The sequence below is a fragment of the Leucoraja erinacea genome, chromosome 33, assembly GCF_028641065.1.
Source record: "Leucoraja erinacea ecotype New England chromosome 33, Leri_hhj_1, whole genome shotgun sequence".
In the NCBI taxonomy this organism is placed as follows: domain Eukaryota; kingdom Metazoa; phylum Chordata; class Chondrichthyes; order Rajiformes; family Rajidae; genus Leucoraja; species Leucoraja erinaceus.
Window position 1 is genome coordinate 14,102,417 of NC_073409.1, and position 72,089 is coordinate 14,174,505.

Below are 72,089 nucleotides of genomic sequence, written 5' to 3' on the forward strand. Positions count from 1 at the left end.
ACAAATAATAGTTGATAATCTATTTTTGTGGTGATGACTGAAGGATTTTGTGAAGTGCTTTCCTGCTCCCCTTTGAAACTGTGGTGGGATTTTAAATTGAGAGGGTGGCTTGTTTTAACCACATTTGAAAAATGCCACCACCAACAATGCAACGCTCCCTCAGTATTGCAATAGATGCCTCACCCTGGACTTGCGTCACTGCGGTCACGGTGGCGCAGCGGTAGAGTTGCTGCCTTACAGAGAATGCAGCGCCAGAGACCTGGGTTCGATCCTGACTACGGGTGCTGTCTGTACCTTCTCCCCGTGAACTGCGTGGGTTTTCTCCGAGATCTTTGGTTTCTTCCCACACTCCAAAGTCACACAGGTTTGTAGGTTAATTGGCTTGGTAAATGTGTAAATTGCCCCTCGTGGGTGTAGGATTGTGTTAATGTGTGGGGATCGCTGGTCGGGGCGGTCCCGGTGGGGCGAAGAGCCTGTTCCCGCTCTGTATCTCTAAACTAAATGAAATGTCAACTCTAGCAGTAGGGATGAAACCCATAAATTTCTGACTCCAGAGGAAATTCATTCAACTGTACTAAATAAGGGTTTTGTGTCCTTCGACCACTAAAGTCCCGGTCTCTCGCATCAGTTATTTCAAGCGAAATCAATTGCAAATGAGCCTCATTTTTTCCTTTATCAATGAATGCCTCTGTGCTGAAGTGGACATACGCATCAATTCACACTTACCTTCTTACAGTCTAGAACATTTGTAACCAGCTTTGTAAACCCATAAAATCCAATCCACAAAGTTTGATGTTTGGCATAGTGGAGTGTGGAGTAGAATGTATCAGTGAATGTCTACTATGATAGCCACCGATATCGGTATTCCCTGTCAACTGGAAAAAACACTATTAATTCAGGAAATATAAAAATAGGCAATTCTAGCTGATAAAGTGCTGAGATATATTGGCTGAACAAACGATGTACTCAGTTCTTAAAACGATCCATTCTGTACAAGCAGCAATGTGGTAAAACAAGCACAAGGTATAGTGCAGGAATTGACAGCGGCATGGTTAAAGTGCCCAAAAATAGAAAAGTTAACTTGCCTTACTGGCAGCGAGTCAAAGCAAGAGGAAAATAAGCTTCTTTAACTCTGGCAGCTGACTGAAACCATTCATGAATCACTCCAATCCAGAGAACAGGAAGATAAGCAGAAATTCTTGCTTGCAACTACAGACTTCCATATGCAAGTGCGAAAAATATGGAAAAATACCTGCTGTCTTTTTGATCTTCAAAACAGATCATTCAATGCTGGGGGATACACAATAAGTTTTATATTAATAATATGAATCACCGACAGCAGTCATCACAATTCACTGCTGCAACCTGTTTGGGGGCCAGTCGAGTCTTTGTTCTGGGAAGATAAAACTTCACTCATAGAATCTGTCACTGACACAGCCAGCATTTGCTCCTCACATCTAATTGGCTTTGGGTAAAGGCGAGCTGCTGCTGAGAACCATGCAGTATGTCTGCACCATTGACACTGTGGTAAACTGATAGAACGCAAGCTCGAGTCAGATGAGTTAGAGTCCCACTCGAGTACAAAAGGTGCGCCTGTTGTAGCAGTAAGGGAATGCTGCTGCATTGGATGCAGTGCCTTTCAGCTGGGATGCTAAATAGAAGTTCATATTCTCAGGAGGATATCAATGGAGGGCCCAGGAAGGAACTGCAGATACTGGTTGTCACTGAAAATAGGTACAAAATGCTTGAGTAAACTCAGCGGGACAGGCAGCATCTCTGGATAGAAGGAATGGGTGACGCTTCGGGTAGAGGTCCTTCTTCAGACTGCTTAAATTTTTTTAAACGGGTCAGCAAGCAAAGCGTCAGTGGTCAGCTGGAGGTGGCGTCGGTGGCCCCGGCGAGGTGGTGAGGGTCAGTGGTAGCGGTCCCCGGGAGGCGGCTGTAGATTCGGTGGTCCAGGCCTGGGATCGGCGATGAGGGTCGGAGAAGCTGTGGACGTTTGTGCTAGTCTTCATGGCGATAATGGCCTCCGGGGTATCGGCCCCGTGGTGGTTGAGCAGGCGGCGTGGCCCAGCGGTGGAGTCATGGGCCTGTGGGCAGTCGAGTTGAGGAGTGTCGGTGGAAGGACCGGTCTGGAGGCAGGCAAGCTTGTGATCCTTAGTAGAGTCCAGGTAGGCGAGGAACTGTTTGTTGAAGACATAGAATGAAGTAAAGTTGGGGTCCATTGTAGGTCTTGGTGAGTGTGGCCCAGATCTGCGGTAGAGTCAAAGCGAGGGCCTGCTCGTGCCGGCTCATTGATATTTATCCCCCAATCACCAGAACAAATCAGCTGGTCATTACTTCTTTGCTGTTAACTTTGCTGTTAACTTTGGCTTTGCTTGCCAATCACAGATTATTTGTTGCACATTCCCAGTTTGAAGATTAAAGAATTTTGCTTTAGCTACATTTTGGCAAGCCAAGAAAGGTGCCACGGAAATACAAGTTCAGTAATGTTTCCTATATTATATTTGCAGGAATTACTTCAACAATTCCTTCCTTGGGTGTGGCAATGAATATAATCCCAGCCCCTCACCACAAGGAGCACAATACCACCGTAGACAAGTTGTTTTATTTCTGCTGATCAAGAAAGACGATTACAATATCAACTTCAAATCTCAGTCCAACAATTTGGGGCTGAAGAAAGACTGAGATCAGAGCTGGAGGTGCAATAAGTCTTTAACCAATCACAATACAAGCATCTACTCGGCACATCAGGTGGAAAAACCCCGCCCAAAATCAAAATATATTCCAACCTAATAAAAGTGTAAACTGCTGAAATACTCAATAGGATAACTGGCAGTGATATAACAATGGCCTCATTTGGTAAGGCCAAGTGCCGATGTAGCCTCCTATGGTTCAGTGTATGACATTTTCAGCCAGATGGCCCTTTGTATTGAGCTTCAATGGCTCCAGATACATAACCCAAACGTAAAGTGGCCCTAATGTCTAATCCAAGCACATCTTGTCTGTTTCCCAAGAATGGCTATTTTCAGCCATTTCCAAGTACATCTTACACTCATTTACAGACGAGTCATCCCATTAGTCAAGTCAGATTTATTCGTCACATACACAATGAAGCTCAGCGAAATTAACTTGCCAGCTGCGGTACGATAAAAATAATTAAAAAACACACACAATACACAATAATTATTTTTAACACAAAACATCCACCACCGCATTCATCACTGTGGTGGAAGGCACAAAGTTCAGTCAGTCCTCCTCCATTTTTCCCCGTGGTCGGGACCAAAAACCTCTGCAGTCGTCGCTGTGGGCGGCCAGGTGTACAGGCAAGGTAAGTCCCGAATCGGTGCTTCCCTACCAGAGACGTGATGACAAGAGTTCAGGGCTTGCCCTCTTCACTATGGCTTTGTGTATTGAGCCTGCTTCAAAGGTGCTGATCATTCATCACCCTGTTTTCTCTTGTCTTGGCCTGGACCATGCACATCTACACAGGCATCCCAGAACAGTTCCTATTGCATGTTTCCACTCGCTCACTGCAAACCTGTCTGCTTGTTCTTGATTCCCCTACCCTGGGTAAAAGACTCTGCATTTGTCCTATCTATTCTCTGCATGATCTCACCCACCTCCAAGGTCACCCTTCATCCTCATATACTCTATGGAATATAGTCCTCGTCTGTCCAACCTCTCCCTGTAGCTCAGGCCCTCAAGTCCTGGCAGCAACTTTGTAAATCTTCTCTCCATTCTTACCACCTTGACAACATCCTTCCTATAGCAGGGCGACCAAAACTAAACACAATACTCCAAATGTGGAGCACTCATCCACATATTGTACAACTAATGTAACATCCCAAATTCTTTACTCAATTTTACTCAAACTTTTTTCCATGAGTAGTAGCTCTACTCAATAACCAAAATCTGTAGCCTCCTTTTGCTCTGGTATTTTATTTAATTCACATGTTTAATCAATGTTTTATTATTAATGTTTAATGTATCATTCTTAACTGTCACTGTATGTAATGTTGTCACTTGTGGACAGAGCACCAAGGCAAATTCCTTACTTAGCCAATAAATGTATTAATTCATTCAATACCCTGACTGATGACCAGTGTTGAAACAATTCTTGATCATCCTATCTACCCATGGTATCATTTTCAAAGATCTATTTACCTGCAATCCTAGATCTCTGCTCTAGAACACTCCCTGGGAGCTCTGCCATTCACTGTGTAGTTCCTGCCGTCATTTGACTTCCCAAATTGCAAAACAGTGCACATATCTGTATTAAATCCTATCAATCATTCTTCAGCCCACTTGATCCTGCTGTAATGTTTGATATCAATTTTTGCTATCCATACCGCCTAATTTAGTGTCATCTGCAAACTTACTAATCAAGCCGTCTACTTTCTCATCCAAATCGTCGATATAAAGCATAAACAATGGATCCAGCAACAATTCTTCAGGCACTCTATTTATCACAGACGTCCAGTCTAGAAAAACAACCTTCCATCATCACCATCGGTTTCCTTCCATGACACCAATTATTTATCCCGTTGGCTATCACTCAAGACATTTGCATTAACTGTGCAAACTTCCCCAGTCCCCAGAGGAGAAATAGGATCTTGCCCATCTCCTGCAGCTCCAGCGATGACTGCCCAATTCTCTCTATTCCCTCTTCCCTTATTGTACATAAAATCTCATTGGATTTTCTTTAATATTATCTGCCAATGCTATCACCACTCCCTTTTCACCTTCCTGATTTCCTCAAGAATGTTCCTCAGTTCCTCAAACTAATAGTAGAATTAACCCCATTCTCCTGCCTTCTCCCTATAACCTCCGACACCTGTCCTCCAGGGATGCATTTGATCCAAGCTATCGATGCCTGCCTCATACCTCGTTTCCTGACCAGAGCCTCATTTTCTCTCTACAACCAAGCTTCCTTACTCTCAGCTGACTTGCCCTTCACTCTAACATGCATGGCCTGAACTCTTGTCATCACACTGTTAAAAGCATCCCACTTTCCAGAAATCCTTTGCCTCCAAACAACTTAGTCCAATTGACCGTAGCAAGTTACTGTCAAAGTTGGTCTTGCCCAAATTCAAAGTTTTAACTTCTGGGGCCGCCCTCATGACTAATTTTAAAGTTAATTGAAAGTAGTCGCTGGTCCCAAAACACTCGCCCATGGATACGTCAGTCACTTCCCGTCCCAATTTCCTAGCAGCAGATCAAACTTTAGGGCCCTCTACATATGCCTTATGGGGCTGTCCCACTGTACGAGCTAATTCAAGAGTTCTCCCAAGTTTCCATTGATTCGAAATCGGAGAATTACAGTAATAGCCGCTCATGGGTACTCGGGGCTCTCGTGGACATTTTTCAACATGTTGAAAAATCTTCACGATCTTACCGCGTTTCCCAAGTACCCGCCATTAGCGTTACGAGCCACTAAGAGACATCCTGAGCTCCGACGTACCCTCTACGTACTTACCACAAGTTTGATTTTTTTTTTAAACTCAGGAGAGCTCTTGAATTAGCTCGTAGTGGGACAGGCTCATAAGAAAACTTTCCCATACACATTTGACAAATTCCACCCTATCTACGCCCTTGACACTCCCAGTCTATATTGGGAAAGTTAAAATCCTCCATGACAATGTTATTATTCTTGAAGCTACCAGCAACCTCCTGGCATATTTGCTCTTCTAATTCCCATTGGCTGTTTGGGGGCCTGTAGTACACTCCCAACAAGGCGATCCCCTTTTTTAATCTCGGCTTTACCTGTATAGCCTGACTGGATCAACCATCAGTAATGTAATCTCCAACTACTGGTGACATTCTCAACCAACAAAGCAACATCCTCATCTCTTTTTCCGCTATCTCTATTACTCCTGTCAAACCTATACCCTGGAGCATCAGGTTGCCAGTCCTGCCCCTCTCCTAGCCATGTTTCCATAACTGCTACACTAACCTATCCACACCCATCATTCTTCTTACCCATGTTGCCTTGCATCAAAACAAATGCAATTCAATCCAACAGTCCTTCCTCACCCTCTGCTGTGCTCCTTCCTGCCTATTCTGTCCACAGAACATTCTTTCATCACCTTTCACACTGACCTCCAGACTCAGCCCTGCATTGAATCTTGAATCACAGAATACAAGTGTCCTGATCTCCCTCCCTCCAGGTTCTTCCCCACCCCTGCCATCTTCACCATCGCTTTTGACACTCAACAATCTGCCTTCAGCAGAGGCCTCAGACTTTTGTACACCTGCACCCACACCTTAGTGAGTTTTGGGCCAATCGTGATTGCAAGTTCTTCTTCCATACCAGTCACATTTTCTTTTCTTCAAAAGAAGTGCTTGATCCTCATCACATCACCCCCCCCCCCCGTCAAATCCCGTCAAAAAAAAAAATTCAAACACAAGTCTCCTGTCCAATTTGTTCAAAAATAATCAAAGACAAAACTGCATATGTTATGGCAGGAACAATTTTAATGAAAAATGAATTCACTATTTGTATTTGGGATGCTGGAAATCACTTACAAAAGTCACTCTTGTGATAAAAAAGATGTTATAACAAAATTCCATAGTTCAACTGTTTATAATGTACAGCAAATCCAAACAAAATTAAGTCTTATGAAAAAGTATATAGTACAAGAATACAGAGATGTTGCCGTGATGTGGACAAGCATTTATACACAAAGGGAATTGTTCTAAAGTGCATCATCTCAACTGAATAGCAGCAGCGCAGACTGAGATACCAGGATTTATCGAGGGATGGGCGATCAATGCAGAGTTTGCCTTGAACTTTATATAGCATGCATTATTCTATTTCTTTTAATAAAAAAGTAGGCCAGCAAAAGTATCACAATAGAATGATGCTGTTTAAAAGATGAAGTTCATAAAAAATGTAATTTTATAACGGCAGCCAATCTGGAAATGCAAGTTTTCATTGATACTGATCAATTGTTCAAAATATTTCAAAACAAAAGATCATGATTATTTTACATGGGAGAGGTATAAAACGGTATCCTCATGCAAGAGAAAAGACCCACGTAAAATAAAATGCATAATTTTAAAGATATAATGTAGGGACAACCAACTATCTAATATACATATCAGCAAGATTTACTATTGTTATAATTCAAAATGTTTTACAACAATGTTGGCATCATAAGCACCCAAATTTTGCATAGCCTCTACCCTGCAGTCTTCGGTTTCCAATATTGCTCGAGGTCACTCACAGAATGAAGTTTATACACAGCATTTACGGTTTTCTGCGCCTATATATATAAAAAAAGAAAACATTAAGATGCAGCTTGTTCAAGACATTACACAGTGAACACGGTTTCTGCGTGTGTGCGCGTGAGTGTATCCTACTATTATTTTGGGGAACTACAATTTTTTATCCAAGTCGTTCTGCCAATTCCACCTCGGATTGATAGTATGCGTCTTATTGCCTTTGCCGGCTTTGACCATTCCTTGCACAGAGGTGTGCAAGGTCCTCAGCTAAATACACAATGGTCATTCTGCAGACATCCAAAAGGACTACAACTAAACCCAATGTGATAGTTTATTGATCATTTCAAACCGGAGTTACATTTCAGAAGCCACTTAAACAATTTGGACTAGGTACAACTAAATATTTGATGCCAAGGCAACATTAATAAAATGGACTACATAAAAAGGTAAAGCTGAAAAGGAGACATACTTTGGTTGAGCATGATGCTGATATCCAGGTCCAAAGTTGCTGCCTGCCTTCATTTCCACAGCAACAGAACACTGAAAACAAAAATCACACCAGTTTATAGCAGTGTAAGTTTTCTTTTTCACAATAGCACTGCACAGAATCTGACCATGAAAAGAGCAATAGAAACATTTGAGAACATTTGCACTATTCCGTTTAATCGTGTGTTGATATTCAGCATTTACCCTTGTTTCTACATCTGTCCACTCAGATTCTGTGGTATCATCTCGAGGTTGAGCCGATGGAGAAGATCTACGTTTCCTGTTAAAGATAAAAACAGCGTCAAAACCAAAGACAAATAGGACATTTTCTGTTTTCACTGCATTTTTAACAAAGGGGCTTCAAATGTTTAAACTACCAGAAATTTGTTTTCTGAGATATGCAGTGGCAAGTACAATGGGCAATGCATGTATTTATAGTACTTTGTACTAAGTTACATATTTATGCACTGAAATTGCAACGGCATCATAAACTGCTCCCACGATTCATAAGTTTTGGACTGCTCTCATTTATTGCCCATTGCAGTGTTATTAAAATAAGAGTAATTTTGTATCCTCTTCTTCCCAGAGGCAATACGGACTGTAAACGCCTTTCTCACCAGGGACTAACTGTACAGAACGTTTTTCCTTCTATTATTTATTATGTAAAATAATATGTGTGTTATGATTGTGTTTATAATTTGTTTGGTTGTTTTGTTGTTCCGCGAGCATTGCCACTTTCATTTCACTGCACATCTCGTATGTGTATGTGACAAATAAACTTGACTTGACTTGACTTCACAACTAAATCTTACATGCAAGTTCATGTTGAAAGCTCAAAATTAAAACAAAACATTTTTGCAGCTTGATAATGTAATCTTCTCACAATACACACCTTGGACCAACAGGGGACTCTTGCTTTAGTTTCTCCACATCTGTGAACTGGACACATTGGCCACCACCCCTTGTCTTGTACACTTCTCCCTAGAAATGAAAACAAAAAAATTGAAAGACACCAAGACTAATTTCACTTATTACAAAAAAACTCTTAAAAGGCATGCTTTATAGTTTAAGAAAAATGAACCCAAAATAACTGATTATTAAGACTAGAACAAATATCACTTTCACTGTCAAATTTGTTTGAAGCATATACTATAAAGATTATGATACGTGGCTTGTCTAAGTACCAGGCTACATAATTATAAACGTTAACTTTTACTGGTTGGTTTCTCTCGATATAGGTCATTACCTTAATGAGCTTGGTTTGAATTTCCCCATCTGATGCAAGCTCCTGATGTGTCAAAATGTACTTGTCACATTTAGCCAGAGCTTTTTCATTTGGCACTGCCACTGTGATGGCATTGGGAATGTGTGGCTGGAGGACAGTGTCTATTTCGACGTTACCAACTGGCTTATGGTCTACCCATCGTTCCCCACCCGCTGAGCGCGACCTTCGGTGGCGTAGACGAACAGGTGGTGCATTCTAAGCAGATTGAAAAAGTAATCAACAGAAATTGTAATCAGAGATTCCCAATTAGAGGATCCCTTACAGAACAGAATTGATTGAGCAAAAATAATTCAAAAGGAAAAAATGTTTAATTAGCAAAAGTATTTTCTTCCCAATCACACTGGTCTTGATGGAATGAACAACATTCCACATTTTGATGTAAAACCACAGCTTTGCTAGAAAACAACTCTGCCATGTTCCAGTAATTTTTTAGATGCATGGCAACTGATTAAAATGTTTTAACCATTGTTTTCAATTTTTAATTGCAAATTACACAGTAAAATATCCACATAAAGTTAGCAAATTTAGAATGCCCCAAATCATTTAAAAAAAAAAAACGTAGGTTTTCAAGCTGATTATGTTAATACCACACTGCAGGTTAGCAAAGGACCCTTAACAGATATGAAAACCAAGCCACCAACCACCAAAAGCAGAGTAGGACTAAAGCAAAATCATGCAACCACATGAAAGAGTAGTTCTCGGGAGAGGAACAACATTAGAAGACCATAAGACATTTAGTACATACACACAGCATCTGTTACCCACTTTACTTTCCCAAATACACCTGGCCCCATATCAGTGCATTTTCTATAGAAAAATATGCACATCTTCAAATTGTTAGAGGAATAATGTTTAGTTAAAGAACAAATTTAAAGCAGATTGGGTTAGCAGTCATCATGCCAGGAATCATGCTCTTCACATTAAATTGCCAAATTCCCTTTCTGTTAAGTGCAAGTATTTGCTTTCAGACAAAAAGAAAAAAAATGGAAAAGGAGGAAAATAGATTTTTTCTCTCTTTCTGGCATTCACCGTAAACAAACATTAAGAGGATAACAAAGCCAATTCACACAAATTCAACAAGTGGTCCTTAAAAGTACAACTTCCATTTCCCAATGTTAATATATTTCTATTTAATTTTATTGTTCACACCACTGCACTAACTTGAAGCAATTATCTGTCAGCATTATTCAGAATATTAAATATTGTACACATATAAACACACACCCACCTCAGTATTTGATCAGTTTAGCCCACGTTAGATTTTATAACACATAATCAAAGTTACCAAATATGCACATGACTGAATTATTTTTGGACAGATATGCAAGTAACTCACTTATATCAGCAAAATTTAAATGCTTAAGCCTGTAAATACAAACTTATAGCCACACATCTTAAGCACCATACTGAGAATGATTTAGGATCATAGACTAAGGAGCATAGATTAAGTATCAAATTTGCCACCTTTTTCAATGCATAGTAGAGAAATGCATTTCACAATTACTAAATGAGAATAATTGAATGGGGGAAACCATCCTATTGTGTTGAACAGATTATATTCTTTTAAAATTAGGACACGTCATGGTTTCATTGAAAACAACATTGAGCAAAAACACATCCACCTGATAAAGCCTTTAACTTCCAATTGCAACTAAATACAGAACAGTATGCGATTAAAATAAATATCCATGACACAGCCAGGATATCAAACAGCACTATTTTTTTTATACCACTTCCACTGAAACTTCCTTATTTTGTCTAAAACAGCCATATTGCTCTTCCCCAAGGATGGAAGAATCTAACGCAACATTCCAACAATATCAATCATAACACCAGGCGTTTAAGATCATAAGAGGTATAGATGGGGAGAGGGGGGGGGGGGGGGGGGGGGGGGGGGGGGGGGGGGGGGGGTGGGGGGGGGAAGAAAGGATTTAATATATATTTTTTTAAACACAAAGGATGGGAGGAAAATGGAATGAGCTATCAAAGGTGGAAATTGAAGCAGGTACTATCATAGCGTTTAAGAGACATTTAAACATTTACATAGGATAGGTTTAATGGGATAGGAGCCAAATGCAGGTGCAACTCGTGTAGTTGGGACATGTTGGTCATCATGGACAAGTTAGACCGAAGGACCTAGTTCCACACTGTATGACTACAAAATTGTTCTTTACTGGCATTCACGCATGAAATATACACTACAGCATTACAATACACAAAATCAAACCATTTCTTAAGTATCTTAAAATGTGTGGTATACAAAAATTGCAAAGCAGCAAAACATTATCTACATTATGTGCAGAAGCTGGAATTGACTCAGAACGGATGTAGATTTGTCAGGGACAGATGCTGCAAATATCAGCTGAATGTAACTTTATTACACCAGGTATCTTTAATGCAATGGCTGAAAATAAAAGCAAAGCTAGTTTCAAGCACAACAAACAATGAGAGACTGTTGCGGCCTTGAATTTAGTGCACTTCGGAGCATTTGTTTGTTGTACAGGTGAATTACAACTGTGAATCTGATAATTATAGCAATTAAAGCTGCAACAAAATGCAAGAATGAAAAGAGCAGCAGCACATTGCTTGCAGTTTCACGAAAGATGCAGATATTCTCCGTGAAACTCTTGTGCTTTGCACATTAAACAGATTCTAAACTTACTAACTTACCATTCTTGGCTGTACACGCACTGATCTTATAAATTGTATGCATCCCGCATAAAGAGCTTGTTATCACAAGATCTTGCAGATACAACTGTAAGTTCACTTCTCCCTTAATTGATATACTAAAGTATATGCCTGCTTCAGGATGCTACACTGGTACCTATAATTACACAGTAAAGATCCATAAGGAAGCTTGCCTGAGCATAAGTGCAGGTCCCAGATGCAGACAAGTTATGGGAGAGAAGGAAGACAGGTAGCTTTTCTGTTTAATCATTTCATTTCTCAGGAGGTTGACATATTTCAACCCTCCAACTGGCCCTGAAGGTAATAACAAACTGCTACAGTCTATGTTTTAAGAAAATCCACAATGCTCTGTGTTTAGCCTCAACAACAAAGTAATAACAATCTATTTCTAGGTCAGGATAGCGTGTTACTTGGAGGAAATTTTTTAGTGGTGGTATTCTGGGAGGGAAAGTTTGGGGATTGAAGGCAATAACGATGCCAATCAAGTGGGTATTTTGTTTTGAAAATCATTGAGGTATGGGTGCTGTTCTCATCTAGCCAAATGAAAAGTTCCCCATCACACTTCCAATATATGCCATGTACAAGGCAGATAGAGGAAATCAGCTATTCACTTCAGCACAGGCATTCAATTCACAAATTGTCATCATCATGTGATTAACTCTTTAGGGTATTATCTTGTACTTACAAATCTACTTTTCACCATAACAAGTAGCATGCCACTCTTTACCCTTGCAGGGTTAACTGTACAGAAAACTCATACTACGTTTCGCCCAGCTTTTAAGTTGTGCAAGATTTAGCCAAATTAAATATTCTTCAGGAAGGCATCACTTTTGTAAATTGACGAATGTCTGTACATTAAGCTGCTACTTATGTAACTGATATGGATGAGATACCAGTAAATTGTGAGTCCCAGAATGTTCATGCTAGCTAGCTTGGTAGGTGAATCAGAGAATAGCAATGCTTTGGAATGTCAAGAGTTGGGGGGGGGGGGGGGGGGGGGTTGCAATTACATACTCTTTCTTTCTGAAGATGTTAATTTCATATTTAGCACGTGCCTGGTGCTGACCATTTATCAGTCCATGTTTAAATATAGTCTAGGTCAAGCTGCCTGCAGACATGGACTACTTTATTTTCATAGAGCTCCAAATGGAATCATTAACAAGCACCCTCACCTCCTTAAATGGTTTGATATAGAAGGGTTTGAGTGGCAGCTGACACTGTCTAGTATACAGCCCTGAGGAACTCCCGCAGATGTGATGATTGACAAAAAACAATGATCTTCCCATATACATGATATAATGGGAGCTTTCACGTCTTCTATAGGCCAACACAGTTATATTATGAATATTGGCTGATGAAATAGGAGTAACAGGATTACCATTTTTATCAGAAAAGAAAGTAGTGCACTGACATTTTCAAATGGAGTTTGAAATTGGACTTTTCCTGAAAATGGATTGATTACCCTTACAAAGGGATGGCCAGGCCCTATAGTTTTTAACATTCCATATATTTATGGTCAACTTGGATTACTTTACTGTATCCATTTAGAACCTGTAAAATGTTAAATTTATCAATGCATTCTATGTTCCCTATTATATAGAACACATTTAGTGTCCCAAATATAAATAAACTATTTTGAAAGGCAAGCACCAAGAAACAAGCCATTTGGCCAGAGTTCACACTGACCACCAAATGGCTATTTTATTCTCTGCACATTCCCAACCTTCCCAGATTCTACCACTCACCCACACACTGGAGGGCAATTTATGGTAACCAATTAACCTACAGATTTGAGACTAGAGGTGGGTCACACGGGGAGAACACAAAAACTCCACATAGACAGCACCAGGGGTCAGGATTGAATGCAACCCAACTGGATCTGCAAGGTAGTAATTCTATCAGCTGCACGACCCGAGTGGAACGAGACTTGACAAGTAAAAAAGTGTGCGCAAATGACAAGATATTTAGTCAGCATTAGCCAACTATGCAAACATGTGGGTTTGAAGACTATATGGAACTGCCGAGTGCATTTTTGACATGCGCCTTTGCTTCCAACACTTTCACCTGATCACCTGCTACTTAATGTTCCCAATAATACATTTTCAAGACCGAAACCCCTAGACCAACAAGTGCAAGCAAGCAAGCAAGCAGACAACTCTTTCTGGAAAGAAACCATACTGGCAGAGTGGCAAGATAAAAGAATAAATATACATTTGCAGAATGTATATTCATGTTAACAGGCTTACAACCATGAAAAACACTAGTCAATTATAAATAAGCATCAATGAATGTATATAGAAGTTGACTAAATACACTTTTTAAATACAGTAAAATCTTATCACATCATCTAATACTTTGCAGTGTTAAAATAACTGTGATAAGATTAGGAGTATTCTCAGTGGGAGATGGGAAATATGCAACAATTAAGGCAGGCACCAACTAAAACTTTTTTTTTTGAAAACTATCTCAATCTATAACACAACTTTAACCTCCCTTAATAATTTGCTTCACTAACCCTCGAACGTGCGTCTTGGCCTACTGCGATGGTTTTGCAGCCGCTCAACGTGTTCACTCCCTGCCATCTCCCTTGGAATTTGGAGTCCCTAACTTGCAGAGATTCCGGCAGTCTATGCTTATTCTTAGAAAGTGTGTCACCATCTGTTTTCCAGTCTGGAGTCTTCTGCTCCCAATCCGAGATGCAAGAGGCCACAGAGATGCTGCTGTGGGAATTAGAGCGCCTATGTAGCTGTGACCTAGATGCTGAATGGCACTGTGCAATGGATTGGGGAGGTGCAGCGCTACCAGAAAACTATGGAAATAGGATACAAATTAGAAAAAGCATGCAATGTTTAAAGGATTTAAAAAAATATATACTTAGCTTTGATCCTCTAATGCAAGCGAAGACAATAGTTATAATTATCTACTTTTCTTAAATCATCTTCTGCCCAAAACAAGTAACAAAACTAATCCTTTTTGGGGTTTCACTCAAGTATAATCAACCCCACGATGCCTCATCCAAATACTATTCCTCATATGAGACTCAAATACTGTCTCTTGTCAAGTCAGTTAACTGAGGGAGGTATCAATGCCAAACATTTAATGTAACCAGACACCAATCTGTGCACTTTCAGAAGCTCTGGAGCTCTTTGCAAAGCTTAGAAACCAGAAAAATGTTGTCACTATAGATTTTTCAGACAACGGCAGGTTAGAAATTCTACAGAAATAATCCTATTGTACGCCACACCTACAGGTATGGCACACAGCTTTCCTAAAATTACATAGTTTACATTACCAGTGCAGTTTCCTAGATTATAATGCAGTTTCTCTCGAATGTTATTTGAGTGAAAACCAGAATACAATCCTCCTAATGAAATCATTCATGCCCAGACATCTCAGGCAGTACATTTCCATAGCAAAGTACAAGGGCAGACATGCACAAATACACCTACCAGGATTGCTAACAAGGAGCTGTGGAGTAGATATATAGCTTGTAATTACTGCAATATTTAAGAAATGCGTCAAAACTTAAATTTAGATGCACTTAAGCGGAAAATTTGACTAATGTAAAATTATGCACGATAATTAAAAACTAATCAAAAATAAGCATTGCAGGGAACATCTTTAACATAGATTGGATGTTTGTAACCTAATATTGAATCCTTGGGGTAAATTAAGGATATTAAAGTGACATTTATTGAAGTAACCAATAGTCTATGACATTCAATAGTTTTAAACCAAGTTATAATGAGTAAGGGCATATTCTGATGTTGACAGGCCAAGCAACCTGAAGTAAAAAGGCTGCAGAATCACAGGCTAGGTCACAATAAAGGGCATTATCTAATCCACCATCACCCCATCTGTCCACTGAGCACCTATAGGAAACTTTCATATTTGATTACAATATCAAAATGTTCATATAGTTCATCTAACCCACGATAGTTCTAGACTATTCAAGCAATGCATTTATTTGGTTAGTTGTCTTTCTATCCTTCCACTACCAATTCATTTTGAATATTAATCTTTTGGGGAAATATGGCTTTAGAAAAGACTTCAATCTTGAAGAGGGCAAAGCCTCAACAAGGATCTTGAAGAGGGCAAAGAAAACACACCTTAAGGATAAAAATCAACTTGAAAGTCTCCTCAAAGGGCAGTGTTTTAACCAGGGAAATTTTTTAAATGATTTCTAGAAAAACAACATTTCAACATTAAAAAGTACAAATAATCCAGATTATGTACTCACAGGCCCAAAAAAGCAGATAATTGTAAATAACACTCACTGGTACAAAAACAGCAGGCATGACAATAAGCTTTTTGGTCCCTTGCCCGTTAGGTTTCTCGGGCCTTTCTGTCCTTGTCTCGGCAACAATCGCTTTCAGCTGTTTAAGCTTCTCGTCTTTTACCCAAAGCTTGTTTTGCATCTCAAGCTGCTTGGCTTGAACTCGACGTTCCTGTTGAATAATTTCCCCCAACATCCCACAGGGGAGAGGGAGAGGGAGAGGGAGAGGGAGAAATAAATAAAAGAGATTAGTCTACATATTGCAGGTAATATGAAAAACAACCTTTTTTTTTTTTTTTTTTTAAAGGTCCTTGAAAACGTTCACCGAAAGGTGACACGGAACCTAAAAAGTAAATCCCCATTCATATAGGGTATCCAGGAGGGTTAATAATTGACAATATGCTGCTGCCTGTATTTATAAAGTTCACAGTGTTCGTGAGTCTTGCGTGGGAAAAGCGTGCAAGCAGTAGATTGTCGCTCCCTTCAACCCCACCTTGCCATGTGTGTGACCCCTTCCCTCCCCTCTCCAGCTCCCCGTTCATTGCACCGGCGCGGGGGCTTTGCACTGTCTTCACGCCGGAGCCAGTGCCAGTCACTGGAGACGTCAGGACCAACGGGACACCGACCCCCATGCCCACTGCAAGCACGGAGATCCCAGAGACCCACAGCCAGCAGCAGCCCAGCCCCGTTCCAATTCCAGAGGAACACGCTCTCCGCTGTCCCCGTAGGGACAGAAGGTGATGGCTCGGGCTGTGACGTCTCCGGCCACCCCCCTGTACAGGAGCTGAGACTGGGAACTGTGGGGTTGTTTGCAGTTGCAGAGGGAGGGGGCAAGGGCGGTGCAGTTCCCAGTCTCAGCTCCATTCCAGGGGGATGACCGGAGACGTCAGGACCAACGGGACACCGACTGCAAGCACGGAGATCCCAGAGCCTCACAGCCAGCAGCAACTCTAGCCCAGCCCCGCTCCAACTCCAGAGGAACCCGGGTTGCGGATGAGGGGGCGCAGCTCGGGCTGTGGGCGAACTGCCACTTGTCGCCGTAGCGGCCCATCGGGCAGCGGATTCCTCTGGAGTTGGAGGGACAGGGAGACACAGCGGCTTTTGAGAATGGTGGGCAATCACTTCCAAAGTTCTGCCCACACAGTCAGTACACCTCTCTCTACACTTGTCTCCCCGCACTAAGATCATGTCGAGATAATTTCCCCCTAACCTCCCTACAGGAAAAAACTACATTGAAGGCGAGAGAACTGCCGGGAGAGGCGCAAGCGACCTTGCGGATACGAAGCACTCTAACTGATAAAAGAAATCTACGTCTACATTCTGATTGCAAAAGTGTCTGGTCCCAAGGCTTTCGATATTGTGCATACTTACAGAAATACTCCAGATTAACAACAAGCATCAGCTACATAACCTATCAAACCACAAAGCTTGATCATATTTGCATTTCACGCTGGATTATTCTGGAATCAGCTCCTTAATCTGACATTTATATTAAAAAAAATACAAATCAATAAAGAGCAATACTAACGACAAGACAATGGAAAATTAAGTCGCAACCATGTTCTTGGAACCCTCCACTCACACATTCTTTCTCCCATTTCATCTTTGTGTCAGTCACCACTCCTTGCATTCTCTGCTCCAAACGTCGTTTGTCCGACACCTCTCTGTGCAGCTTTTGGTCTCTCTCATCCAACTCGTGTTGTAAAGTCCGCTTGTCATCTTCATAGATATTTGCTGTTTTTTGCAATATTTCAATCTAGGAGCAAATTGTAAACATTTAATATCGTTTAAATTTGTATTTTCAATTAAAAAATTCAAGGCAGTATGTAATCATGTTTGAAGTACATCTATGCACATTGACATTCACAGAGAAAAGGGCACAAAAAGTGTTACTTTATATTCCAAAGTTCTGATTTTCTTCTCTAGCCGATCAGCTTCGGATTTCTGCCCATTTATAATCCGGTCTTTTTCAACCATTTTTTCCGTCTGATCTTGTATGTAGTTTTCCTTTACTGAGAAATTGTTGTCCCAGTCTTGAAGCATCCCTCTGAGAGCATTCACTGATCAATAATAGAACAAAAAGTCTGTTATGAAAAATTAAATGAAAGGCCACACTGAAGAGCAACTGAGCAGACAACCAGAGAAGCACCATCTGTTTATTCTTACTCATCTCAAATACCATTGCCCAAACTTTTTATGCTATCAAACTTAACCCCTCTGTTGTAGTCTTCCAACAAGTTTTCAACCTCAGCATTGCCTTTCAAGAACTATCTTAGTTGAAGACACAAGATGGGAACAAGAACCATTTTCCTATCAGGGCAAATCAAACACCGAGTTCACGGATCAAAAGGAAGTCAAGCTCGACAAATTTTATTTCAGTCCTTCTTGCAGATCAAAGAGAATCCTTCTCCAAACTTCAACAGTGAACTCTTGAACCACCTTTGCTCTTGTATTAACAATCTCTTATGCCCATTCATCTAATAGCTGGGTCTCTATTTGCATGGGTCCTTAACTGTCAAACTCAACCTCCCATCTATTCTAGCTCTTCGATCATGTTCAAAAGCAGAGGATCAGTATATTCAAGACAAACATTGGTATTTTTTGGGATTTTGAAAAAAGCGGAGGTGGGAGTTTAGTCACAATTAAATGATGGAGCAAGTGCAAGGGCCCTGCTCCTTTATTTCTTGTGTACTTTGTCCATTACATACCGCTTTTTTTCACCTCCTCAGTTGCCAGGTGACGGGCTCTTTGCCGTTGTTCCAAACACTCTATAAGTCGTGGCAATGTATGTTCATCACTAGCATCTGTTATCTCAACAGAAGGCAAAGGTGCAAAACTTTGCAGAAAAAGTTCTGTAAAGGTTGGATCTGTTGAAAAGCAAAAGTAACTTTCAGATGAATCTTTTGTTTGCAAAATCATTCACGTTTTTAAACTACAAATTAGTAACTTAAAAAGAACTCTTCCTTTTACACTAGCCTCATTTACAGAGGTGGATTTAAAAAACGGTCTTTAATGAGACAATTTATATATATATATATATATATAGGCTAGGCATGTCAGTGAATAACATTAGAAATAGAAAGCTTTGCAATGGATATTGCTGAGGAACAAAGACTGGGTAATGGTCATCTTAACTAAACAGTGAAGAGATTCATTGTAGACATTTACCAGATTAGGAGCAAAAAGATAAGAATAAAGACAAGTTTTCATTTGGACCAAATAGCAAATGGATGGGTAGAATTACTTGTCACAATCATACATAAATCACTCATAAGAGTCCATAGAAACTGTTCCCACAGGGCAGGAACTCAGGAATTCCAAGAGCTCCGCACATATATACAAAAATTGATACTACAGTTCACCCAAGGACTTATCCTTGACAGTCAACAGCATTAGTAGCGCCAAATACACCATCAATATTCCAGGGGCGACCATTGACCTGAAACTTAACCGAATAGGCCACAAATATGGCTACAAATGCAAATGAGAGGCCTGATATCCTATGGCGAGTGACACACCTCGCGCCATCCTTAGGAACTTCCACCAAGTCTGCAGTATGATGAAATACGTCCTTCTCCCTACATGAATGCAATGCCAATAATTCCTAAAATAAGCCAATTCAAATAATCTTGGACAAAAATCAGCCTGCTTGATTGGCACCCCACACATTAGCTTAAACATTGATGCCTGCCACCACAAGCACAGTGTGCACCATCTACAAAACACACTGCAGTATTTGCCCAGATCATCAATGGCATTTCCACACCTGCAACTTCTTTCTCTGGCATGGGGGAAGTCGTGAGGGGGAGAAGTAGGAACACAAGAATACCACCTTCCGAGGGTTTCCTGGCAGGTCTAACCTGGAAACAGTGTTACCCATTCTAACCTGGAAAATAGAATCACAGCTCCACGATCATTGGGGTCAAATCCTCAAACTCTGTACTCGGTAAAACTGTGGGAAACATTTTCAGCAGATGGACAGCAGTTCTTTGAGGATTGAAACCCAGTGATGGCAGAGCTGTGCTTGTATGTTCCAGTTGAGGATCACGCGAGTTGGCAGGAAACCTTCAGGTGTCAGCGTTCTTGTGCTCCTTCTCCCTATCCCAGAGATAAAAGTTGCAGGTCTGGAAATGCCATCAGTGGTTTGGGCATTGATGCACCATCCCACCTCAGTAGTACAATAATATTTATTGAGTGAAACACAGGAGAATGCTCCACAAAAGATGCAGCATCAAACTGATGTCAACTGTTGTCTGAAGCATGACATTTGCATGCATAACAAATTGTTTGGGATTGTTAAGATGGGATAGCAAACTTATTATAAGCAACAGTCTTTGAAGAGTTAACCTGAAATAGCAAATGCCACAAATAATCCATTTTCAATTTAGATATTACAGATAACTCATTTCAAAGAGGTGATACCCATTTTAAAAATAGGTTAGTAAGGGTCCCACTTTTTCAAATAAAGTGTGAAGATTGAGTATTTTGTTAAACAAAAATCCCACAATTTACAAAATACGTTATTCTGTTTGCAGCACAATACCTCCATCAATGGGGCCTCCTCGCAGTTCTAATTTTCTTGTCAATTCTTCTTTGAAAGCCTGATTTCTGTATCTGCGTCCGGGAGTGAAGCCACAGATGGGTCTATCTATAGGTCTGGCTACTTCCACTTCTTGAGTCATTTCAGCAAACCTCATGACCAGCTGCATGTGAAACAGTGGTGAATTAGAACAATGCAAATTTAAAATGTCACCAAGATTTTCATCTACCAGACATGGCAGAAAATACAATAACATTTCCAAGAAAGAGAACTAATGAATTTTCAAATGCTTCAGACACTGCAACCAGTTAAATAACAAACGAGCCAAGAAAGATTAAAGAAGTTTAATGGAGCAACAAGTGTCACATCCAACATTATAGAAACATAGAAAATAGGTGCAGGAGTTATCTCTTATAAGAGAACTCCCAACACTTATCTCTTATAAGTGTAAATCTATAAATGTTGCCCTCATTTAATAAAATATAGCACTCACCAGGGTTTCCTCATAATCATCTGCTTTAGGATTGACACACACAATCATCCGAACTTTACCCTCACCATCAAAATAGTTCTTGAACAGATGTGTGAGCTTTGAATCTCTGTATGGCACCATCTAAAGAAAAGCCAAACCAGATGTCAGAACAGGTTTAAAAACATATCTACAATTTTAAAACATCCTTTACATTCAATATGTGCAAAATTTTAAATATAAACCAACATTCCTTGAATCTCATCTCAAAACACCCTAAATATGCTAGAATGCTAATAAAGTAAAAACAGAAAATGCTGGAAATACTTAGGTCAGGATGCATCTGTGGGAAGAGAAGCAGAGATAATATTTGAGATTGGATATAGCCAGATTTATTTTGCTTTCCATGCTACTGTACTAAATGTTACCAATTTGGGCATGTTTGTTTGCTCACACAGAGTAAACAGTTACTTCGAAAAGGTTAACAGAAAAACATTACCTTATTTGTTCCATACATTTGGTTTTCTCTCAGTACTTCAATGCAAGTTCTAAGAGTCATCAGTGATTGATTAATATTACCTGCAAGGAGTTGGAAAATAGAAATGGAGCATATTTACCAACAACATCCCTGGGTTAGAAGGGAAACAGACCAGTGCCACAGCTGGACATTGACAAAGTAGTAACAAAACACTTAAACTCTCTTTAAAATGAAAGAATCCTCAAAAATAATCTTGCTCATGGTAAGATTCTACTTGAAGTTTATTTCCTCACATAAATCTACACACGGCTTGGGATTGTAGCAAAATGAAAAAAATGAACTGCACATATGTAATTCTGGCAAATTAGCGCAAATAATTATTACTGAAGAGATGGACCACTCTTGAAAAGGTACCAGTTTTATAGCTTGAAACATTTCAACAATCAAGTATTGTGGCCACTACCATCTTCCAAAATTTTCTAGCACTTTGCTGTACAAATACTTGTGGTTACACGGGGGCATTTGTATGTGATTTCCTCGTTTTAAAAAAGGTAGTTCAAAGAATTTAATTTGCAGCCACTTCCAGAAATGGCACTAAACTAACTTTAAATAAAGCAATAAAAAGAACAGATATACAAACACAATTAAAAAGTCTAAAAAATCCTCTCAGCAGACATTCTTGCTTTGTTGAAATCCTTACCTGCCTCTCGCAACCTGCTGCCTTCGGCTCTTGTCCTAGTAGTCCTCTCACTTCCTGCCAAGTCCACCAGGGACAGTTGGCTTACAGTTGTCTGATCTTTTGCCTGAGATAAAAAGAACATTCAAGCAACTGAATTAACTCAGACCGGAAGAAAATATAGATCTATCGAGTAAACTAGCTTACATAATTAGGTACCCAGGAATAGGAGAATATTTAGGCAATCTAGGCTGATCCACTATTCATTGGGATGATGGGCCATCTGCAGGCTGAGGCAATGCATAGAAGTGGCAAGAGGCTCTCTGAAATTTGAACCAAAATGCAAGCGGAGAGAAAAGTAAAAAAGGAAGAGTTCAAGTACAAAACCGCAAAGATGATTAACAGAAGACGGAAATAGAAAGAATAGGAAAGTTTGTGGACGACCAGCTGATCATTCTCTTAATGTATAAAGGGCTGAACAAAATATTTCAATGGTAATAATAATAAATTTTATTGTCATTGCACATAAGCACAACGAGATTTGGTATGCAGCTTCCAACCGATGTCATAACATAAATAACTAATAAAATTTGGATTGAGATATCCCGAGAACATGGATTGTAAAAAGAACAGTAAAACAGTCAAAACAGTTCAACAGACGTGTCTGTGCGACGTGACCATCCGAGGGAGACAGTCCAGGGGGGATGGGGGGCACTCAGCAGGGCCGGTTCAGAGCCGCTATAGCTCTGGGAATGAAGCGAAGTAACTTAAGTTAAGTAACTTGCAGTATCTTCAATAGCATTAAATGACTGGAAAAAAAGTGATCAAAACCATCAATGATGCAATATACCTGAAGAACGTTATCCCCATCAGCATCCAAGGGAGCCTGTGCTAACTTGATTATAAAAACACTATGCGAACGACTTGATTCTCGATTTAACGTTGTGTTAGCAATACGACGTTTCTTCTGGCCTGCAATGAAGAAATAATGATAGGTAGAGTAGCTCTGGTGTTACTTTCATTTCAATAAAGAATCCGCAGAACTCGATTCATTGACAAGTCATAGCAGGGAATGAAGGAGATCTCAATTTCTACGAAACCAGGACAACCAACTGTTGCCTACACATCTACAACAATAAACTTATATTCCTGTGAACTAAATATAGTGTCAAGGACCCGTGTGCCAATTGAAGATATTGTGCATTCAATGGGCAAAATCATTTAAGATCTGCAACTTAAATCTAGTTTCTAAAAAACATGCCCACACATTCAATTGCATTTACCTTTCCAAAAGACTTCAAAAGCTTCTTCTGTGGACTTCACTTCTACTTCAGTGCAACCAGATACATACATGTTATGGTTAGAATCTTCTCGAAGATTTTTAGACTGAGGAGCTCTGCAAATGAACATTGACTATTTAAGCTCAAAGTAGAAAATATTAAAATATTAAAACTTAACTCCAGAAGTATATTGACCAGAAATTAACAAAAAGATTCAAGTGTCTCATACATTAACCAGGATATTAATTAACCAACTTAAATTCCAACAGTCGTGTGTATATTTGGGCAGCAAAGCATCTACATTTTAAGGACAAGGGCCCAAAGCTTCAGAGCCATTCTAAAATTCTGTACTTTTCCCCAATCACAAAGAGGTAGATAGGTGCACACAGATATAAATAAATATAAATATCATTGGATAAGTATAATTTGGCAGAAAGAAAAATCATAAAATTTCCTTTAAATTGTTTTTGAATTTCTTCTATCCCCATCCCCACATCTAGAGATTTGAGTCAAACCAGAACTTCAATAAAATCCATTTTAATTTTACTGAATCACAGTACTGTCCGAATGACATTTTAATACTAAAAATTAAATTTTAGATTTTAATACTAAAAATTGCTGCTTTAAAGCAACTTGTTAGAAAGTCAGGATTTAGTGGTATCGCCATGTCAACATTAGAATTATTGCGAATGCATGAAGCAAATGGTATATGCAGATTTTAACATAACAGAATTTCAACATGTTAGATAGATCTGGATCACTTACCTAGATCAAGATCAGGAATTACCTTAAGCAGCAAAATGCAACAGGAAGAATTTGCAGATAATGTTTAACTTACTCAAGAGAATCATTGACCTGTACTCACACTATTTTCCAAGAAAATGCAGCCTTGCCCAACCAGTAAATAGGCTCACAAGCAGAGATTGTTTGTCAGCAGTTGGCATGCAAGGAGAACTGTAGTACCGCAGGGTTAGAATAATTTAAAAATGTGACTAAATAAAAAGCTGTCTAGGCAGACACCACTGCTTTTTACCCTAAGTATATTGAATATACACAATTGCTTCTGAAATGATTTAGATAAATTTGTGATTTTTAATTAAATAGTGAAAAATTCAAAAGATACAGCCCAGAATACAAGTTGTATGCTCGATCAAAACGTTTTTAACTGGTAGTGATAGGTCTGCCGTTTCATCGATGATATTGGCCTGGCGAGTCTCTTTTGGGCTGCCTCCAATGCTCATAAAGGTCCACCACCTATTTTCCGGCAACTAATGGACCTATTCCTTCTCCAATCCGGACATAAATTTCATAAACCCCCTCCCTCCCCAGAAATCCCCTCGAAAATGTGGGGCCTCGGCCGTGTGAGGCGACCAATCTCATTGGGACTTCCGCTGCCGGAATTCCAATCAACGGGTTGAACTTACGCCCTACGAATGGGGCTCTGCAACTCCGGCCCAGCCAGAGCCGCCGCAGCTGCTCCCACAGCCGACTTTGAAAGCCTCTTGGCCCCCAGCGGACCGCACGGTGACTCAGAGGCCGTGACTTTTGTTGTTGCGGCAAAACAGATAATCCGGCTAAACTCTGGAACCAAGGGTGGTTGTGGGGGGAAAAAAAAAAGTGGTGGACCAGTAGAACCTCTCTCAAAAGAGACTAAAGTAGTGTAAGATACTCAAGATGTGGACATTGACATCCTGTACGTGTAAAAGTTCTAAGATTCAAATCCCCATGCAATAAAAGGCCATAAATGTAATTTGCCTTGCAAACTACTTCACGTAATATATCTGCATGCTAACCCTTTGCAATTCATTCATAGTAACACATAGATCTCTCTGAATTTTATTCATTTGCTATGTCTCTGCATTTATATAATAGTCTGCTTTTTGATTCCCAAGTACATAACCTCAAGTTTTATCACATGAAACTCAATAAAGGCACAACACAAATCCAAGTTAACAGATGTCAAAGACGCCTTATAAATTCTGGATTACACCGAATGGTGGAGCAGTCCCAAGCGGCTGCATGTTTTACTTCTTAGCTTCTGATGCTGGTTCTCAACTGCCTGAATAGTAACTGCAACTGTTCACAGGAGTACCATCAATGTGTATATGGCAAAAAGAAAAGGACAGATACATCATTCTGAAGAACAATGACAGAAGCTAATGGATAACTACAAATAGTTCAATTTTTGTTACGTAGTATAAATAATGCATTTTAAGGACAAAGGACAATAATTAAATATTTGTTTAAACAAACAAGACAAAACAAATTGCTTACTAGTGAGGAATTAAAAACAGCAACGTAACAGCCATGTATCTGTGCGCTAGCATGATTTTCCATGCTACAGCCTAAGCACTAATGCAAGCAGTGAAAGCCTCTATTGCATGCTTGAGACTATTTACTGGGCACAATAACTAGACAGCTTTAGTTGGGCAGGTTGCCAGTATGGACTGTTAGCCAAAGGGACATCATTAACCAGCACAAAAAAAACAATCAGTTAATTGTACCCAATGACTATACTGATTACCCTGATTAACAGAGGTAGCTTGTATTTTATGGAGACATACATGAACTCAACGTCCCGCACAGGAGTGGCGTTACTGTTCCACCTTAAAAAGAAACATGGCAACAGTTATAAAGGTCCAATGCAAAACATATTTTAGGCAGTTGGTGTGTGGAAGAGGAAAGTGAACATGTATTGTATCAACTCATGTTGAATCCAATCAACTGTGCAGAAATCAGATAGTGTTTTGCCACTGAATTTTCACACAATGTATTCTTTTCTCTTATGATTTTCACAAAGCTATTTTGTTAGCCATAGAAGTGAAATATACACCTTTGGAAAACAAAGCTTTGAACTTCAGTTTTGGGAGATTACGGCCTACATTTGGAAAAGCAAAATAGTGCGCTGAAAGAAAGTAGTAGTATTCCAAAATAGTTATACAATATTTAATAAATCACAACTCTGAGGATATCTTAACACTCAAATACACCCTGTCCAACTCCAAGATAATTTAAAGTCATTTCCACTGGCCAATACATTATCTTGGCATGATACTCCATTTTGTAAGTAATGATACTCAGAATTGCATTAGTAATTAAAAGGTTCAATATAGAACCTTATGAACATAAGTTCATATTAACTAGTTATGATGTGTGAAAGGAAACCAAATAAAGAATCTTGATAGCCATCTTTCTCCACCATTATTGAAGCCAATAATGTACAATATATGAATCCAGTAATGTACATGTGTTCAGGAGCATCAAGAGATGCATTTTATCAATTACTTCCCCACCTTCATTGAGAACCATGGGGTGGAAAATAATCCACCTTCATAAGCCTTCTGGAAAAGCACATCATAAACTCACCTCAACAACTAGAGTGAAAGCAACAGTGTCATTAAATAAAATTTGTGAAAGGAATAGTTTATTGCTTCAAATCCTAAGCATAGCATTCCAAACAAATGTCACAAGGCTTAAGTTATCTTCTATATTACTAAAAGTCTGATCTTGACCGCTTTTGGCTCACTGTGCTGTGATTTCTGAGAGAACGCCACCTATGGCCGTCATTTTTGGTCACCTCACTCAGAGCCCCCCATTGCCTCCCTGGACCAGAGGATATTTTCCATCGATGAAAAATCAGAGATATTAATGTTTTTTTTTTTTAATTGCCATTCTCTCTGCTGCCCCTGAGCCCCCCACTGCCTCACTCCCTGGACCCAGAGGTCATTTTTTGAATAACACTGAACACATGTCTACTCAACTCGATGCCCTTAAAAAATCAGGTTGGTTTGAGAGGCATATGGTAATGTTTTTTAAAAAAAGGCACTGCCATTGTTTGGGGGGTTTGGGTTGAAGTAAAAAGGCACAGCAAAAGGTTGTTTGGGGGGTTTGGGTTGAAGTAAAAAGGCACAGCAGGTACCAGCCCTCCCGTGTGAACATGGGACCGAACGGGTCCCACTTAGTCTAGTTTTTAAATACAAGTTACCCTGTTGTACAGGTGATTAGCACCATAGCTGTGGATCAAACAAGTCATTACACATACACACCTTGGACAAGGGGCAACTGCAGAAACCATAGGTACATTCTTTTACCCATTCCTGATGCATTCATTTCTAACAATCTGCATCTCCCCAAATGTTATCTTCGGATATACTAAAAATCCAAAGGCAGCAAATAACACGAGTAATTGCAGAATTGGATCAGAGTTCAAAGGCATAATGGCAGGAAAATCAAAACATGACCTTCTTCAATGACAATCCAGAAGCATGCACTGGTCATGAGAAGGAACAAAAAAAAGTGTGCATTTATGTGCAAGTGCACAGAGTGAAAATATAGTGGTACAATATTTTCCAATTCAGAAAGGCCACTCACTGATCAGATAAATGTGGACATAGGCAAAACCTAATAATATGAAACAGAGTCGACAGATAAATTAAAAATGTGGTTGAATTTTAGTCCAAATTTAAAACAAATCCTAATTGGATTAGGATTTGGTGCCTCCATCATATTGATCTTTAAGCATCTTTGCAAAGATAACCAAATCTCAGCATGGAAAGGGCCAAATATGTATATTTCACTAATTTCCCCATGGTTGTGTATTTTCCCATATAGTGCATACCATTCCCCATTAAAACATGTTTGGGGAAATATATATTTAATCGTTAATTAGTCTGGAGTAATTTGCAGACTGCCATGAGAACTATTTTTTGCAAGGCCAGGCTCAATATGATAATCAAGTTTTATCAATTCAAAAATTACATTATGATCTTCAATCAGTAAAGAACAAATAGTTTACACGCGACACTAGAATCTGAATGTAGTGCAACGTGAACCGCAAATATGAAAATATTGTAGAAACTAAAATTTCCATCTTGTGCAAAGAGCTTCCCATTAAGGCTGGTTGGAGTAACCCTCAGCTCTGTCCAAGTCAATAGAATTGTACACAAAAGGTACAATTAGGCGTTTCATTTGGGATGGGTCACCATCACATATCTACAAGAAAAGCTTTGGGTTAATTGTTCTCACACTGCCATTTCAATGTTGGATCTCACATGTATATATCCTCACCTTTTCTTGGATTCTTCTGCAATGTCCCCAACATGCATGGCAAACAAATATCTCTTTATTCCTAATAAAGACACAAAGTGCTGGCATAGTAAACGGGTCAGGCAGCATCTCTGGAGAAAGATGATGTCTGGAGAAGGGTTCCTACACAAAGCATCTTTTTTCTCCAGCGATGCCGTGTGACATGCTGTGTTACTCCAGGACCTTGTGTCTATTTTTGGTATAAACGAACATCTGCAGTTCCTTTCTACACTCTTTATTCCTGTTGGCAGCACTTCCAAACCCAACAAATACAATAAACTATAAATGTAAAATCACTATCTCAGTGTTCCCAAGTCCAAAAAAAACAAGTCAGTCAACTTATTTGGAGAAACAGCTTGGTTCTATAGCAGCACCTTTGCAGTTATTAATCTGGTAAGAAGTTATTTTCAAAAGGCAGACAGACACAACTAAAACAGAAGTAATATCATTAAAAAGATTAATGCAACCTACTTTGGTTTAATTGGATCTTGTGGTACTTCTTCCAAAAGATCATAAAGGTAGTTGTTGTAGATTTCAACGTAGGAAACAAAGAGACTATACACGCTGTCTTCATCGACTCCTTCAGCCTTGCAATGTTCAGGTACAGTAATCATGTCTGCAAATTCTGGATCCATCCTCTGCCTGTGGAAATCAGTTTCAATAAAAATATTTTGTGCAATACCAAAAAAACTGTTCAACAGCCATGTAGCCATTGCATGACATTGGAAGAATTAATAAATCTGCATTTGTGAAAATCAGCAACATTGTATATTCTGGATTTTTTTCAAAGAGGCAGGGTGGATGGAAGTCATGATTACCATCGATAGTCTATCTCCTGGAGAGACCAAGAAAGGAGAGAGGTATCAGAGATCGTCCAGGTGAAGTTGAGGGCAGGGAGGACGTTAGTTGTGAAGTTAATGATAAAAAAACAAAGTTCGGCACAAGTGGCAGTCCCAATACAGTTATCAGCATAGCAGAGAAAGAGTTGGGGGACAATGCCAGTTTACATTTGAAACAAGGACTGTTCAACGTAACGGAAAGGCAGGCTTGGCTGGGACTCATGACTTCTCTTTTAACCTGCAGAAAGTAAGGGGAATCAAAGAAGTTGTCGAGGGAGAGTATAAATCCTGCCAGGCAGAGATAGAGCTAGTAGAGGGAAGTCAATTGGGTCGCTGTTAGAGGAAGAACCAGAGGACCTCTAGGCCTTCCTAGTGGGGGATGGAGGTGAAAGGGACTGGACATCCAAGGTAAAGATGAGACAATGGGGGCCTAGAAATTGAAAGATATTGTAGAGTTGATGGGCGTGTGAGGCGTCTTGGAGGTAGTTTGGGAGGAACTGGACAAAAGGGGGTGGAGAGGAAATAGGATGGAATCAAGGTATGTGGAAAGAAGATCAGTGGGACAGGTGCAGGCAGAAATAATGAGTCTGCTGGGAGAGACCTGTTTGTGGACTATGCAAATCTTGCAAAGCAGGCAGAGGAGACAGGGAAGCAAGAAGGTTTGAGGTTGTGGATGGGGTGGTCATCAGAGGTGATGAGATCAGAACAGTCTGGGAGATGATGGCCTGGTGTTCACCTGTGGAGTCATGTTTAAACACTCGAGCGTGTGTTTTATTTACCTGGAGGACACGGCCTTCGGAGTTGCAGTTGGCTGGCAATCTCGTTTCTGACGCTCCAACAGAGCATCAACTTCATTCTGTACCTCCATTGCATTCTTATCATCTGGTTTGAAAACCTGCACATTGGATACATCATCCAAAATTAAGTTGCTCAACTTTTAAGTCTGCATACATTAATAAGATTTTTGGATAAATTCAAGGCTGAAGAATGAGCAGCCGACCAGCTCTACAAAGTGCAACAGTGACGCCAACTTAACCAATAATTCTTACTCATTAACCTAAGAGCTAGGACCCTTGTTATTTGTGCCACATGTCAATGATTTTAGGCACAAGTTGCTGAGGGCATGATTAAAGAAGTTTGCTGATTGGCACCACAATTGTCTACGTGGTTACCAATAGGTCAGATCACGTAAAAAATGTGTAGTTTGCAAAAATATATCAATCGACTGATTAGTCGTGTAAAATGAAACTCAAAATGAGCAAGTACATGGCAAAACATCGGGATAATCTAAATAGGTCAAGGCTATGTACAATTAATGATAGAATAGCAAATTTAAATGAAGGAAACATTAAAGGCACAGATCCCTGAAGGTAATGAAGCAGATGGAAATGGTGGCATTCCAAACACTTTATTAGCTGCACAACACAGTGAGATGAGAGAAGTGATGCTAGACTTCTGTCAAAACACTAGTTAGACCATATGTATAATCGCATACTGTTATTATCATACTACAGAAAGGTGCGATTGTGCCGAGAGGGGTCGCAAATAACATTTACAAGAACGTTGCCAAAACCAGTGATTTTTAGCTTACCTTTCCATGCCTGTTTTTGTTTGCTCCCTCTCTGATAAAGTACTTTTGGATGTTGTTAAACAGTAATACTTACATAGCGCTTTGCTTGGAATGGTCCAATGCTGCAAAAGATCATGTCCAGGCACCGGGGCAGAAGACCTCCATCGCCAGGAGACCCCGTCATTGTGTGCGTTTTTCCACTTCCAGTAACACCATAAGTAAACAGGAGCCCTGATGGACAACCAGCATGCAGTTATGTACAGCAACACTTCCCTCCCCCCCACCATAACTACATTAGAAAGGAAAACTGTGCCATTTTGAGAAATTGGATATTTATGTAGTAAGCAAAACTGTACAAATCCAGATAATGTGAAAATGGTGTCATTAAGCACCAATAAGTGGATTTTGAAAGATTTAAATCTGGTTCAGAACTCCAATTGTAGACCATGTGAAAATTCATTATACAAGTTTATAGTTTAAGCAGATGCGTTAATATTGAAACTTCCTTACATTGACAAAAATCATGGTTGTATTCCTGGTGTTAAAACGGTGAAACTATCATGTATTATATCACCTAACAGACATACCATTTTTGCCATGAATCAAATCTTCTACTAGGGGCTGTGCAACAACATTGAATAGTTCCTTCTGAGTAGTATAGGCACCAAACACTTCTTTAAAAGAATACTGCATCTAAAAATGGAATCATAAAATTTAATATCACACCACAGAAATGTCCACAAATAAGAGATTATCGCATGCAGCTCCATATTTCAAGTTACCTCTTTGAATTCTCCATTTCTGTTGACTTTAATCCAATCAGGAGGATGAAGCTGTATTGTGGTATTACTGATAACTTCAACACAACATGCATCATCTCCTGCAGTCAGTGGGCGTACACGACAATACACCTGTCAACCAATGTGAATGCCAAGAAATTATTATTTTATAAAAACGCACAAGTTCTAATTTAACGCATTACTCTATGTAGCTGAATTCCCCAAAACACAGGATCAAGAGAATCCAAAGGGTTAATTGTCAAATATATAATAAAAGCATTCCCAAATACAGAATGCAAATTCAAACAGTTTTAGAAATCTAGCATTTGCTATTCACAGCACGCTGATAGGACTGAAAACAAAAGGCAATCATATAGTATGGAAAATAACCTATTCTGACCAGTTATTGACTCATTTAAAATTCAATCCAATTGAGCCCTCCGCTTCGCCTCGATCCATGATGTTTTATCTCCTTCTTCAAGTATTCATCCAATTTTCTTTTGATTGCTTATATAAAATCATAAAACCATGTGGGGCATTCCAAGCTTTAACTTTTGTTGTTTTGCCACTCACCTTTAGTATCCCTACTTAGAATCGGCCTTTCAATCAAGGAATCATCATTTTGTTATTGACTTTATATAAATATTTTATGATTTAAAAACCTGGCAAATCTCTTAACCTCCTCTGCTTTAAGTGAATTCCTCACGAACCACGAATCCTCACTGAAAACAACCAAGATGGTTTATTCCTGGATTCTTAACGTAACGTATAGAACACAAAGGCTACGTATGGACATTGCTCAAGGCCAAGCTGATCTAGCGCTTTAAATTTAGCAATATGCGAGTTCAGTATTCCAACTGCGCATGCCCAGGTCATAGGTCACTCGTTAGCAGCTGTGGTCATTCTCGGCAACTGTGGTGTTGCGGTGTGTGTAGACCTGTGTTTCGTCCGTGGTCGGAGTCGGGCCTGGGTCTTCGGCGCTGTTGAGTTGCTGCTGAGCCGTCCCCTCCCGGTCCGAGGTGACCCTGGGCTGGTGGGGCGCTGGCAGCCCAGGACATTCGCGGGGAGGGGCGCTGGCTCCAACTCGGCTGCCTGGAGCTGTGGCAACCCCGGACTTGCAGCCGGTGCGGGGTGCTCTGGCTCCAGCTGTCGGTTGACTCGACGGGGCAGGAGGAATCGAGCTGGGGTTGGTGCTTCTCCGCGCTGACTGTGGGCCTGGTAGCCACTGCTCTGGGCCAGTGTCCTGTTGGTCCGGAAATCTCCGGCTGCCCCCCCAGGCGGGGACAGTCCAGTGGTGGTTTGGCAGCGCGTGCGGCACCTGGGGACACGGGTTCGATCCTGACTGCAGATGAGGCGCGTGTCTGTGTGTGTGCAGCTGCTGAGAATGTCTCTACGCCGGTCCAGTCTCCCCGCCTCCCACTCGCATCGGCCCCCTCCATCTCGCTGTTACACACAACTCTCCGCTACCTGGCACCTACGTTCCTCAGATTAAATATAATTTTACACATAAATCATGAATAAAGATAAGAATTTACACCCAGTTTATACAGTCAGCGCCTCATTCGCTTTTTCTTTAGTGAGTGACCTTGGACAAATCCCACGATTCCTTGCGTTTTTCGGAATACCAAACTCGCTTTTCATTCAAGCTTTATATTCTGTAGATCAGTGTCACTCATGTTATGAGTCATGAGCCAAGTCACAACATATTCTATGCCTAATATCCAACAGCCTTTTTATTTTCACCATACTATTTACTTTTACTGCCAAATTCATGAGATTTACATGCAACCGGCTTAATGGTGCCATTTGAGAACCTTCTCGTTCACCCTTCAGAAACCTATTGCACATTCGATTTTCATCTACCACAAACCTGACCATTCCAACAGCCCGTGCTCCGTCAATACAATCTCCTTCACATTTCGAAATTTCACATCATCTGCATTTATTAAAGAAAGTTTTATGCCCCATATCCCCAATTCCAATTGGAACGTGATAATTTATTAAAGGCTTGTGGACAGTCTTATATACATCAGATGGAGGGGCTTTTTGGATTTATTCACTTTATTACCCGACTAATATAATCATTCAACTTTCTGCTCCGGAAAGAGTTGTTTCCCCTCAGCAAATATCAATGAGAAAGGCTGGATTTAGTTTAGTTTATTTTAGAGATACAGCGTGGAAACAGGCCCTTTTGGCCCACCACCGATCCCCACACATTAACACTAACCTATACCAACTAGGATAATGTGAAAACACGTTAAATTGAAAAGTTCTTACAACCTTAATCAATGCAGGAACAAATTATTTCAAAACCATTTCAAATAATCTGATGGTAGCTTAGTTAATCTGGAAACAAATGTTTTCCTAGAACTTACGCCAACTGGATCCTTGGGGCGATTATTTGATGGCTTCTTTCCTGGCCGTCTAGGTGTCTGCAGCCGCCTAGGACAAGATTTAACCAAATCAAAATTAGAATTAGATTCCATCAGGCAAGATGGCTCAAATAACTTCACAATAAATACTGTTTTAATTTGAAAGCATATTACATTTAGGAAGACAATATTATACATTCTTCATAGAGGATGGATTTATGAACACAAATCCACTATTGTTGTATGCAGCATAGCACAGTTGTGGCAGTTTACTGGATTGGTAATGTATTGATCAGGCTCAATAACTTCGTGACAAGCGCACAGCAGTTGAGGAATTGAAACTAGTTAATTCTGGATTTTATTAAGCTAATGTGATGGTGATTGTAAAAGGCATAAAAACCTATCTGGTCAATTTCTAAAAGCTGCCTTCTTTAAAATCCAGACCCAAATCAATGTTTAAACTGTCTCTTAATTGTACCATTCAGTTCAAGCACAAATAAGGATGCTGGCCTAACTAGCAAACCACAAATTCCAAAAACACATGAAAAGAAAAACAATAAATCAGAACAAGTAAACAGAGATCTACAACGATAGCACAATTTGGCTGGGATACATGTTGGATAAGCCAGCCACTAGTTTGAAGGAGAAGCAGTTAATTTTGGGACATGGTCCCAATTGTCAACACTTCAGCATTAATGATATAATTGGGTTCCAACAAAACTAGGCAGTGATGTATAGGGCATAAAATGGACATATTAAATTAAATTACTTTCTGCCTATATGCTATTACATGCTCATTAGAAATACATCCCGTCAGAAGGATTCTTTGAGTAATACATCATATTTAGGAAAGAGGAGGAGGACTTGTGAATGCAGATGATCTACTATACAAGATTAGTTGACTATATCTGAACAAAAACATTGACATTAACTTTTACATTCTGTTAGCCATGTCTAAGCAAAGCTAGAACAAAACAATATTAAGAATGTCTTACAATCCCCAATAACAAATGTTTTTATGCAGAAGCAACCTTCATAATTGGCCAAGTAATGACTAGTATATTGCATCGAGAATAACAGCAGTATATACCACAGCCGGCTCTAACCAAATGCCACAAGCTATGCAGTGCATTATTTATCTACAAAGAATGTGGACAAATCTACAGCCATACAATCAGCAGCTAAATTACCTACAGCCAACTTAGAAGAGTTAGAACTAGGTGCTACAAATGAGTTAGTGCTGCCTTATTTGTCATTTCCTTTTTATCCTCTTCTAGCAGTTTCTGTCCAAGGGCTTGTTACAAGTATTCTACATTCCATTTCTTTATCAAAGCTTGCACGGTGACCAAGGTGAGGCAGTTACCCGTGTGAACAAGAGAAGTTTACATGCAACACAAGTGTGCAAAACTATGACACATAGAATGCAGTACAGGGAAATGTCAACTGCACAAACATGACTTGTATAACCTTGAATTAACAAGGCCACAAGATTATTTGATTGATTCAGTTATTGGTAGGTTAGGTAAACAAAACACTTTCTTTCATTAGTGGAGCCAGAACAAGTGGATGTAATCTTAAAAATTATGGCAGATCTAGTTAACAACAAAATCGGGAATTAATTGATTTACTCAATGCAGGTATTGGTGGCGAGCTGAGCATTTAATGTCCGCTGTTAAATGTCCTTTCAATGGTAATGGTGAATCTCTTACCATTGACCCTTAATGAGTCACTACAACGAATCTCGTTGTTTTATTTTTTTTTAAATGATAGGAACTGAAAGCAACAAGACATGGGTGGCAAATAATGTAGAAAAAAACGCAGGTAAAGCAAGGTTTGACATTCTGACTAGTTTTGGAAGAGAATAACAGAAAATAAAAACTTAAATTGAAAATAAGAACAGGATTCACTGGGGATGCATCACAACAAATGGGATAAACAAGCACATTGTAGTTGCTGCAAGCAATTAAAAAGGGATAACAGGATAAATTCAAGAGAAGTTTATTGTCATATACACATGTACGGTGAGAATCTTGACTCCACTGTGCCTTCAGCATGTATAAATCTCTATAAGTTCTCCACTCAGCTTCATACGCTCCATAGAATAATGACCCAGCCCATCCTCATTTCAAATCGTCAAACTCCCAACATCCTCGCAAATATTTTCTGCACCAATTCCAGTTTAATGACATTCTTCTTATAGTAAGGTGACCAAAATTGTACACTGTACTCAGGTCGGATCGCATTTGTGGAAAGAGAAAGATTTAACGTTTTGGGCTGAAGACTGTCAGTACTAAGCTTCACCCATAGAAATAGACATTCAGTTTTGCCAATTTAGTTCCATTTATACATGGTTTTGTGTGGGTTGTGTTTGATTGGGAAGCAGTTTCTGCACATGGTTCCCATTTACAGAAGGTATCGGTGAAAGATCAAAGGCTGGCCAAAATGAACCTGCCAAAACACATGCAATTGTTTACAAATTATAGCCACACCATTTCTGGTTATGGCCAATGCAAAGTGGGGAGAAAATCCATATTAACCCATCAATGTTTTATTCCTTCAAAATGCTGATTTTGTAAATACCATCCACAGTACTACCGGAGAGAACCAATTTTTAATGATCTTACTTTCTTTTAAAGAGTTGACAGAGCTGCTGCTGTTGTAATAGTACTCTATCTCCAAGGGACTGGAGGAAAGATCACGCGTGATGGTTGTATAAATCTTTCGTTGAATAATGGCAGAACTCAGATGAACCAATCACAGTGACAACGATTGACAGCAAGGCTACATCATTATCCAGCACTTTTTGCAATCTTTCTCAAGGCAATGCTATATCTCGCCTTGAACAAACTTCCTGCACGTCCAGTTAACCTTCAGAACTAATAAAGAACTGTTCAATTCACAGCGACTGCACTCCAAAACCAGTTTGAAGCATGTGGACAAACTCAGAGGACAAGCTTCAGTCATTGAAGACAAATTCACTGAACACAAGATGGGCCTTGTATTTAACAATGAAAAGACAAAACACTTTACTGATCAACCTGCTCAGGCTATAAATACCACCCTCCAACAATAAAGGTTCATGGCAAGACTCAGGAAAACAGATTATTTTTCATCTATCTGGAGCCAACTCTCAAAGGCAGACACCAGTGACTAAATTCACCAGTGCTTTCAGTGGGCCAATCTAGCCCTTAGTCAATTGAGGAATTAAGACATTGCAAAACTCATGGCCTAATGGGCTGTGGTGATCCTGGCTCTCTTATATGCTTCCATGATCTGGATCGTCTGTGACGGGTATCAGAAAGATACCACCAACGTCATCTCTGCAAAAACCTTGTCTACTGGAAGGGCAAAATCGGTAGGACTGAAACCCTAGTAAAAACATCTATCATTTCAGTAAAACACCTCATCATTTGAATGGCTGACACCAGACTCTTACAAAAGACAATAGACCAAATTGTGTCATTGGAAAAAAATTCTAGTTAGGAAAGGGGAAATGATTCAATGTCATCCTTGCATTTGCATTGCATCCTTGAAATCAATGAATCCAAACTCCAATCCATGCATCAAGTGCACACAAACACCATCATAAAGTGGAAGGTATGCAACCACCTTGTACATTAACCATTTGCCCATTTAATCAAAAATGGAAGCAAGTCTCCTCAAACGGTGGGACTGCCTAAGACAACATCAAACGTGCAAAAGCAAACCTAATACAATCTTTTATAAAGAGAGGAACAAGGAACTAGATGCCGATCTACAAAATAAAAACAAAAACAAACACTTCCTCAGACTTCACAAATCAGACTTCTTCTATCCTTATCTCACACCTTTTGTCTTTTTACTTCTGAGCTTCGTCCAACCATCTGCCTATTAAATACTTTCCTAACGTGTCTCCATCTATCACTCGCCAGGCTTTGTCTTGCCTCTCCTCTTCCAGCTTTCCGCATCCTCCACCACAATGAGCCTGAAGAAGGGCCCGACACGAAACGTCACCTATCCATATTCTCCAGAGATGATGTCCAGCACGGTGTCTTTTTTTCTGTATAAATATCAGTTGGTTTCTAGGACCATCAGTGTTAACTGATTACAGTCCTTGTAAAGAGAACAGCTGTTGTTCCAATACTAGAATCCTTTAATTAAAATGACAAAATCTCCAGGTACCTATGGACTCTGCTGCTCTAAAAGGCAGGATTAGGCATAAGGCAAACATCATTACTCCAGGCAACTTGATATGGTAGCGAATGCAACAAAGTGACATGGTCATTGAATTCAAGACACCCAACTACTAATACCCCCCACACCCTTGACTACCAGATTATTTTGTGTATCATGAATGAAATCTGTAACGTAGAATGTAGATTCGCATATCCTAGGTACAAGGGTTTGCTTCAAATCCCAATAATGCTCTATTATTTGCTTCCATATGATCAAATCTTATGTAAATTTTGAGGCCTTCACAAATAACCACGTTTACTGCTTCTTCATCATTGAATAAATTCTAAAATAAGAAACGCTCATTGGTAGAAGATAAGGCAGGCAAATTAGATATGAAAATATGCCCAGGAATCCAAGGGACACGTCCACATTGTACTCAACAGCATTCCTAAAATTACACAGCACTTAAGAACTATGTAACAGAAAACACGATGTTGTCATTGCAACAAGTATAGGGTGATTTCACTAAAGGTCACTGGAGCGTAGATCCGCATCCACGTGACCAAAATTCTCAAGTGGAGGACACTCGAGGGTTCGGTACATGTTAGTGGATGGGAAAAAACGCATTTTCCCACCCGTTAAAAAAATAGAAAACGGCGAGGTTGTGAGCTGCAATTTACTGTGCCAGTCGGGGTGACCGTGAGGCACAGCTACCTAGATTTACAGGGGGAAAAAAAGATAGCAAGTAAGGTAAATTCAAGAGGGAACTGAAGGTGCCAAACCGGCGGAAATGAACAGCCGACATTTGCCGTGGATATTTACAGGTCCAAAATATCGGGAATTATCGCGTTTGCTCGCTGAATTTATCAAAAGTAAGTTAATAATGCCTTACTTTTGATGAAATTCAGCGAGCAAACGCGATAATTCCCGATATTTTGGACCTGTAAATATCCACGGCAAATGTCGGCTGTTCATTTCCGCCGGTTTGGCACCTTCAGTTCCCTCTTGAATTTACCTTACTTGCTATCTTTTTTTTCCCCTGTAAATCTAGGTAGCTGTGCCTCACGGTCACCCCGACTGGCACAGTAAATTGCAGCTCACAACCTCGCCATTTTCTATGTTTTTAACGGGTGGGAAAATGCGTTTTTTCCCATCCACTAACATGTACCGAACCCTCGAGCGTCCTCCACTTGAGAATTTTGGTCACGTGGGTGCGGATCTACGCTCCAGTGACCTTTAGTGAAATCACCCTATATGCAAATCAAATAATTTGTCACATAACACAATGATAAGATGGACATTCTGTCTATTCCAATTAATCGCATTCTCCCTACTCATTCCTTGTCTTGCCAATTTTCCAGTTATTTATCAATTTGGAAAGTTATTAATTTGGCTCCCACCACTCAGTCATTAGATGCCAAAATACTAGCCTGCGAGGTTTTACTTTCATCCTGTCGGGCTGTAAAGTACCAAAGCAGAATGTGCAGCACTGTTTTTCCAGTTTGCATGTGGCCTCACTCTGGCAATGGAGGCAGCCCAGGGCAGAAAGGTCAGAATGTAAATGGGAAGATGAGTGAAAATGGTTAGAAACCAGGAGGGTTTTTGCAGACACTCAATAGGTTACCATTTACCTATCAAAAAACTGTACTCACCAGCATCAACCTACTCCTTGTCCCATATCTTCTCTTTCCGTCCTCCCTACCCAATCGGTCTAAAGATTGGTCCCGACCCAGAACATCACCAATCCATGTTCTCTAGAGATGCTGTCTGACCCGCTGAGTTACTCCAGCACTTTGTTTTTTAAATACTGGCCTCCCTTTTTACCCATTATTGTTAAGTTGCTTCACTAACTAAAAGTGCTTTATAAACGCAAAACATTAAACCAGAGACACTTTGTTTCTGAAAAAAAGGGAACTCGTGTGAGTGACCAAAGTAGATAAAAAGTTAATTATTCAGTAGGAAGTCACACCAAAGGGCAGTGGAACAACATATTATCCTGCTGATACATCAGTTCATTCAAGATACTATTTAAATACCGGATGGTGCCATTTGTTCCCAGTTCGAAGATAACTTGCTTTAAGAAAATGAGAAAAATGCTCTCTACCATCCATCCAGAGGCATAACTTCTGATCATACGATGAAACACAATGTAAACAAAGGCTGGTGGATCTTTGGATTCTCGATCATAGAATACCATGGAGCTCCATCATCGATTACATTCAAATTTGAAATCAATATATTTCTAGATATTAAAGGAATCAATGAATATTAGGGGGGGTTACAGAGTGAACAAAGTGTAGCTGAAGATCGGCCTCGGTCTTAATGGGTGGCAGAGTAGACTAGAGGTGTCAAATGGGCCTACTTGTTATATACATCCCCCCCTTATAGCAAAACAAAACTATTCATATTTACAAGTGAACATTTAGTTAACTAACATAAAGAAAAAGCTACCTAAAGTTAAACGATTTAAAAAATTGGCGACCATGTGTTTAAACAGTTAACCGAAATGGCTGTGGTTAAAAAGCTAGGTGATCACTAGCTTAAACAGGCAAACTGAAGCTATTTTTAATTAATCTTATTTTTTTAACCAGTGGTCATTGATTTATATTCGTTGCCTTTTTAACATTTTTGCGCATTTTAGGTAAGAAATGACTTTTTAAAATCAGTGAAACTGTGATCTCTTCACTCTCATGTCTGTTGGTTTAAAAAGCGTAATAAATCAATGACCACTGGTTGTTAAAAGTTAAGGGGAAACACTGATCGTTAGCAGCAAAGATCTTAGATCTCAGGTTAGCAGGTAAACCGCTAGCGACCAGAGAATGGAGAGAGGACGGTTTAGATCTGCCCGCTAGTTTAAGCAATTAGCCGGGTGGGAAGAAGCGCGGCGCCGGAAGGGGGGGATGAAGGTATTGAGGGCCCGGGAGCGGCCGTGGCCCCCACACGCCGACTGGAGACAGGAACGGGACAGACAGACGGGCCCCGGTACTCACGCCGCCTTCATGCTGCTCCCTCTCTCTCCGCCGCCTCTCACTGTGGCCGCGCGCCGCCCCCGCCCGCCAACCGCCGCCCGTTCAAATCCCGCGCCTCGCATTGGCAGCTGCCGCATTGACGCCTCCCTATTGGTCCACACGTACGGCCCGCCCCCTCTCCCTATTGTCATTGGACAGTCCGATGTCAATCATTGCATCCGTCTTTTGATTGGGCAATTTCTCCCCCCCTCCTTCCTCTCCTTCCTCCTCCCTCCCCCCCCCCCCTCCCTCCTCACCCTCCTCCCCTCTCCCCACCCTCCCTTCCCTCCCCCTCCCCCTTCCCCCATTCCCCTCCCCGCCCCCCCCCCCTCCCCTTCCCCCTCCCCCTTCCCTCCTCCCAACCCTTCCCCCTCCCCTTCCCCCCCCTCCCCCTTTACCCCCTCCCCCTTCTCCTACCCCCCTCCCCCTTCCCCTCCCCTTCCCCTCCTCCCCCCTCCTTCCCCTTCCCTTCCCTCCCCCCCCCCTCCCTCCCCCTCCCCCATTCTCCTCCCCTCTCCCCCCTCCCCCTCCCCCCCCCTCCCTCCTTCCTCCCTCCCCTTCCCCTCTCCTCCCAACCCTTCCCCTTCCCCCTCCCCCTCCCCCCCCCCCCCTTCTCCCCCTTCCCCCCTCCCCCCTCCCCCTTTCTCCCCCCCTCCCCCCTTCCCCTTCCCCCCCCTTCCTCCCTCCCCCCCCCTCCCCCTTCTCCCTCCCCCTTCTCCTCTCCTTCCCTTCCCCCTTCCCCCTCCTCCTCCTCCCTTCCCTTCCCTCCCCCTCCTCCCCTCCCCTTCCCCCTCCCCCCCTGCCCCATCCCCCTCCCCCCTCCCTCCCCTTCCCCCTCCCCCGCCCCCCCTTCTCCTCCCCCTTTCCCCTCCCCCCCCCCTTTCCCCCCCCTTTCCATTCCCCCCTCTACCCCCTCCCCGCTCCTCGCTCCCCCCCTCCACCCTTCACCCATCCTCCCCTCCTCCCCTACAAGTCCCACTCCCGAGATTAAACCATGAAAGTGATAGGGAAGTGTGTAGGAAGGAACTGCATGGTTTACACTGAAGATAGACACAAAATGCTGGAGTAACTCAGCGGGACAGGCAGCATCTCTGGAGAGAAGGAATGGGTGATGTTTCGGCTCAAGATCCTTCTTCAGACTGATAATTGGACACAAAATGCTGGAGTGACTCAGCGGGTCAGGCAGCATCTCTGGGGAGAAGGAATGGGTGACGTTTTGGGTCGAGATCCTTTTTCAGTCTGCTTATTACAGGGCATGTGTACTCCCAATCCATGAATGTCAGGCTCTCCACACCAAAGATCCTATTGCGGATATACAGGATCTTTGCTCCACACTATCTGAATGCTCCGTCTACACTGTGAGCGATCGTGGGCCAGGGTTTCATGGGAACTAGTGACAATATTGCAGTTTGTGATGAAAGACATCCAAGTAAGGCACAGCAAGTTAGATGTGCCTCAGATATGACTCGGCAAGAGCTGCCCAAAGAGGTTGTGTGGTCAAGGCAAAGAGTTTAGAGCAATTGTTAGAAGAAATGTCATACAGAAAAATCGCTCAGGCGTCTGAGTGTTACAAAACACCTGGAGTGTACCATGCCTTGGTGACCACGGCAGTGAAGAGGTCTCAATCTGGACAACTGAGTTGTCTGGAGACACAAGAGACTTACAGATATCGATTAGCCAGTCTCTCTCTACCTGGGTAAGGAGATGTTGACATCTGCCAAGATATCGCTTTTCATAATCTCTGGAATTCTCCACCCTGGAGGGCTGTGAAGGTTAAATCATTGGGGATAGTTAAACATAAGGTAGATAAATATTTGGAAGCTGAGCGAATTGAGAGCTGGTCCGGAAGAGCAGATGAGCCATTGGAACAGATCAGCCATGATCAAAGTGAATGGTAGGCTAGGCTTGAAGGACTGAATAGCCTATTCCTGCTCCTTTTTTTTCTTATCCTCTTAAGTTAATTTGATGTCTTTATTTAAGTTAATTCTAATTTAAAATTTATGGCTGTAGCCCTCCATATAGTTCATGTTCTCATTCAATGGTTTAATCATCCTTACCATTTATAAAGGTGTGTCTAATTAATTCCCTGCTCTGTATTTATCTCTGCAACATTTGCATAATTACTGATTTAAGTTTCTTTCGCTTCTAATTTCATTTCAATGATGTTTCCAGTGTAATTTAATTTATTTCCAAATGACTCATTTGCACTTGTCTTGGCTCACTGCTGTCCTCAGGTGGACAAAGGTGGTATAGGAATCCCATTCACAAAATTGGAGTGCATCTCACCTGCCTTTCTACCAAAGATCTTTGTTGTAATTGGGAAAACATAGTAGCAATTTAAAAATGCAAACTACAATATAGTAATAATCAGATAAAAACATAAGAAATAAAAGCAGGAGTAGGCCATTTCCTCCTTGTGTCTGCCCCCTCATTTAATATGATGAAAATTAAAAAAAACTGCAAATGCTGATAATTTGGGGGAAAAAAAGAAAATGCTGGAAACACTCAGCAGGTCAGGCAGCAAGCGAGAAACATTTTATGTCTGGGTCTGTTCATCATGCTTTCTCTTTTAGCTCAGTTCCATTTTTTTTGCCCAAACCTCTAATTTCTTGATTTCTTGATATTCTAAAAGTTGATACAATTGCTGAAGTAACTCGGTGGGTTAAGCAGCATCACTGGAGAACATAGATAGGCAATGTTTCAGGTTGGGATCCTTCTTCAGACCGAAGAAGGGTCCCGATCCCAAAACGTCACCTATCAATCAGTTTGAAGAAGGTTTCCAACCTGAACCGTCACCTATAAATCGGTCTGAAGAAGGGTGAAACGTCACCTGTCAATGTTCTCCAGAGATGCTGTCTCACCCGCTGAGTTACTCCAGCATCCACAGTTCCTTATTTCTACTTCTAATATCTAAAAATCAATGTATCTCTTGAATATACTCAGTGATTGAGCCTTCACAGTCCTTTTGGGTAAAGAATTACAAAGATACCCTTAGAGAGAGATAAAGCCATACAGTGTGGAAACAGTCCCTTTGGCCCAACTCACTCACACCGGCCGACAATGTCCCAGCTACCCTAGTCCCACTTGCCTGTGCTTGGTCCATAACCCTCCTAGCCTGTCCTTTCCATGTACCTGTCCAACTGTTTCTTAAACAATGGGATAGTCCCAGCCTCAACTACTTCCTCTGGAAGCTAGTCCCATACACCCACAGTGTGGAAAAGTTACGCGTTGGGCAGAGAGAATTCTTCTCATCTCTGAATGGCCGACCCCTTATTTTGTTCCTTTGTTCCATTTGGAATATCGCAGGCTGGGGAAACATCAATGCTGTATCTGATAAGTTAGGTAGGAATTCCATACGACAGCTATTACACTCAGCAGGTCAAGCAACATCTTTGGAGAAAGAATGTGAGTTAGCATTTCAGACTCCTCATCCAACTTTGGAGAAGACTCATCAAGAGGAAGCAAGCTCAGTGCCACTGTGTTACTGTGTCAAGTCATCTATAGCTGCCTGCTGAGGAATGTCACTTAGCATACAGGAGGAGAGAGTATGAAGGGTCTTATTCTGAAGAACTGTCCATTTCCTTCTGTAGATGCTGTCGAGTTCCTCTAGCTGCTTTTGATTTTTTTTGCTCCAGCATCTCCAATCACTTATACCACTATAAGATGGTATATCTATTATTAATATTGCTTCTTGCATTATCCCACAAGATGCTTGGTAACTCGGACTCAGAACTTCAGGATGAGACCAAGCCATGCTGTGCATTTTATACTATAGACCCATTGTGAGATGTCATTGGCTTTGCTAATGCACCTTCAGAAACTCTGCCTTTTGGAGGTTTCAGTGGAATAATGGCTCTTGTGTGAAGTCCAAATACTTTGCTCATCTGCTTGGTGCCTGGTCAGTAGCAAGCGGTGAGCAATATGCCCCTTCATGATTTAATATCAGACACTGCCTCTCCACCCACTCCCCTCACCACCCATGTATGAGATCTGAGGATCATCGCAACGTCTTACAAAGATCCATAAAACAGCTGTGGAAGTTCAAGAAAAGAAAACAAAACTTCTCCGAAACATTGTCAGAACGAACCATGAAGACGCCACTGTGTGGGAAGTGAGGTTTGATTTGCTCCTTTGTTCTATCTGATGAATCATTTGGGCACAGGTTGCTATTCCAGCTGTCAGACTTAATCATGAACAATATGGAGACCCACTGGCGATGGAAACTAGTCGCAAGCTATGAATTAGAAAAACTTCTTGTGGACTCCCTGAAAGAATTACGCACAAAACCACAAATGTTGTTCTAACCCTGAAAACAGGGAATGGGATCAGATTAACCATTAGAAAGCCGGCAACAAACGGGTTCCATTAATTTCATATCTGTCACATAACTAAATGATCACATGGTTTTATAGGACCATTAGTGGATATTTTTGTGGTTCATGTGCAAGAACAGCTAGATTTTTTTTTGTAGTTCGCTTTAGTGAAGGAATTATAGAACTCAGGGGAAGCTGAAGGCATGGTGGTCATTTGTGAAGTGACTAAAAACAGGGATGATCAAGAGTTCAAGAGAGTTCAAGAGAGTCCCAGATAGGGCAATGAAATTCTTGCTTTGCTTCAGCACACCAGAACATAGTAGGCATGAATACAGAACAGATCAGTGTGTCCATATGCCATTTTTATCAATATATACACACATGAATAAATAAACTGATAAAGTGCATCAGAGGGTGAATTCCAAGAACGGAAAGATTGTGGAGTGATACGCAGAGGAGGAGAGCTTTGAAAGTAGTAAGGCTTGGACAGGTTGTCAGATGGCAAGACCAACAGTTGACGGGTGTCACGCTAGAACCCAACGCTGTTTTGGATGGGAGATAACCGGATCAGCAGTGGGCAATCACAGAGCCTGTCACCTTCCACCACCCCTCTCACCGATGAGGTCGGTTCCTCACCTTCCCCACAACTCCATCAGTCTGATGAAGGTCCCGGCCAAAACTTATCTGCCTATTCCCTCGACAGATGCTGCCTTTTTATTCAAGTTTGCAGAAGCTGCAGTTTCTTGTGTCTTCTTTGCTTTTTAATCTGTTGTTTCTCCGTTCTTTCCAATCCATGAAAAGGCTCCTTTAAATAACAGGCATGTCGTGATGAAGTGTATGCTGCACACTGCCATATAGACTTGCCTTTATTTTCCATCTCAACTCTGCTTAGCGCCTCAAACGTTTTCTCTTTTATATAGAAGAAAGATGATTGTGTTTACCAAATAAACCAAGACCGGTCCGCATAGCAGTGCAAGTTTAGAGAGATATGCGGGGGAAAGAACGCTGGTACTTTTGCGGAGCCACAACATGTGTGGATTGGTGAAGATATGGCCAGCTTGAGATCTGTTCCAAAAAATATTTACTTCCAAGGAACCGTATTATTATCTGTTACTAAAGGACCTGCCAATGACTCCAGAGCCTTGCTATTTCGGCCTGATGAACTAACATTTCTTGCTCAACATCTACAGCAGCTTGAGTTTCACTGTGGCTCACAGTTGAGTTCTGGCTGTTTTCTGGATGAGGCAATGCTTGCCTAAACCTTTTTAACTTGATGGATTTATTTGAAGAGATTTCAAGGGGTCAAAATATGCCTTACATCATACCCCAAATGCAGAAGTGGAAGGAAAATACCAGGTGTGGCAGCTAACTTTGCTGCACTTGATATCCTTGCTGATTAATTGTAGGCACTCCATGAATGGATGAGACCAAATTGTTCAAGAAGGTAGACTTGCCGTTACTTATTGATTCACTGCACCTTATTGAGCCAGTTGGATCAGTTCATTGAATAACAGCCAGAGATGAGTGAAGCTACACAACACCAGAGTGAAGCTTAAATCCACTCACAAAGGTGAAGCAGAGAAGACTGCAATCATCATCAAAGACCCGCACCAGCCCGGCCACGCTCCTGTCTCGCTGTTACCATCAGGAGGAAAGTACAGGAGCCTGAGCACCATTACTTCCAGGATCAAGAACAACATCTTCTCATCAACCATCAGGCTCTTAAATCACCCTGCGTAACCCTAACTCATGTCTACCTCAGCAACACACTACAATGGACTGTTTTCATAACATTCACTGTGTTCTTTGGGCTCAACTGTTAGGTATGGTCTTCTTCTTGTGTATGGCGTGCACAGCCTAAAGTTGTAGGACAACTTGTTCTATTTGATCTTACTTGATTGTGCATGCCAGGTTGATTGCATTCGTCGAAACAGGGCAGACCACGTGAAGGTTGCAATCTCCCACCCCTATTAGGTATGGTAATCTAGCATAACTGGTAATTTATTGTATCATTGTTTATTTGTTGTTTTGTTGTGTTAATGTGCCTAAAGCTGCATAATGTAAGAATATTTAGTTCCAGTCCGAGTGCATATGACAATTAAATACTCTAGAGAAACAGTAAATCTGACCTTTTATTCCAGCAACATGTTAAGAGATAAACCAGGTCTAATATGTTGTCTTGCTCCACCAAAGTGTTCTCCCATCCTTTTTTATCTCTCCGCATTAACCCTACCTTCTATTCCTTATCCATCCATTCTCTTAAAGGGATCCACACTTACTGTGAAAGAAATAACGGATTTAAATCTCTATCACAGTTTACTCAACATCACAATTGTATGTTTGAAATGCCAACGGTTGTGATATCGGAAATGATAATCAAACAAGTTTGAGATAAAAACAAAAACAAATGGAAACACTCAGCAGGTCAGGCAGTATCTGAAGCGAACATGTTCTCCAGAGATGCTGCCTGACTTTCTGAGTTCCTTCGATTCTCTGTGACCTGATTTTATCTGTTGAAAATTGTAAAAAACACTAAAAAATCAAATTTTGTTTAGTTTAGTTTAGAGAAACCGTGTGGAAACAGGCCCTTCGGCCCACTGTCCGCCCTGACCAGCAATCCCCGCACACTAACACTTTCCTACACACACCCCTAGGGACAATTTTTACACATACATCAAGCCAATTAACCTACATACCCGTACGTCTTTGGAGTGTGGGAGGAACCCGAAGATCTCAGAGAAAACCCACGCGGTCACAGGGAGAACTTTCTTCACGTAGAGAGTTGTGAATCTGTGGAATTCTCTGCCACAGAAGGCAGTGCAGACCAATTCACTGGATGTTTTCAAGAGAGAGTTACATTTAGTTCTTGGGGCTAACGACATCAAGGGATATGGGGAAAAAACAGGAAAGGTATTGATTTTAGATGAATAGCCATGATCATATTGAATGCCAGTGCTGGCTCGAAGGGCCAATGGCCTATTCCTGCACCTATTTTCTATGTTTCTATGCTTGAGTATATGGCAATAAAACTCGATCACTTGATTTTGAAGCATTCATGCATGGTGGAGGTATAATGTAGTCATAGAGTGATACAGTGTGAAAACAGGCCCTTCGGTGCAACTTGCCCACACCCGCCAACATGTTCCAGCTACGCCACCTGCTTTTGGTCCATACCTCCAAACCTGTCCTATCCATGTATCAGTCTAACTTTTTCTTAAATGTTGGGATGGTCCCTGCCTCAACTACCTCCTCTGGCAGCTTGTTCCATACACCCATCACCCATTGTGTGGATAAAGTTACCCCTTAAAAAGTTACCTCTTAAAAATACTTCATACAAAAAACATTGAAATCATACTTCTACAGTGCACTAAAACATGATTTTAATACATCAAATTTCAAAAAGTTCCTACCCTTCTTCCACACCCCTCTCGGTTGCTCCACTACCTCACCGGGTAACCCCAAGGCCAGTGATCAGTGATCGCACAGCCTCCCCACTTTCAAAAACGCTCCAATCCAATTTAAAGCATATATATTGCATTCTAGTGTAAGTTATAAGACTCGCTACAGTATGCACCATATTGCACAATTTCAAACTGAAAAATCCAAATGTTCCTCTGCTAGAAGTTCCAATGCAGCGTAGTTTTAAATGACCCGCTCCTAATCTTATAACAATGTACTCACTCATAAAAACATCTCGACATACACTCAGTCCTGCCTCCTAAAGAACTTATAATAAGATCGCCCCTCAATCTCTTCAACTGCAAAGAGGTTTATTATGATCATGAACCTGCCCCTTGAACAATCACCGTGACACACACAGTACTCACCATTCTCACAGGGTCATCAGGAGGTCAGATCATAAATCTCAGCTTCACGGTGACACTCATGATACATGAGCCACTCCTCACAAGCCAAGCATGATGTTCTTTCAACTGCCAGGGTGAATAAACTAAGAACACATCTCTAAAATTAATTAAAAGATAGAAAAAGTTATCAAGGAAAGTTTTGGTTAATTCTTGGGTAGTGATCCCTTTTTCATCTGTTCGTAGCCGAATAATCTGTCCCAAGGAATTGAAAGTTGTTTTCATGTCATTGAGTCATACAGCATGGAATGCCCTATTTGCCAACTGACCAACATGTCCCATCTACACTAGTCCCACCTCCTACCAATGTTTGGCCCATGTCACTCGAAACCTATCCTATCCATGTACCTGTCTAAATGTTTCTTAAACATGGCGATAGTACCTGCCTCAACTACCTCCTTTGGTAACTCATTCCTTTTGTTCCCCTCAGGTTCCTATTACATCATCATCCCCTTACCTTGTCCTTCAGTTCTCGATTCTCCTACTCTGGACAGGACATTCTGTGCATTTACCCTATCTAATTCTCTCATGATTTTCTACACCTCTATAAGATCACCCATCAGCCCATTGCACTCCAAGGACTAAAGTCCTAGCCTACTCAACTTCTCCCTATAGCTCAGCCCCTCGGGTCCTGGCAACATCCTCGTAAATCTTCTCTGCACCCTTTCAGCTCAACAACATCTTTCCCATAATACGGTGACCAAAACTGAACCCAATACTCTAATACGCAGTGACTATTGCACTTTACAAAATGTTCACCAAATTATTATTTTTTGAGCATAGTGCGAAAAACATGAGCCAATATTAAGCCAAGAGCATCAGCAGGAGCATCTAATCATTGATGTAAACCATCTGAGGCCAAGGCAAAAACTGCAGACATGACCATGGTTTAAACACTCCATCCAAAAGAAACATTCCAACAGAGAGCAGCACTCCTTTGGTACTGCACTCTTAGTCTCGGTCTCAATTTTGTAAGGGGTTGGTTTTGGACCAATATTTTGACTCCAAATCTAGAGTGCTATCCAGCTGAGCCGCTGATGCTGATGCTGATGGGTTGGCTCTGCTGACATATTTCTGATCCTCAGTGTTCCCTTGTATTCTAGATCTGCACTATTTGGTTACGTTCATTAGAAAGTAAGTGGGGGAAAGAGGCATATGTCCGGCCGCCAAAGATCACTGACCCTACTGCCTCTTGAGGACATCTAATTCCTCCCATAGCAATGATTTTAATTGCTTTGGAGTGTGGGCGGTTGGACTGGTGTCTTTCTTCCTGTTTACAGCATATGGCAATAATTTCCTCCTCGCTGTCATTCACAAAGAACAATTCTCAGTGGAGCATAACTTTTGTGAGGCATCACCATTTCATTTTATTAAGTCTTAGCCGATCTCCGCAATAGATTCCAGAGCTTGTCTTTGAGTGAAATAATCTGCCATGGACAGTGGCTTAACGGACTGGCCAAAGTTGTAGTTAAGTGTGTAACGTTTTTAATATGATTCTTATATATCACACGTGGATTTCTAAGGGAAATATTCAAAGGATAACTCTGAATTAAATCATCCTTCATTACTAAGAGTCAAGAGTCGAGTGTTTTATAGTCATATGTCCTGAAAAGGAAAAATGCCATAATGACTTGAAGCAGACATCACAACAGGCTTATAACATATGGTAATCAATTGATAATATAATAAGCAAACTGAAAAAAGGTTCATTAAATTAAAAATGGTGAACATGGTGTAAAACCAGGTTACACTCAGTATATCATTCTACTATTATGGCAGGGACTGACTATATGGCATGTAACCTGACAGCTTGGGAATTTATAGCTTTCATATTCCTCTGTACAACTGCAAAGGAGCTGGAAGCAGATACTAAGGAACACAAGTGCACACAATACAGGAGCAGGAGTAGTAGGCCACTCGGCCCCTCAAACCTGGCCCACCATTCAATGTAATCATGGCCGTTCTGTCCCAGGCCTCAACTCGTCTTTTTGTGTCAGTTCGCCATTACCCTCAAAGCTCCGATCTTTCAAAAATGTATCTGCCCAACTTTAAATACTTGTAATAAACAAGCCTGCACAAATTGTGTAGGAAGGAACTGCAGATGCTGGTTTATACTGACGATAGTCACAAAATGCTGGAGTAATTTAAGAAGGAGCATCATCTTCTTGTTCCCCAGCAATGTTGCCTAGCCTGCTGAGTTACTCCAGCATTATGTATCTAGCCTGCACATATTGTCTGGGATAGAGATCCACCATCCACTAAAAAAGCCATTTTCAGGTTTTAATTAACTTGTCTCTAACCAGAAACTATATCCCTTCATTTGAGAGTTTTTAATTTATGTGGAGGTTTTCAAAATCTGATGTAATTCCAACACACTTCACATCCAAGTTTAGGAGGCCAGAACTTCATCTGCCTGTCTGATCCTTCTAGTACTCCCTCAGCCAGATCCAAGTCAGATAACATCTCAGTTTAAACATTCACATTTTTGAATCCAAATCCTCTTTCCACTCATTCATCCCCATCAGCAGGAATGTACATAATCCTCCAAGATCCCTGCATTCCTCCAATTCTCTCACTTCATGTCAACCATTTAATTGTTCTACCATTGGCAACCATGTTGTCTGCTACATAATAACATGGCCCAGTTATGTCACTGACCTCAAACAGAGATTATGGGAGTGATTAATACAAGTCTCGGACAAAACCAACAAGATTGTGTTTATGATAATATTACCCTCTGCCCATTGCAATCCTTGTTTAAGTCAAATTCGATAATAGACTATTTCAATTTTTTTTTTTTAAAGTAATTAAATGTATTTTCCTTTTAGGTTTTATTTATTTTAAGTTATTAATTTATTACCGAGATATGGTCCCACATTGCCCACCCTGATACCCTTGGCTAGCCTTCACATCTTCACATCAGAAGCAGATCTGAGAGTAGGAAACAAGAACCGAAAATATCTGTCACATCAGCCAACATTGGTGGAGAGAAGCCAGATCGATGAGAAGAAGGGGAGGGGAGGAAAGAATGATAGGGGAAGGCTGTGATCAGCCACATGCAAGAGAGATTAAGTGATACAAGGGATGATAGCCAAGGCAATGGTTGTTGGGAACACAACACAACAAATGCAGGAATGCGGCCCATCGCCCAAGCTGTAAGCTAGCAATCCACACAATCAGCCCCATTAGCGCTGGAGGTTGTAGAGGTTGACTGGCTAACTTAGCATAAAGCAGAAGCGTATTTGTAACAGGACTAACTCCATTTTGCAGAGCATTCGAGTGCACTCCGTTGGGGGCAATGTAGAGCTCCCTGTTGCCTTCCCCTTTAACTCTTTGTCCCACTCCCATTCTGATCTGTCTGTGTCCTGCACGGTCATAACAAGGCCTAATGTAAAGTTGAGGGACAGCACTTAATATTTCACCAGTGCGCTTTCCATTCCTCTGGGCCCAATATCAAATTCTACAAATTCAGGCAACTTGCTTTCTATTTGCTTACTATTATAGTCTGAGTGCCTTATATAACTGGTGATGTATTGTATTATTGTTCATTGTATATTAAATTATTGTGTAGTGTGTTAAAGTACCTGTAAGGCTGCAGCAAGTAAGAATTTAATTGTTCTCATCCCGGTGCATATGACACTTAAACACTCTTGTCTTGACTCTTGAAACCTCTGCATTGGAACTGGCCGCTTCTGCTGTAAGTCATTCACCTGAGACACTGGTGCAGTTTATCTCGCTCCTTTAGTATGGCCTGACCTGCTGGACGCATTCTACAAAGGCAGGCTTGGGAATGCAAAATGGGGCCCATCTCATAGAAATATAGAACCATAGATAAATAGGTGCAGGAGTAGGCCATTCGGCACTTCGAGTCTGCACCGCCATTTAATATGATTATGGCTGATCATTTAAAATCAGTACCCCTTTCCTGCTTTTTCCCATATCCCTTGATTCCTTTAGCCCTAAGAGCTACAACTAACCCTCTCTTGAAAACACCTGGCTTCCACTGTCTTGTGTGGTAGAGAATTCCATAGATTCACAACTCTCTGGGTGAAGAGGTTTTTCCTCATCTCACTCCTAAATGGCCTATCCCTTATTATTAAACTGTGACCCCTGGTTCTGGACTCTCCCAACATGGGGAATATTTTTCCTGCATGTAGCCTGTCCAATCCTTTAAGAATTTTATATGTTTCTATAAGATCCCCTCGCATTCTTCTAAATTCCAGGGCATACAAGCCCAGTCGACCCATTCTTTCATCATATGTCATATCTCGATAGCGCCATTGCAAGCCTTCAACACGATCAGGCGAGTTAGTTCTGAGGTTTGCAGACGGACCGGATTAGCTGAGTTAGCATAAAACCATCCCCGTCCTCCGCTTGAACAAATAATCAAAAATAAATTTACAGATTAAAAGAGCAGAGGAAGGAGACAAATTGAATGGCTCCTTAAAAATCCCAGCAGAGATATGGTCAGCAAAATATCCTCCTGCACTGGATGATTCTTGATACAGTAATAATGAAGAATCATACAGTACAGAAGCAAGTCAATAGACAATAGCCAATAGGTGCAGGAGGAGGCCATTCGGCCCTTCGAGCCAGTGCCTCCATTCATTGTGATCATGGCTGATCATCCACAATCAGTACCCCAGTTCCTGCCTTCTCCCCATATCCCCTGACTCCGCTATCTTTAAAAGCCATATCAAGCTCTCTCTTGAAAGTATCCAGAGAACCGGCCTCCACCGCCCTCTGAGGCAGAGAATTCCACACTCACAAAAAGTCACACAGTGTCATTTTGCCAACTGAAATTCAGCCCTCACCATTCAGTGGATTGGCTAAATATGTTAATTATTAAGACATTACTGCAGACAAGATTCCATCTGCCCCATTATTAAGAGTGTGTGTTGCTTTACACATTACCGATGCATTGCCATATTTTACTCTACCTCCCACATAGACCTGTTCTAATATTCCCCAATATTTTGTTTTGCATTGCCAATCTGGCACATTAACGAAAGCTGCAATCATTCACAGCAAGACTTTTGTTAGTCATTAACAGGAAGCGCTCTTCAGTTGGTGCTTTTGGACCAAAGCAAACTGGGCTCGAAAAATTAATAAGCCTTTGATATGTGCACATTAGAGGTCCCTTTGTTTTACTTTCTAAGGTCTGTGTGGTCTGGCAGATGGAAGAGATGAAAAATAACTGTATTTTCACTGTACGGTCATCAGGCATTGCTACCAGAATCATCTGACCTGTAGCAGCCTGTATGTAACTTCAATAATCACAGAAAAACCTTTAGAAAGAAAAGGTGTCCATGCGGCCCTTTGAACCTGTTCCACCATTCAATCAGATCATGACCGATAACAGTAATCCCACTACATTACCTGACTTTGCTTCACATCTCTTGCTGTAACAAGGATCTGTTGTTTTTCAAACGTCAATTGACACTTAGCATCCAGAGCCTTTTAAAGATCAGAATTCAAGATTCCACTGCCCTTTGTGGGAAGATGTATTTCCCAATCCCAATCCGGAACAGACTGCCTCCAGTTTTTGTTCTGCCCCCTCATTCTTGATTCCCCAACCGAGGAAATAAATGATCTGTACTTATCATATCACCTCCCTTTGCAATTTTAAGCAAAACAATTACAGTATATTACCCCTGAGCTTCAAAGAAATATAGGATTATGTAATTTGTCTCTATAATTTAGTGGGGGAGCGGTAGCAATGTGGCTAAATTACTGGACTAGCAATTACTAAAATGTATTTAATTACTTTGGCAGCACAGTGGTACAGTTGCTGCCTTACAGTGCCAGGGACTCTGGGTTCGATCCTGACTACAGGTGCTGTCAGAACAGAGTTTGTACATTCTCCCTGTGACCGCATGGGTTTTCTCCAGATGCACTGTTTTCCTCCCACATTCCAAAGACAGGCATGCTTAAGTTTAATTGCTTTTGGTAAAAATTATAAATTGTCCCCAGTGTGATCGCTGGCCGGCACAGACTTGGTGGGCAAAAGGGTCTGTTTCTGTGCTGTATCTCAGAAGTCTAGTCTAGTTATTTGCAGCCGCTGTTAGGGGATTTGAACCCATATCACTAATGTCACTTGGACTACATTAACAGTCCAAGCTCCTAAATATCAGCTGAATTATTTAGCTATTCTGCCACTCTGCCCTTAAAGGCTGTGCATTTCCACCAACAACGAAAAACAATAGAATGGGCTGGATAGTACCATAAACTGAATGACGGGTATCAAGTTATTTAAATGTGTCAATAGTTTAGGAGTTAGCCTACTTCCCCAATCTGTCTGACAAAACCTTCTGAAGCAGGAGAGTATATTTCATGGCTTCATGAAGTTGCAGGGGTTTTACAACCAATGAAACAAGTTTGACGAGCAGTCTCTGTTGTGATCTTGGGGAACCTTGCTGTCTGGAATGAAAGCCCCCAGTTGAAAAAACAAATCTTTGCAGCCTTTCCCTTGTGTACTATTTGATGACATGGGAAATTGCTGCTGTTAATAAGGTCTCTGTACCGACAGGGAGTCCGGGCCCTGCCTTTGTTTTGGGATTTGTCCTGGGGAGTAGTAAGAAGTGTCGTGGGAGTGAGCATTCTGAGTTGCTTTACCGTCAAGAGAGGCTTGTTGTCCTGGATAATTTTAAACAGCAGGTGGCACTGAATACTTTGGGAATCACAATGTCTGCCGGTTAAGCTCTCCATCCCAGACCTCATGAAACTAACTTTGTTTGAAGAGATATTCCCTCTCGCTACCATGACCTCCCTTAGCAGACAGTGACTCACCTAATCCTGTCCATAGTCTCTTGGCTCTAGTGGGTGCTCCCCGTTGGATTGCAACCTTGTCGTGTTTGGGGAGCTTGTGTGTCTCAGTGACCCCTGGAGCTATGCCAGCGGAAGATTCGTCTCCTGTTAGGGTCTCCCATGCTGGACAGGTCGAAGGGTAGAGGCGAGATGAAGAGCGATCCACTGGTCCTCCAGGTTGGAGGTTCAGCACAGGGCTAACAACCCTGTCTCGTAAAACAAATATGTTACAGAAACAGCAAATGAAGGATTCAACACCACTGAGTGGAGGACCTTCGTTGCTGCCCTACATGCCAGGAGGCATAATAGGCAGTAAGTAAGTCTAGTGGGTGTGATGTTTCACCACAGTGCTGACTGCCCTCGGATGTAAAGCATCCCTGGCACCAGCTGAAGGAAGAGTTTGAGTAGTTTTCTCCAGCGTTCTGGCAAATGTCCATTACTGTAGCCAAAACAATCTGCTGATTATCCCACTGCTGATTGTGTGAGCTTGCTGTGTGCACACACAGGCCTTGACCATCGCAGATTACAGCATTGAATGAATTAAAAAAAATATCCACTCTGTTGTGAAGAGTTAGTGCTGCTTCAAAATTAAGAAGTTAACTTTCCTATTGGTAAAAAAAAGTCTATATCTCAATCAAAACCTATTGCCACAAATCATTACACAAATCATTTGTGTAAGGCCCAGATAACAGGAAAGGGCACCACGCACTGTCCTTTCACCTCCCCAGGCATGCGCTAAATGTTTCTATTCATTATTAATGGAATCAATTAGGTTCAACATCAGCAAAGCCAACAGTTCAGCCCTTCACTTCATCTGTATCTGGAACACTCAGCATCCCTGTTTGAATTTGAACCATGGTACCTCGTTCCCGATTCTATGGCACTCACGTGGTTGAACATCATCATTAGATAATGATTTTTGGTTTTCAGATGTCAAAGCTCCATCCACCAACCTGCCCCAAAACTCTCACCCATTCCCCAGGCACTTGGTTCACCTCATGAGCTGCAGGACAAGACCATGTTCCTCCTGAGTTGTGCCAGTCTTTGATCAGGAGGATTCAGGTCCTTCATGCACTTAGGGCAGCCGGCTGCTGATAGAGAGAGCTGTTTTTGTTTCTTCTGACTGTCGTTTAATGCAAACACTGGGCTCCAGCATCGGTCGCTCTGTGTGCTGTGTTGGCAGCTGCCAGGGCAGTGCCAGTGCCAGTGCCAGTCCCAGTGCCAGTGCCAGTGCCAGTGCCAGTGCCAGTGCCAGCGTGCTAAAATTGGCCTGAAGCTGAGAATTTTGTTCACTAGCAAGCAACCCTGGTTGAAAAATGATGCCTGTGTGAATGCACATGTGTGTATGTGCCTGGAAATTGGAACGGGATTGTTTGGAATATACCTGTACTGCTCAGTTCTTGTTAGATTTTTCTCAGTGTATTTATTGACAGGATGTGGATGTGACTGGCAGCACCTGCATTTATTGGCCATCCTCGATTGCTCTTGATCTGAGGAGGCAGTTAACAGTCATCCATTTGTTGGGCCTAGATTCACACACAACCCACAACTAGGAAGGACAATACATTTTTGTGTAATATTTTTGTGCAAGGACAATATTTTTTTCTTCTCAACAAAATGGTGAACCAGGTGCAACCATTTAGAGCAAGCCAACAGTTTTGTGGTTTTAATTGTGAAGTTAACCTTTTTAAAAAACCCAATGGTCATGGTGGGATGCAAACTCAGGCCTTTGGCTCTCAATGGCCCATTACTCTGGCAGCTGTTCGGTAACAAAGGAAGACAAAGAGTGCTGGAGTAACTCAGTGGGTCAGGCAGCGGACTCTCTGGAGAACATAGATAGGTGACGTTTCGGGTCGGGACCTGTCTTCAGACTGACTGTTCAGTAACATAACCGCTTCACCATCGCCACACTCCAACTGCAACTGTGGTCATTCAACGGAATTCTTACGTGCTTGCAAAACTGCAGCAGATAGATTCATGGAGTCATCCAGCACAGAAACAGGCCCTTCAGCACAACTGGACCATGCCAACAAAAATCCACCATCTAAGCTAGCCCCATTTTCAAATAAGATATTCCTCTTCATATCCGGAGGGTATGACACATAAACACACTTTACACTGTTGCGTTTGGATGTCAGGAATTCAGATTGTAGGACTCTCACCTCCAAAAGGCCGAGAATACAGAGGCAACATGAAATTTTTTCAGACGGACTGTTTGTCATTCGAGGGCATCATGATGGAAGGGAGTGAAGGTGGGGTTTATATCAAATGTGCTCATATTAAATAATGGAATAGGCTCGAAGGCATGAATGGCCTAACTCTTGGTCCCGCAGTCTTATTAATGAAACGCCCCGTTCATGAACGGATCTCAGCTTGGCTCGGTGCCTGCAGAAGTGGAGACAGAAAATTGGTCCAAGGGTAAAAAAGGAGAGGAAGGTATCTGTCCGTTTGAAGGTGTCTCTTGAATGGATTTAGTGTGATGGTCCAATTAACATTGCCTTATACAGCCCGACTATGAAGAAACAGTTGGGTTCTATTGGATATGAAAGCTAGGCACATGATATACGATCTTCAGAACAACCTGTCTGAGATCACAGTAGCTAGAAATTGGAGTTCCTTCTGGTTTTGCCAGGAACAGTTTGGCTGTTTAGCAAAATGTTGGAAAAATAAGGTTATGGATTTCTCTTTTGAAGGGTCATTTTTGAAGAAGCACTCAGACGTTTCCACCACACTTGCCCTCGGCGCCAGTTCAGGGCTTTGATGCTGCAAAGTTCCAGTAACCTGTGTGTATGTTGCCTCCAGGGTTTCTCTCTGGTATTTTCTGTTTTCCTAAGTCAGTACACAAACACACCATGCCAAAATCCTCATTTCCTGAATGAAACGTTAGATTTTCACTTCTGGATGTTTTTCAGCATCTCCCAGGCGCTTGTCAGCATCGGGACAACTCAGCAAGTCTGCAGCGTAACATTTAACAAAGACAGCTTACATTTCCCAGTCCTTTCAGTGAACCGGGACAAGTACTACTGTCTTTCTTAAAACAACCCACAGTCCACTGTTCTCGGCAGCTTCCCCAGTCAACTGGCTCTGCACGCTCAGGCAGTAAGTCTCGTCAGGACCTTGACCGATAACAGTTAGGACATACTTTTACTTTTACTTTATTAATTTATTGAACATGTTAAAAAATACAAACACAAATAAACTTGTAAGCAATAAAAAAAGAAAATAAAACACAAAGGAAAACAAACAAATAAGTAACTCAAATAATACATATAATACTTCATAGCTGAGCCTAATCTTCTCGTCACATAAGTACTGAATATGCACTGCCAGGCATAGAGACTGAAAGCATTGTAATGAAACAACCCTGAGGGTTATCTGTGACTGCACCCTCTTCACCAAAGATCCTATAGCAAGCAAGATAGATCACTCGACGAAAAAGATGTAGTACGGTCATGGGCAGATTCATGGGTAATTTTCGGCCCCATTTCCATAACCTGCTTCCGTCTCTGCATCAAAGATCCCATAGGATACTAGTGCGGAGACGGAAGCCGGTTACGGAAACATCCTCGTCAAAATAAAAGTTATTTGGGAAAAATCTTCTCATTTTCAGAATTATAATTTATTAACACAAACTGTTCCCCCGCAACGCTGATTACACTGCGAGTCGGGTCAGGTCGGGTTACGGAAATGGATGAAAAAAGGCCCACGTTCCGCTCCGTTGCGTACTACACGTCAGCCCATTGCATTTAGAAGGAGTGGTCTATCTTGCTTTGCTATAGGATCTTTGCTCTTCACCTCACTCCTATTAGCACCTCTCTCCATTTCTTTTCTTATTCCTGCATAAACCTTAACCCTACTTTTCACATCACCCAGCCCTTGTGATTATGCATTCTCATTACGATCCAGGTAGAGATGGTTCTGCAAACTCCCTATTAGATTTATTATGGCCTTTCAGTCCATTTCTAGTTGTCAAGGACATAGTAGGCTGAAAAGCTGCCTTCTTTCTGTACTGTAGACCTCTCTGATTCAATGCCTTGTATTAGAGGATATAAAACAGAGGCGGGAACCCAGGCTGATTCTCCCTCATATTGAAAGTCAAGGAGGAAAATTACGCTGCCTCTTCCATGGTCCAGCAACTTGGGTGCAAACTAGGAGCCTGGACTGGTTGATACAGAGATTCTATTTGGGATGAATCCCACAGATTGGTTTGGAAAATTGTTGGTATGATGAGACACTGACTGTCAGAGTTGTTTACTTTGGAAGAAAGGAGACTTAGGGATGGTTTCATGGAGGAGCCTAAAATAACGAGGGGCCCATGCACGGCCCTATTTCTCTCAGCAAATAAATCAATAACAGCGGGGCTCAGATTTATCTGTTCTGTTTGAAGGGTTAGAGAGGAGTTGAGAAAAAAATATTTCACTCAGCAAATGGTGGGATGTCTGGAATTCACGGCCTGAGAAGGCAGTGGAGGCAGAAACAATCAGGTACATGGGTAGGAAAGGTTTAGAAGGATATAGGTGAAATTCAGGCAAGTGGGGCTAGCATAGATGGGACATCTTGGTTGACATGGGCAAGTTAGGTCGAAGAGCCTGTTTCTGTGCTGCATTACTTTATAAATTGTAAAAAAACACACGAGGGAGAGTATTTGGAGAAATGTGGCCTACAAAACAAAAGCCAAGAAGTGGCATTACCCTGAAGACCATTCCTAGCAAAAATGGACATGACGGGATGAGTGGCCCATATTCATGCTTTAAATTAGGAGGATTAAAACGTGAAAAAGCACAACTCCAGAGTCAGGGACAGTTTCTTCCCAATTGTTATCAGGCAACGGAACCATCCTGTTGCAACTAGAGAGCAGTCCTGAACTACTATCTACCTTATTGGTGTCCCTTAGACTATCTTTGATCGGACTTTACTGACTTTACCTTGCACCAAACATTATTCCCATATCATGCGCCTGCACACTGTGAATGGCTCGATTGTAATCATGTATTGTCTTTCCGCTGACTGGTTAGCACGCAACAAAGGCTTTTCACTGTTCCTCGGAACAAGTGACAATAAACTAAACTGATTCTGTGACTGATCACACAATATGTAGCGTGGCTGCTACATATAGTTTGCCAGGTAACCTATAGGATCCTGGTGCTATGGAGAGATGAACATTGACATGTTAACCTTTTGTGCATTCATCATCCAGCGCAGGCTACAACTTCAGATCTTTCTGTGACTTCAGTGAAATACTTACATGAAGTGCAGAATGAGAAAAGATTATTTGGCGTGTTAAGCTCACCCCCATTCTAGCCTCTGTGTAATTGACATTCCCGTGGGAGCTATCTTTTTCCTGTAATCTCCTGTGGAAATGTTCAGTGCAACTATATTCTCTGATCTTCAGATGTAAGACATCAGAATTCTAAAACATCCAGTCCATCACCACATTTCCCTGGCTCCACCTCAGCAAACATTCCACACAAATGATACTGTTCTTCCCTCACACACCAAAGCGCAGAAAATAGATCATATCCTGACCTCCAGATATCCCCGAATATCTCAGCTTCACTGCAAATCCTTGGGTGCTAATTGAGATAACATTCTGCTGGGATCCTAATGTGTTAATCCACCGCCTCTTGGGGACAGGCAGTGGCGCATTCTTCTGTTCTCTAGACTCACTTGGGGCTTGTTATGTACCTGTCTGTCTCTATCAGTGTGTGTCTGTATCAATATGCCCCTTATAGTTCTGAACTCAAATTGCCTGCTTCTCTCTCCATGTTTGTCAAACTCTATTGCAGTTTGCAAAAGCTTTGAGATCGCGCCATGTGCAAATATTCCCTTCATCTTCAGTGTATGGCTGTCCCATTTTGAATGAGGTTCAATTGAAAATTTGGCCCACACCTTTCAGTGGTAATTGCCACAAAAAGAGTTAGTTTGCCTGGCACATGCTCTATTTTTGTTTAGGCTGAGGCATGCTTTATGTGGATGAATGGAGTGAGCATATTGTATGCAGCACCAGAGACCCGGGTTTGATCCCGACTACGGGAGTTGTCGGTACGGAGTTTGTACGTTCTCCCCAGGACCGCGTGGGTTTTCTCTGAGATCTTTGGTTTCCTCCCCCATTCTAAAGACGTACAGGTATGCAGGTAAATTGGCTTGGTAAATGTCAAAATTGTCCTTAGTGTGCGTGGGATGGTGTTAATATGCGTAGACCGCGGGTCGGCGCAGGACATGGTGGGCCGAAGGGCCTGTTACTGCTCTGTATCTCTAAACTAAACTAAACTAAATTAAACTAAGCTGCAATTAAAAGCTTAGTTTGCATGCTATCCAGTCAAATCATATTGTACTTGAGTACAATCAAGCCTTACATGGTGTTAGTGTTATAGCCTTACAGTTACAGGGAAAAACAAACTCTGGGCAGCACATTGATGCAGCGAGTGGAGCTACTCCCTCATTGTGCCGAGACCTGGTTCAATCCCAGCCTCTGGTGCTATCTGTGTGGAGTTTGCACGTTCTCCCTGTGACTGTGTAGGTTGCTATTGAGTTCTCTAATTCGTCCCCAAATATGTGCAGGTTGTTAAAGCGGCCACTGTAAATTGTTCTTAGTGTATCAGTGGGAGGTAGAATCTGGGGGAGTTGATGGAAACATGGGGAGAACAAAAGAAAGGAATCAGCATAGGGAGCTTATAAATGGGGTGGTTCACGGTTGACACGAGCTTGGTCGGCTGAAGGACTTGCTACTGTGCAATAACTCTCTATGAATATAATTCTATTTTGTGACAGGTGATAACCTGAAGATGTAGATTTAAAAAGATTTAAATGATTTGAAAAAGAACCTGAGGGAACTTCAAGGGAGTCATGCAGCAACGTGTTGTGATATGGAATATGCTGGTGATGTACATTCAATAGCAACATGCAAAAGAAAACAGCGTAGAGAGTTGTAGGAGAAAAGAGCGCAGGGTAAAGAGCAGTGAGGTGCAGAGTTCATCCACACATGCACAAAGGGCTTATTGCCCATTTTATCTGTGCCTCACTCTAGGATTGCCATGCTGGGATTTCTTGATGTTCACACCCATTCTGCAGCTTTAACATTCCCCACCACAAGGCTTTGCAAGATAAATCCAACCGAGCTCTCTCCATCCTGCCCCCGTGCTCTTACATGCATAGAAAAAAGATGAATGGTTATATCTGGATTGATGTGTTAAGTGATGACTGACTCTTGGACAATGTACAGGAATTCCTTTCCATTTGGCCCATCCAATTTGGCACTTGCCCAGTTTCAAATGCCTTTGAGGCTGAGATCATTAGATTATTGTTCACATTCCAGTTGTCTCACCCACTTCAAAATAAAACCACATTTCTCCCGTGTGTGCATACATGTGTATACATGTGCATACATGTTCATAATGACCATGTGGTTCCGTGTGCATGTCTCCATGGATGTGCAATTATGTATGTCTGTATGTATTTGTAGCTGATTGTGTTTTGTGCAAGTCGGTTAGTGTATGTGTGTGAGAGTGTGACTGAAAATAGTTTACGTAGGCCTTTCCCATTTTCCTATTAGATCATGATTAATCAGTGTCCTAACTACATATCTTCGCCCTTTGCCCACTTCCCGCAAAGCCTTTGGTGAATAAAATTTGTCAGTTTCAGATTTTAAGTTCAATATTGGCCCAGCATCAATTGTCATATGTGGAACTAAGATCCAAATTCCACCACCTTCATGTGTTGAAGTGTTTTCCAACTTCACTCCTGCAAGATCTGGCTCTAACATTTAGTCTATGATATAAATTCCAAGACAGTCCCTCCCCTTCCGTTCTCTCCCCACTAACCTGCCTCATGGAAATAGAATCCTTCCATCTGTAGTGCCTTGTATCGCAGCTTACACCACCAAATAACAGAAGTGGAGCTGCTGGCCCGCTTGCCACAACCTTTGAATGGCACGGTGGCACAGCGGTAGAGTTGCTGCCTTACAATGCCAGAGACCCGGGTTCGACCCCGACTACGGGTGCTGTCTGTATGGAGTTTGAACGTTCACCCTGTGACTGTGTGGGTTTTTGCCGAGATCTTCGGTTTCCTCCAACACTCCAAAGATGTACAGATTTGTAGGTTAATTGGCTTGGTATAATTGTAAATTGTTCCTTGTGTGCGTAGGATCGTATTAATGTGTGGGGATCGCTGGTTGGTGCGGACTCGGTGGGCTGAAGGACCTGTTTCCGCGCTGGATCTCAAAACCAAACTAAACCTGCGTGAACCAGCTGGCAGGTGTATTCAGATATCCTTAACTGCTCCATACTTCATTCTTATGTTTCCACCTGCTTTAAGAAGACCACTATCATCCTGGTATCAAAAAAGCAAGTTAGCCTTAATGACTACTGTGCAGTGGCTCTGACATCCACCACCATGAAATGCAGTGAAAGTCTAGTCATAGTGGACATTAACTCCAGCCTCCCATCGAGTCTTGACCCACTGCAAAAATAGAGACAAAGTGCTGGAGTAACTCAACCGGTCAGGCAGCATCTCTGGAGAACATGCAGACGTGATGTTTCGGGTTGTAAACCAGCATCTGCAGTTTCTTGTTTCTTCTTCTTGATCCACTGCAATTTGCCCATCTTCACAACAGGTCCACATCACTAGTTTGGACCTAAATCCACCTTTAACAGGGTTAATTCCAACCAAACTCATCCCCAAATTCCAGACCTAGGAGTCAGCTCTCTCATATGTTGTCCCTTGCTCTTTTCTTTATACACTTACAATTGTGGGTCAGATTCTCCTCTGGCTCAATTTACAGGTTACAAGTTTGCAGACAATGCCACTGTATTGGGCCGGATCGTAAGATAAGACTGTTCAGTGAACTTTTGTAACTTTGTTGGCGCATGAAACGTGGCGACTCTTTGTGTACTGCCTAGGTGAGGGCTGCTGTATGATTTTATCGGATTGTATGAAAAAACGATGAATTTCACTGTACATACATGTGACAATACAGTGTCATTGAATCATTGTCTCGTCATTGTCCGAGATCAATAATTCAATGTACAGAAAGGAGATAGAGAGCTTAGAAACATAGTGTCAGGTCAAATACCTTTCCCGCAATGTCAGTACGATAGAGGAGCTAGTTGTTGACTTCAGGAAGCAAGGTAGAGTACATGCCCCACGCAGCATCAATGATGCTCAAGTTGAGATGATCGGGAGCTTCAAGTTCTTAGGCAAAAGTAACACCAACATCTTGTCCAGAATAAACCACATTGAAGTTACGGCCAAGAAAACACAGAAACACCTTTACTTCCTCAGAAGACGGAGGAAGTTTTGCATACGTGTCTCCAATAACTCTTACCAACTTCTACAGCTGCATCGTAGAAAACATGCGATTGGGATGCGTCATTACAGACCGCAAGAAATTGCAGAGAATTATGGAGAGTTTTGAATCGTGTAGCCCAGTCCATCACATGGACCAGGTACCCCAGCAACAACTCCAACTGCACTTCACACTGCTTTGGGAAGGCAGCCAACATAATCAAGGAACTTTTTCATCCTGGTCATTCCCTCTTCTCCCCTCTCCCATTGGGTAGAAGAAATAAAAGCTGGAAAGCATGTGCCTTTAGATTCAGAAACATCTTCCCCGCAGTTGTCAAACTACTGTATGATCCTCCCATAATGTCGGGTGTAATCCTGATCTTCCAACCTACCTCATTGCTGACCTTGGACATTTGCTCTCTAATTGCGATGCTTTAACACTGTAACAATATATTCTGCACTCTAATACATTTCTATTTACGCTATCTGTTGTACATGAATATGGCTTGATTGTACTCATGAATAGTATAATTTGATTTAACTGGATAGCATGCAAACTAACGTTATTTACTGTATCTCGGTATGCTTGACAATAATATATCAATATCAATACCAGCATAACCTGGGCCTCTGTTACTTAAGGCGGTAACTTTCAACTAAATGACTGTCTGGCATGAGGGTGCATCAAAGTCAAGGTCATATGTCATGCTACACTCAGTTCTTACAGGTACCCTTACACAAGTATACAGTACACCATCCACCCTGTTAGTTTATCTCAATTACTTGAAAGCTTCAGTCCGATCAGGTTTAGAGGAAAATACAAAGATTTTCCTTGAATTTCTTACAGAATTATTTTCAATAGAAACACTGCAACAGGTTTTGTCTGAGTTAATGCACATTTTAGTATAACACACCAGGTGCTTATCAGCGAAGTTCATTTATACACACAAAACCTTTTGATCAAATTCCTTCTGGTGAGTTATGGATGTACTAACACTTATGGATGTACTAACACTAATTGGTTAACTCCTGCATTATATAGCACAGACTGGATTTTAACAGAAGCAATGTAACATTTGTAAGTTAATCTCCATCCAATATGGTTCTTATTCAGGTCAATCCAACATGCAACAAGAAAAGCGAATGTTGGAAACACTCAGATGGTCAGGCAGCATACGTGGAAGGGGAAACAAATACAGTTTCAGGTCCGTCACTCTCTCTTCCGAAGGACTTGTTTCTGCGCTGTATCTATAAACTAAAATAATCTAAATTGAGAAAATCTATCCCTGTATTTCAATATTGATATATGATGACTGGTGAAATTGTTTCTGTCAGAGATTGGTGAATCTCTGCCTCAGAGGATGGATAGATTTAAGGTGAAGATAAATAAATATTTGAAAGTTTGAGGAATTGAGGTCTATGTGGAACTGGCACAGAGGAGGAATTGATGCTGGGGTAGATCATTCATGATCATATTGAACGGTGGGCTGGGCTTGAGGGGCTGAGTGGCCTACTCCTGCTCCTATTTTATTGCGTGATCTTGTGAGAAAGGACAGATTAGAAAGATGATTGAGTTGTGATACCAACGTGAGCTTTCGATTAGAAGGCATGTGCTTCAATCATGCAGCAAGGCTCATTTTAGTTTCCACCTCATGTATAGACAAGCACAGATTTCCAACGACTGGAGATATGCTGAGTGATGCTTAACATACATTGCCAACTGCTATTCGCTTTCCATGTGAACAGACCAGCAATGCTTTGCACATGTTTCCACCGGCTCCGGAGCTTACCTACATCGAGCAATCAGATTATTCACAAGGAGGTGGAGCCTGTCGGAAGCACTCTGAAACAAGACAGTGGTTTGTCCGACACCCTGGCACGGCAGTGCCCTGAAGAACAAATAAGCTACTAGTCAGCAGTGTCTAGTTATTGTTTTCCTTGAAATGCAATCTCTGGTTTAAGACTGTCAATGAAAGCTTTTCTTTCTTCTAGTTACACCAAAAAAGAGAAGTTTGGGGATAAAACAGGAGAGGGAGAAATATATATTTTTTAAGTTTAGCACATAATATCTGACAGCTAGAAGCATACTTATGAAAACAATGGCGGTGTGTAAGAATATCACAGCAGGAGACCGAAGGCAGAAAGGGCAGGTCTTTAGGTACCGCCACCCTGCTTCATCTTTCACTCGTCCACACTAACTCCACTTTCCTTTGCCTGGCTGTATACATAAACCACCTCTGACAAGGGGACTGGCCCCATAGCAGGAACGTCCAGGTCGCGGGGCTGGTAACTGGAAGTATCCTGAGCTAATTCTGCTACCACCATTAACTATTTCGACAAGTGATGGCTCCCACTGATTGTCGCCGGAAGCTTGCGTCCTTTTCAGGATGGACGATCACAGCGAGGTCAACATTGGAAACATGGAAGATGGGCACGAAAGAAGAAGACAAAGGGACTTTGATCAGAAACATTAACTATTTCTCTCTCCACAGATGACGTCTGATCTGCTGAGTGTTTCGAGCATTTTCTGCTTTGATTTCAAATCTCCAGCCTCGACAGGTTTCTGAATTTTGTTCACCTTTCTCTCTAGATACCCTGAGTAACAGTTCATTCAGCACTAGGGGTTAGAATCATAGAGCTAAACAGAACAGAACAGCCCCTTAAGCCCAATTTGTCCTAAGTCGCCTAACTTTAGACTTTAGACATGCAGAATGGAAACAGATCCTTTGGCCCACCAAGCCCAAATGATGAGGGGGATAGACAGAGTGGATGTGGACAAGCTTTGAGAATAGGGAAGATTCAAACAAGAGGGGTAACATGAGTGGTGGCGGTGTGGAATGAGCTTCCAGTGGAAGTGGTGGAGGCAGGTTCGATGGTATCATTTAAAAATAAATTGGATAGGCATATGGATGAGAAGGGAATGGAGGGTTATGGTATGAGTGCAGGCAGGTGGGACTAAGGGAAAATAATTGTTCGGCACGAACTTGTAGGGCCGAGATGGCCTGTTTCCGTGCTGTAATTGTTATATGTTATATATATGTTATATGTCTGCGCTGACCAGTGATCATCCCGTACAATGGAGCTATCCTACACTCTAGGGACAATTTACAATTTACAGAAGCCAATTAACCTACAAACCTGTACATCTTTGGAGTGTGGGGGGAAACCGGAGCACCCATAGAAAACCCGCACGGTCACAGGGAGAACGTAAAACTCCACACAGCCAGCACCCATAGTCAGGATCAAACTTGGGTCTCTGGCACTACAAGGGGTAGCAACGTTACCGTTGTGTTATGGTGCCACCCATTCTGTTTTTTGGCAATTCAGAAACACATTTTCCATAACGTTCAATTTCTTATTAATGTCTGAGTCGGTGAACTCCTTTCAATTCCCTCATATCAGGCTCGAATTCCAGAATCCATTTGCAACAAGCAGCGTTGACCTTTTCACTAATTCCCATTGCAGTCTCTATAGTTTTGGTGGGGACAGGCTGGTGCAGTTTGCTTTGGATTGCTCAGAGCTGCTGCCTGACTTTCTCCAGGACAGGAACTGGCAGCACATGCAACCTGCTTGGAAACAACCGGAGTATGAGGGAGCTTGGAAACTCTGACCTTGCACAGTCCCTGTGCTTTCAATGCTGATGATGTGCTGACAACACCTTGCTGGCGACAACTCAATCTCCGCCGTGCGCTCAGCCAAAGAATGTGCTGGGTTAGTTTGAGAAGGTTCTGACATTTCCGCAATGCAAGACTGAATCCAGGTGGAAGCAGAATCCAAGATGTCTTTTATTTTTCAACTGGAGGAAAACAAAAAAGAACTCACAAGACTGAACAGGTTGGTCCTCCTCTCTCCAGGGAAGAGTATACAAAGCGTGGAAGTGCTGACCCAGTACAGCTCCAAAGAACAGTGACAGAGTTTGATAAGACAAATCATGGGAAGTTGTTTCATTAGTGGTGCACCTAAATCTAGGGGTTATAATGATGCGGAATTCAAGAGAAATTTCCTTACCAAGAGGCTGGTGAAGATGGACCTCACGATTCGGGAGTAAAGGTGATGATAAGCAGAGGTGTCTGTAGGTTTCTGTAGGGAATAGCAATCACACAGCCACCAGAAGTGTTGGGCATTAAATGGTTAATAACAACGGGAACAGATAAAGCCTGAATTTCTACTGGTTCTTGAACCTGAGGAGGTTGCAGTGAGGCTAGCAGGCAACAATTATACCCCTGCTCCTGCCTCTCAAAGTCAGCTGGAAAAAGCAGAGCACTATCCTAAACAAACAGTTACATTCTAATCTCCACACATGCCTTCAGCTGCCTCTTCTAGTAACAGTGAAAATGATTAAAAAGTGGATGTTTGATCAGCTAGAAATCCTTTAACCTTTGTTTTACATTGCTTATGGTTATATGGCTGTGAGCTGCAAGCTTACATGGTTTGGGCCCAGCACTCCCTGTTGAAACCTGCCCATTATATCTTTCAACCATCACTTCACAACGCTCCCAGGTTGTGCTGCAGTTTGCAGGGAATTAAAATATCATCAGATTTCCATAAGCAATCCTGGAGTAAAATTGTCAGAGCATAAAATTCCGGTCAAAAATGAGCAAAAATGTCAATTAAGTGACAGTAAGAAATGAGTCATAAAAGTGCTATTCACTTTCAGACTAGCCAATCAGAAGGCAAAGAGCCGTGGTGGTGGATGTAACCATAATCAATAATATTGGGAGTTCATGGCTCTTGAAGGTTAAAGGTCACATGGAGCAACCTGGTCAGAGCCTCAGTCTCTCTCATCATTCCTTACTCCCACTTTTCTTTCCCTTCAATCTAATCGGTACAAGCATGCTTTTAAGATAGACACACTAAATGCTGGAGTAACTCGGTGGGTCAGACAGCATCTATGAAGGAACAGCATGGGTGAAGGGTCCCAACCCAAAACGTCGCCCATTCTTTTTCTCCAGAGATGCCGCCTGACCCGCTAAGTTACTCCAGCACTTTGTGTCTCTCTTTGGCATAAAGCAGCATCTGCAGTTCTTTATTTCTAAATGCTTTGAACTCGCAGAATCAGACTTGTAAAAGCATCCCACTTTCCAGCTATCTCTTTGCCCACAAACAACCTATTTCAATCAACTTTCGCAGGGTCCTCCAAACTTTCCATCCAACCCCATCTCCTGCAGCGCATGACAACTGAACGGTTCCATCACCAGCATGGATGGTGCCCCAGAACGGACTGTCCTGACCCTCCCGAAGGTCCCAGCTGACGCTCCAGTGACTCAAACCCCATTTTCCAGCTTACAAACTCTCTCACCACCCATGAGAGGAACTGTTCAGCTTAGTTTAGTGACTTGAAAGCTGGCTTATGAATATATTGTAAAGCAAGAACTGTATTTTTACAGTGCTTTTCCAACCCGTGGAGCACAGGGTGCCATAGTGGCACAGTGGTAGAGTTGCTGCCTTACAGCGCCAGACACCCTGGTTCGATCCTGACTAGTGGTGTTGTCTGCGTGGAGTTTGTACGTTCTTCCCGTGACTCCGTGCTCCAGTTTCCTCCCACATCCGAAAGACGTGCAGGTTTGTAGGTTAATTGGCATCTGGAAAAAATTGTCCCTAGTGTGTATCATAGAACGAGTGTACGGGTGATCATTGGTGGGTGCGAACTTGGTGGGCTGAAAGGCCTGTTTCCACGCCCTACTCAAAACTAAACTAAACTAAACCTCAGAACATCAGAATGTGCTCAATAGGCAGTGATATAATCGTTATTTTTTCAAATGTGGTTGCTGTAACATAGGAACCAGTTTACACATGGCAAGCAGTGGGACGTTGGACTACATCATTCTAGATCAGACCCATTCAATAAGGTCTGGTCACCAGCACAAACGGAAGTTGGGCTACAGTATGCAGCTGGGTTGGGTCTCCACATCCAAGAGGTACCCTCACGAGAAACAGCAGTCTAAGTAATTCCCCCAGACCTCAGGATCGGATCTTACAGCCAACCCTTGGCTTCAAGGCCACCTGGAATAATTTTTTAAGTGTCGTTGATGCTGAAGACTTTAAAAAATGGCTGTAACTAATTTAATAAAAGTAAGTAAAACATTTGAAATCTCAAAAGCTAAATATTGTAGCAAATAATGCAAATAAAATTTACAAGCAGTATCATGACTTTCATTTTTGCCTAGGGTTACTGATTTCATTTAACTGATCTCAGTTAAGTTGAGAGTCAGATTGCAGGTGCATTGGCGACACTGCCCAGCAGGGGAGGACTCAGCCATCAGCATCTGACCCCCAGCTGGTCTTGGACCGGGTCTGGGAGGGCAGGTGCAGGAGTCAGAGACATGCTAAGCCACAGCTTGTCTACAGACTTAGTATGGGTTAGGACGTAAGATATCAGCCAGGATAACTCCCCTGCACATCAGTTCCAATAAAGGCCCTGAACCATTGACTCTGTTTTTTTTTCCATAGACGTTGCCTGACCTACTGAATGTCCCCATTGCTTTTTCAGTTTTGTAATAACACTCCTTTGTTTTATGTCTGCTGTTGACTTCACTGCCATTTCTCTTGTAGGTGTGCCACCAGCCTTGAGGAACTTTTACTCTGCTCTCTAATTTCTGTCAGCCTTATTA

General features: G+C 41.6%; 1 protein-coding gene across 1 annotated transcript; it reads right to left on the minus strand.

Annotated features, from left to right (window-relative positions):
- Positions 1-6,459: 6,459 nt before the first annotated feature.
- Positions 6,460-41,233, minus strand: kif23 (kinesin family member 23). Its single transcript, XM_055661417.1, has 22 exons — positions 41,196-41,233; positions 34,054-34,120; positions 31,682-31,810; positions 31,487-31,592; positions 30,994-31,130; positions 30,109-30,224; positions 28,962-29,132; positions 23,409-23,521; positions 22,976-23,097; positions 22,150-22,252; positions 21,471-21,550; positions 20,996-21,115; positions 20,506-20,665; positions 18,671-18,829; positions 17,856-18,022; positions 17,545-17,718; positions 15,958-16,134; positions 8,960-9,193; positions 8,606-8,694; positions 7,918-7,993; positions 7,697-7,767; positions 6,460-7,268 (listed from the first exon to the last, which is right to left on the minus strand). The coding sequence occupies exons 1-22, from the start codon at positions 41,204-41,206 to the stop codon at positions 7,253-7,255; spliced, it is 2,598 nt and encodes an 865-aa protein (XP_055517392.1). The 5' UTR covers positions 41,207-41,233; the 3' UTR covers positions 6,460-7,252.
- Between the last annotated feature and the right edge of the window lie 30,856 nt (positions 41,234-72,089).

Excerpts from the sequence above, each read along its gene's own strand:
- kif23 (XM_055661417.1), bottom strand. Across the intron at positions 31,811-34,053 it reads GCCCCAAGGATCCAGTTGGC|GTGTATTGTCGTGTACGCCC; the intron begins GTAAGTTCTAGG and ends ATTGGTTGACAG. Across the intron at positions 23,098-23,408 it reads TTTTGAAGTCTTTTGGAAAG|GCCAGAAGAAACGTCGTATT; the intron begins GTAAATGCAATT and ends TCTTCATTGCAG.